Source organism: Trachurus japonicus, chromosome 4 (genome assembly GCF_045865225.1).
Source record: "Trachurus japonicus isolate A0001 chromosome 4, Traja_1.0".
Lineage (NCBI taxonomy): Eukaryota > Metazoa > Chordata > Actinopteri > Carangiformes > Carangidae > Trachurus > Trachurus japonicus.
The window spans coordinates 30,643,480-30,715,568 of NC_140910.1; the positions used below are offsets into that span (position 1 = coordinate 30,643,480).

The 72,089-nt window shown below is 40.6% G+C and overlaps 3 protein-coding genes across 3 annotated transcripts in view; 2 read left to right on the forward strand and 1 right to left on the reverse strand.

Moving 5' to 3' along the window:
* Positions 1–3,766: 3,766 nt before the first annotated feature.
* LOC146989176 (regulator of G protein signaling 5-like) lies at positions 3,767–15,646 on the forward strand. The gene is made up of 5 exons (XM_085775173.1): positions 3,767–4,016; positions 4,951–5,064; positions 6,886–6,947; positions 10,927–11,093; positions 13,422–15,646. The coding sequence occupies exons 1-5, from the start codon at positions 3,973–3,975 to the stop codon at positions 13,584–13,586; spliced, it is 552 nt and encodes a 183-aa protein (XP_085631299.1). The 5' UTR covers positions 3,767–3,972; the 3' UTR covers positions 13,587–15,646.
* Positions 15,647–37,527: 21,881 nt separating this feature from the next.
* Positions 37,528–42,449, reverse strand: rgs4 (regulator of G protein signaling 4). Its single transcript, XM_085775160.1, has 5 exons — positions 42,284–42,449; positions 42,035–42,142; positions 40,273–40,337; positions 38,734–38,897; positions 37,528–37,963 (listed from the first exon to the last, which is right to left on the reverse strand). Exons 1-5 carry the CDS (start codon positions 42,325–42,327, stop codon positions 37,745–37,747), a joined length of 600 nt encoding a protein of 199 aa, XP_085631286.1. The 5' UTR covers positions 42,328–42,449; the 3' UTR covers positions 37,528–37,744.
* A 27,318-nt stretch (positions 42,450–69,767) lies between these two features.
* The window catches only part of fetub (fetuin B), a 6,802-nt gene continuing 4,480 nt past the window's right edge, over positions 69,768–72,089 (forward strand). Inside the window, exons 1-3 of the mRNA XM_085775161.1 lie at positions 69,768–70,061; positions 70,735–70,848; positions 71,042–71,129. Coding sequence (XP_085631287.1) covers positions 69,849–70,061; positions 70,735–70,848; positions 71,042–71,129 — 415 coding nt within the window. The 5' untranslated portion in view covers positions 69,768–69,848. The remainder of the gene's footprint in view (positions 70,062–70,734; positions 70,849–71,041; positions 71,130–72,089) is intronic.

The following is a 72,089-nucleotide window of genomic DNA, read 5'->3' on the forward strand; positions in this document are numbered from 1 at the left end:
TGCACTAATCAACCAGAGTCAAATCTGCTCATGGATCTCAGGCTGATGCACCGAGACTGAAACCAGAATATGTTTTTTTTTCTTTCTTGCTCATTTAGTAACATGTCAGAATATTTATTTACATATAAGCAACTGCATTTACATTTGAGTTGTTACAGTAATGTGCACACAAATAAAATTATTAATATAATCACATCATTATTTTACTATTACTGTAACACACCAACATTTATCATTTCAGCCTCTTACATCATCACATGGCTGGATGTTTGATCTATAAAACAGGAGTGGGTTTGGTCTCATGTCATTTATTAAAACGTACGAACCTGCTACGATCAGAGAAGAGCGATCAATAAAAAATATTTCACTTGAATCCATCGAGAAAATTGATGTGAAATGATAAATTAAACAGAAAGGACGAGAAAAATAAGATTGTTCTCTAACTGAAGAGGAGAGGATGGATGTGTGGATGTATGAATAGATAGATAGATAGATAGATAGATAGATAGATAGATAGATAGATAGATAGATAGATAGATAGATAGATAGATAGATAGATAGATAGATAGATAGATAGATAGATAAATGGTAGCAGCTCCTCAGCCTGCCCTGATCAAACTTTTTCTCACACATTTTTAAAATCAGCTCCATCACTGATAACTCGGCTGCAGATTAGATTAGCCCCTTTGATCGCCATAGCAACTGGGAGGAAATTTGCCATTTGTCACTTTTATCTTTGTTATGACTGTGGCTGGTATAATCATCGTCATTGTCGTCGTCTAGCCACAGACCAACCCTCAACATGAAAGAATTTTTTTTAAAAAAGAAAGAAAGAAAACTTTAGCAGCACTAATGAAAAGTAATAACTGCTGCTGTGAGTTTTGCTTGTTTAGCTTGATTAACTGTCACACAACATCACATTATTCACATGAATCCTTTGGCCTGCAAGATAAAACACTTATTTTTTTTTATTTTTCATTTTATTTTGGAAGATGAAAGTCAGAATAACACAGATTGTAAACGAGTCCACGGAGAGTTGAAGGTTTCACACTGAGTTTTTTTTGAATTAATGAGGACGGATCAAGGCCAGAATTCAAAACAAAATAAACTAAAGATACAACACTTTAGTGAAGATCTTGTAGACGAAGACTCTGCTCCTGGTCTGAACGAATAAAAAATATGTGATTCAATGGATTCCTCTCTGAATTAAAACGTGCGTGTGTGTTTGAGTGTTTCTGCGGTTAAGACCTTGAAATAATGAATGAATTAAAAAATAAATCTTCTTCATAGAGCGACAGCAGCAGGGAAAAAAAATAACCTCTTACTCCGTCGATCTGAGGAGAGAAATCGTTTTTTGTCATCAGCAGAATGCGATTCATCCGAGAGGTCGTCAAGTGTCAAAGACATTTCCTCAGATTGGATGGATTATCATTTAGACAGAAAGAAGGAGAGAGAGGGAACGTCAGGCTGCATTCATCCACTTCCTACAAAACACTCAGTACAACACAAACAGAAATGTCAAAGATGAAAACACTCTCCGGTTTGTTGTCAGCTGTTTAAAAAAGACGGAGAGATGTCGCTCCAGAATAAAGACGTGAAACTGTCCTTCAGGCCGTGAAAAGGAAAGAAAAAAAAAAAAAAACACGTGTCATTCTGAAAAGTTTGAGTTTGACTTGTGGGTTTGTTCACGTGGACTCACATGTTCAACCTGTGGTCGTGTTTCCCTGCAGCTGCCATGAGCCTCGGAGCGGACCACGTCACAGGAAGTTGTTCATCAGGTTGAACACGGAGACGGAGACGGACAGATGGGTCAAAGGTCAGAGGTTAAACCTGAGTTAAGTGTTGATCACCTCAGCACTTCCTGTCTGACCACGAACGACCACGTTGTGTTGTGTTGTGTGTTTGTATCGTTTAATCAAATGCACAAGAGGTCAGTCTAGAAAAGCAGCTGTTTGGTTGTCCGTGACCTCCCTGATCAACACTGTTGCATGATGGGATATCATGCAGGTCCGGTCGTGTGCGTTCAGACATTTCAGACTATTAAAAGTTTTGTAGAAAATCAGCTGCATATTTCTCAGAGCAAGTTGTGTTAGTTTTGGTGAAATAACCCTTTATTATTGGTTTTTATGGGATATAAATGCTTATTATACAGCATAATACAGCAAGTCTGTATTGATATTGATCATCAATAGTTAAAGATGTGCAACTCAATAAAACTCAGTTATGATTAGATTAGACTAAATGTCATCACACACTGTCACTGTTAAACATCAAACAGCAATATTTTATCAATATCAGTGTGTTATTTTAGTTTTCTACATTTTCAGAGTGAAAAATGTAAACAAAGGAGCAGCTGCAAAAGAACAGGAAACCCAGGAGACTTGAGCTCTCAGCGAACTGACCAAGGTATCAGACAAGATATTTACCATTTACACGCTGTGAGTTTCCAAAGGGGTGGCTATATCTATACTAACTTTTCCTTTTCTGTCATTTTGAAAATGGAAAAGATGAAAATGAATATATATGTATATGTTAAATGTAAAGGGAATGTGTCATCTGTAACTTTATGCCTTATGGAGATCATTTCATCTTCCGTTTGTTTAACTGTTCACATTAACAGACATTTGCATGACACTGTAGATATATACAGTATATGTAACATATACAATGTACTCATAATTAAAGCAGAAGTAAGCGGCTAATATAAGTCTTAAATAGTTCTATCTTCCGACAGCAATCACTTATATAGAGTGTTTGGTCTGAAACACGGGTCTGTCAGTCACTCTGCTCTGCTGTAAGCCGAGGAGAAAACTTTCCTTGTATCCTACAACCTTTATCCAATGAGGAGAGAGAACGGCATAAAGGGGCGGTCCTCTCTGTGTGTGCAGCCAAGGGATGCGCGTGAATACTTCTGCTTTAATGCTACATATTCATATTTATTTCATGGCCCTACCTCATTGTTTATTTGAACTACTTACCATTGTACAGTACAGTCCAGCCATTGAACACTGTATTATTCTTTAAGTCATTGTTTAGTTGCTGCCTTGTTCTGTCCGTCTTTTTGTGCATAAGTATAAACAGTAACGTTAAACCAGAGTCAGACTCCTTGTGTGCAGCAACATGAAGCTGATTCTGATTCTGAAAAACACACTGCAAAAACTCAAAATCTTACCAAGAATATTTGTATTGTTTCTTGTCAAACTGTCTCTATTTTAGTCAAAACTAATCTCTTTCCACTTAAAATAAGACTCATCACCTAAAAATGAACTTGTTTTTAGACAGTTTTCCTTGTTTCAAACAAATTTTCAATTGAAATAAGTAGAAAAATCTGCCAGTCAAAGCAAGTGTTTTGTGCTTGTAATTAGAAAGAAAAACTTGATCCACAATCAGATTTTCTTCTACTTATTTCAAGTGAAAATATGCTTGAAAACAAGCTACTTTTTAAATGTGATGAGTCTTATTTTAAGTATAATTAAATTTGTTTTGACTAAAAATGACATTTTGACTAGAAATAAGACAAACATTCTTGGTAAGATTTTGAGTTTTTGCAGTGCACAAACTTGACGTCTGATTGTCGGTCAAAGAAGGTTAAATATAAGAAAAGCTGTTGCTGTGATCTGCAGGCTCATGTTTGCATCCTGTCCCCCCCTCCCTCCCTCACTCCCTCCTGCACGCTGGTCCTGGATCTGCCCGGGTTAATTGAAACCTCAAAGCGGAGCGAAAAGAGCTGCATGCACGGTGAAGAAAACCCGCCCTTCCTCCGAGCGGCTCCACACATTCCAGTCTGATTGGCTGAGCTGCTGGCCCCGAGCCCAGAGGGTTGTCTCTATAAAAACTCCCCATGTGCTGAAAGCCAGAGTCAGACAGCAACAAAAAACCCCTAAGAGCAGCAGGAACCGAGAGACACTCACTCACGCTTTTTTTTATTACCAAGGAACTTGACTCTTTATCTGAGGAACTGCAGCCGGGAAAATGTGTAAAGGATTAGCAGCTTTACCCCAAACCTGCCTGGAAAGGTGAGACCTGCATCACCGCTGCACCTGTCTGTCCTGTCACGGCTCAACGCTGCTGCTGCTGCTGCTTTACTCTGCCTCGGAAAAACTTTACATATACTGCATATTTCAAACCTTTTTAAGATCAAAACACAAATTGTAAACTGCAAAAACTGCAATATTTGTCTTATTTCTTGTAAAAATGTCTCATTTCTAGTCAAAACTAAACTCTTTCCACTTAGAATAAGACTCATCACCTAAAAATGAACTTGTTTTTAGATCATTTTCATTTGTTTCAAACTAATTTTCATTTGAAATAAGTAGAAAAATCTGCCAGTGAAAGCAAGTTTTTTGTTCTAGTAATAAGAACGAAAAACTTGCTCCACTGTCAGATTTTTCTACTTATTTCAAGTGAAAATATGCTTGAAAGAAGTAAAAAGTGTCTAAAGACTAGTTGCTTTTTAATGTGATGAGTCTTAGAAATAAGACAAATATTCTTGAAAGGATTTTGAGTTTTTGCAGTAAAGATGTTTGGAAATCCTTTTTTAAACCTCAATGACAATGTTTCATGTGTTAAAGTAGATTTTTATGTGAACTTGGATGTTTTATTTTACAATAGTTGATTCTCAAAAGTATTATAAAGTTGCTTGAGTTGCTCAAACCTGAGTCAGAAAAGTTTCTAGGCACAACAACAATATTTAAAGTTTTTTGTTGTTTTAAATTTGGTTCAAAAATCAAGAAAAGATAAGATTTTAAAGGTTTTGTTAACACAAAAACATCTAATGCAACATTTTAACACGGTGCTCAGCTCACGTAACTGGATGAGCTGGAAAAAAACAACAATAATTTCATATTTTCTAATGCAGTTTGCCGTCTAATGAGCTGATGAATTCAACCTGAGTGTCATCACATTAAGCTTATGTTTTCCTCCCTCTTCCTCTGCTCTCCTTGTTTCCAGGGCCAAGGAGATCAAGTTGAAGTTGGGAGTTTTGCTGCAGAAGCCAGAAAATGCGATCGACCTCATCATCCCCTACCCGGAGAAGACCGAGAAGAAGCCGGAGAAGCTGCAGAAGTGAGTCAGGCTGAATGTTTGTTTTTGTTTTTTTAACCTGAATCAGTCTCTTGGTTTGATTTGTTCTGGCTTTTGTTGGACGGTGTGTGACTTTATATCTCAGTTTAACCTTCGTTTAAACCTCTTAACACTGCAAAAACTCTAAATCTTACCAAGAATATTTGTCTTATTTCTAGTCAAAATGTCATTTCTAGTCAAAGCAAATCTCATTCTGCTTAAAATAAGACCCATCACATTAAAAAGTAGCTTGTTTTTAGACACTTTACTTTACTTCTTTCAAGCATATTTTCACTTGAAATAAGTAGAAAAATATGATAGTGGAGCAAGTTTTTCTTTCTTGTTACTAGCACAAAGAACTTGCTTTCACTGGCAGATTGTTCTACTTATTTCAATTAAAAAATTGTTAGAAACAAGTGAAAATGGTCTAAAAACAAGTACATTTTTAGGTGATGAGTCTTATTTTAAGTGAAACAAGTTTAGTTTTGACTAGAAATGAGACATTTTGACAAGAAATAAGACAAATATTCATGGAAAGATTTAGAGTTTTTGCAGTGTATTCTAAGAATCAGCTTGAAAAATGTGTTCAGAATAAGGTTCAGATCTTATCAGGAGGCTGTGGAGTAGAGGAGCCGTAACTCCTCCGTCATAAAACTTTTAACAAACTTTTAAGAAATCTTATCTCCTCCTTTAAATCATCCACCGTCTGCTCCCAGTGTTCCCACGATGCCTCTGACACATCCACATCCCCAGATGCACTGAGCTCTTTATTCTCAGTGGACGTTTTCCAGAAGCCGAGATCAAACAGGGAGACAGGCAGCTCAGCCTCCGATCCTACATCACACACAGCACATGTGTGTGTGTGTGTGTGTGTTTCTGAATATTTATAGCTTCGTTTGTTTGAAGCTTTTCAGCGACGGTGACGTAGACGACGATCGCTTCGTCCAACCTCGGCTCCGACCAATGTTTGTTAATGATAAAAGAAAGTTGTGGATTGTAAATTAGAAATAAAAGACCCATTTATGGTCTGAGGGAGGGAGGTTTTACATCAACAGCTTCACTGCAAAAACTCTACATCTTACCAAGAATATTTGTCTTATTTCTAGTCAAATCAAATATCCCTATACCTAAAATATGTATATTTATACATATACATACATAGTTATACATAAAAAAGTAGCTTGTTTTTAACTTATTTCAAGCATATTTTCACTTGAAGTAAGTAGAAAAATCTGATAGTGGAGCAAGTTTTTCTTTCTTATTACAAGCACAAAAAAATTTTCAAGTGAAAATGTGTTTGAAACAAGTGGAAATGATCTAAAAACAAGTTAATTTTTAGATGATGAGTCTTATTTTAAGTGGAAAGAGATTCGTTTTGACAAGAAATGAGACAAATATTCTTGGAAAGATTTTGATTTTTTTTGCAGTGTTTGTTTTAAACCCTTTCCAAGAAATAGAGAGAGAACTGGAGCTTCGGAGCTAATATAGTTTAGTTTATTGTTTACTTGTTGCAGACTTTTGCACAACTTTAAGTCACACCAGAGGTAGCAGACAGCTCATCTGCATCTGGAATCCCTGGACAAGCAAACAAAAGGCATTTTTAGACAAAATAAAACATGACAATACGTTAGAAAAACAAGGACCAGAGCCACAAATACAATCTGACCCATTCAAAGACAGTGGATATAAATAACACACAGTCTTGTCACAGCCAAAACCCCACGCTGCTCCCAAACCGAGTGAAATGTAAAGGTTTTTTTTATCCAAAATGAAAAGTAAACCATGTGTGTGTGAATGAAACGTGTTGTATTTTGTCGATCACAGGCCGGCTCCTGAGGAGGCGGCTCAGTGGCGCGAGGGTCTGGACCGAGTCCTGAGCAACAACTGTACGTCTACCTCACTCTCACACACACACAGACACACAGACACACACACACATGTGTATACCATGTACTGTGAATTTACATTGATTTACATTGATTATCCCAGCATAAATGATAATGCACCTGCCTGACCTTCACTGTTACGCAACTAAAAACTGTCTCGAGTCCTGAGACGACCTATAAAAGTTCAACATCACGGGGTTTTCAGGTTGAATGTAGTTTCTACTTTACTTTATGCATCAATCATGCATTCTTGAGCCACCTGTCGTGTTTTAAAATAAACATCCTAACACGTATCATGCAGCTGAATATCTTCTCCCTTCACCTCAGCAGCTCTTTTAAAAATAGACAGACTGATAGAGACTCAGTTGTTTCCCCGTGACTGAGGTTGAGCCTCCTTGTTAAAAAATCCCCAAAATAGGCAACAACAACCTTTATAAACACGACCAAATCACTCTGCACTCCGAGCTCTGTCTGCTGCGTTGTTGTAATGAAACAGAGAAGCATCGTCATTATTATTGTTTCAGACGTTGGTTATGCAACAGCTGGAGGGGAAACACTGACTGACTGTTTACACAGGTACAGCACCGACAGGGCACAGTTTCCACTGAGTGTTAGGTTCTTAATATATTATCTATACCACTAAAATGATGAGTTGATTAAAGGGATAGTTCAACATTTTGGCAAATTGGCCCATTGCCATAATCCCTATAGTCATAGCAGTAGGTTCGTTACCTTTAATTGTCAGTGCAAGCTATTTTTAGAACGGCGGAGCAGAGCCGCGAGCTGCTCAGAGCTACGCTACGGAGGCTCATTATGGGATTTCTTGGTTTCCCTCATCAAACTCATCAAATACACAATCCAACAACTCCAAAATGCTCTGGTGGACAAGTTGTGACCTGCACATTCACCACGCTATGAGATAATAACAGAACGTTACCAGACAGAGTTGTTTTAGAGGGAAATTCATGCAAAACCGCTGATGCATGTTGCCTTCAGGGACAGTTTTTCATCAATCAGTCTCTGAATTTCCCTCTAAAACAACTCTGTCTCGTAACGTTCTGTTATTATCTCATAGCGTGGTGAATATGCAGGTCACAACTTGTCGACCAGAGCGTTTTGTTGTTGAGTTGTTGGATTGTGTATTTGATGAGTTTGATGAGGGAAACCAAGAAATCCCATGAGCCTCCGCAGCTCGCGGCTCTGCTCCACCATTCTAAAAATAGCTTGCACCGACAATTAAAGGTAACAAACCTACTGCTAAGATTATAGGGATTATGGCAATTGGCCAATTTGCCAAAATGTTGAACTATCCCTTTAAATTATACAGTAAACCTAGTATAATATTTATTAGTGCATGTAAAAAAAATATATTCTGTCTTCTTCTGTAACTAAACTTCACTCGTCGTGTTTTTGTGGCCTGTTTCTTTTCTCCTCCATCTGCAGCAGGAGATCAGGTGACACTACATTAACACAGTGTGAACCACTGTTTACTTGACAAAGTGCACACACACACACACACACTGACACACACACACACACACACACACACATACACACATACACACAGAGCTGACAACCAGCAGGACTCATGATTAACGCTAATGGTTAACGGCGTTGAGTGCAGAACACGTAAACTCTTCCTGCTAACGAGTCGTTTACTTTGTCGTCGGCACAAAACCAAAACGTTAGCACTGCATGTTGAGCAGAGACTCAGTGGGTGGCGGCACATGGAGATGTATGCTGCTCCTCATGCCTGCGTGTGTGTGTGTGTGTCAGATTATAGAGGTTATGTGTGTTATGGTAACATCTCCAGGGGAGGGGAAAGAAAACTAAACGATCCCGTCGATGTTGATTTATTTATTCATGGTGCGGCTGCTGCAAACTGCTGCTACGGCATTGATTTATCTACATGTAATTTTGCATTAGCATTATTCTTTATGACTTCTTCTTGTTCTTCTTCCTTGTTAATTCCCATGGGACATTGACTTATTACCTGTCAGATGAAGAGCTCCACCTCCACTTTCCTTTCCACTTTCCACTTGTCACTAAGTTGCATAATGCATGGTAGTGTTATGTATTATGCAACAACAAGAAAAACCCATAACGCACGGCTCTGTGCTCCATCCTCTGCACTGGTGGTAAATATAAATTAATTTCATATTAAATTGGATGTCAGTGCAGGTTTTAATTAAAGGAATTTTTCAGTGTTTATCATCATCGCAGCTAATTAAAATGAAACAAAACAATTTAAACCGATGTGAAGTTTTGGTCGAACCCTGATGATGTGGACGCTCTGCTGCAGCCCCAATACACAAACAGCTTGTCATTAACGGGTGTGCGTGAGTGCATGGGTGCGTGCTTCTCTGTTTTTTGTGTGTCCTTGCACTGAAGGTCTTCGAAAAAAAAAAAAAAAAAAACAGCAGCTTGATTGCGACTCGGTGCTATTCTGAACTAAAGCAGCCATTTAGATGCCAGATAAAAGAGCCAGCGGCCAGAGCAGAGAGCTTATCATGAGCAGCACATGCTCAGTCAGACAATGGGACCTTTTCACTGCTATTGTGTTAAATTACAATGAGTGGGTGTTTATACAGCTACATTTGGATGTTTTTACTTTTTCTTTCCATTTTTTGACATTTTCCAAAAGGATGTTTTTTTGTTTTGTTTTTTGTTCGATTAAATTTTGTCGTATTTTTTCATTTCTATAATCACTGTTGTGTTAAAGGTCCCGTATTCAAACTTGTTCCTGTGTTTTCTTTCACTTGTTGATCCCAAACGATGATATGTTTGTAGTTTCAAGAACAAAAAAGATGACTTCACTTCTCTCTGGACTTGTAGTAACAACAGGTCGGTGTCAGCCAATCAGGCTGTGAGCCTCTCTTCTGATTGGCTGACTGTTTTTTTTTTTTCTGAGTGATCCAATACAAAAAAGAGCAGATTTTAATTTTAAGAATAAAACACTCAGAGAAACCAAATCCTGCAAGTTGTTAGATGGATGATTCGGTCCAGGTTGTGAGGGGGCGGGGCTTGGTTGTGACATCACAAAGTGACAGGAAGTCCTGACGGCTGGTTTTAAGGCTCAGTTTCTGAATACAGGCTGTGTGCATTTCTCTGTGGACTGAGGCTTTGATACTTTCACAGTATTAATATAGAACCTAGAGCTGCTTTATAATCACACTACACATGGACATCTACATTTATACTGTATGGAGCTTTAACACAAACATCTACCTTTAGACTTTAATATATACAGTATTAATATAGAACCTAGAGCTGCTTTTATTATCAAAAAACAATGTCACTGTATAAAATATGAGCTCTTTAATGACGTTACTGCAGCTACACACTGACAACACATTTCTTTACCTCATTGCACTTTTCTGCATTTACACCACAGACAGACCACTGTGTATCGTCACCGTTTTATAATGTTAATTGTTCTTTTCCTTCGGTTCGCTTCTGTAAATCAGCTAATAAAAGGCTTTTAGACGTGAATGTGTTTAAAGTAATGTCTTCTTGTTGGCATTCGCGGCGCGTCGTAAATGTTCCGCAAATGGCTTTGTTCAAACACGACAGGTCTGTTATGAAAAGAGCCACAACACTCAACGTGATGTTTGACATTTAGTGTGAGAGCAGAGGAGATTTCTTATCATTTCATCTTTTATTACACAGAGTATAAATGAAAAACACTCTTGTTTGTGACACACGCTGAAGTGCTGCCTCTGCTCAGAAACCTTCCGCTGGATGATCACAACAGTTGGATGGAAGCAGTTCATTTAGAGAGGCAGACAGATGGTCTGACGCTAATTGAGGTTTTTCTCGTTAGCCGCATTTAAAGCAAAATGAAAACTGTCATTGCGACTCAAATGGAGAGGTGACTCACCATCTTCTAATTATCTATTCATCCCTCTATCTGTTCTGTTCATCTCTTTATCCCCCACCCCGCCTCGCCTCCCTCTATCTCCCTCTCTCTCTCCGACAGATGGTCTGTCTGCTTTCCGCAGCTTCCTGCAGTCCGAGTTCAGCGACGAGAACGTCGAGTTCTGGATGGCCTGCGAGGACTTCAAGAAGACCAAGAACCCCGTCAAGATGGCCGCCAAGGCCAAGAAGATCTATGAGGACTTCATCCAGTCTGAGGGACCCAAAGAGGTCAGCAACACCTCAAACCTCCAACCTCCTCTTTCTTTAAAAGGATAGTTCAACATTTTGGCAAATTGGCCCATTGCCATAATCCCTATAGTCATAGCAGTAGGTTTGTTACCTTTAATTGTTGGTGCAAGCTATTTTTAGAACGGCGGAGCAGAGCCGTGAGCTGCTCAGAGCTACGCTACAGAGGCTCATGGGATTTCTTGGTTTCCCTCATCAAACTCATCAAATACACAATCCAACAACTCCACAACGCTCTGGTGGACAAGTTGTGACCTGCACATTCACCATGCTATGAGATAATAACACAACGTTACCAGACAGAGTTGTTTTAGAGGGAAATTCATGCAAGAAAGCAGTAACGTTGTGTAACTATGGGAGCTATGTAAGTCCCGTCTCTTTTCCTCTGTTTCACTAACCCTCCTCTCCTCCATGTGCATTTGTTTTCAACGAACTGGCAAGAAATCAATCCATGGAGCGGTGGATTACGTTAATTATCATATATGATGTTACGACGTGTAGATTTGTTGCTGGGACACCGGGTCGGAGGCTCTAAATTTACAATGTTGGTTTGGCAGAGAGCTTTCATTCTCCCTGGAACAAGTTACAAGTCATTGATTTAACCAGCACTAGGACTTTATTTCAATCAGTCGAGATCAAATCTGTTTCTAAATATAGACTTGTACATGCTCAATCCGTAATTATGTCTTGATAGTGCGCTGATGAAGTGAACTTTAAAGTGTTTAAAAAAAAAAAAAAAAAAAAAGCCTAAGCGTTGGAGACAAACCTGGTGGAAACTGTTAAGAGTCTTTATCTACTCGTTGAAACACAGACGTGCTTGAGTGTAAACAGATGAGATTACACACCAGGACTCTGCACGCCAGTGAACAGCACAGGCATGAGAACATACACCAGAAACACACACACACACACACACATCTACATCTCCTTGACTTGTCTTGTTACGAAGCGAAGAAACAGTGCAACATTTACTGGAAATGCAGTCATTCCCTCTCTCTCTCTCTCTTGCCTGGGATGAGGCGTGGGATGAAATGACTGATGAATGTTTGTACGGTAAATAAACAGTTATGTAATGTTCGCTGCCACCTGCAAACGCTTATCTCGCATCTCCAGAGTGACTCGTACTCTACGGCTGCTGCAGCGGTTAAATGCAGCCTGACGCCGTCGGTTTATTGTAATGAACAAAGTACAAACACTTACACACAGAGACTGGATGCACTGGTAGCCGTGGGAATACAAGGAGGTATTTCTCAGTTTGCCTCACGGCTAACGTTAGCATTAACAGATGTTTACTGGATGTGAGTCCTTGTTTTCTATTATTGACCTCATTTTTATTAAGAGTCAGAAAATAGTTGAATTCTCTGGAAGGACGGTGGATTTTGTCGCTCCTGCTTGTTTTCTTTCGGCTAACTACTTTTCCATTGAAGTAAACAAGTAAAGCTCTTTCCCCTCAATGTAATTCACATCAGAATTTGCATTCAGTTGTTATCAGTCAGCTGTAAACATCTTTGTCCTTTCCTTGGAAGACTCGGTCGTCTGGTTTGCAGGATGTGATGCTGACTGTTGTACTGTCAGACTAAACAGAACAATCATTACTAAAATTAGATGCTGATGACCCATCACTTAAAGGTTTAGAAATCAGGGACAATGCACAACCAACACTAAGGAACTTTTCAACCTTCATATGATATTTTCATAACTTTTGTGATGGTACTGTACATGGACTTATAACAGGTTGAATGACACCTCTGTCATGGCCTGAGGGGGTCTGTATCATTATGGTCTGTATCGCCTTCACCCGGCTCTCACTTAAGTTTCACTTTTACTTTCGCGAGTCACGACGAGGAGGGAGCAGGCAATGCGGCACCTTTCCGTCGGATTGTGTATGTGTGTTTACTGAGAAATGATCCGCTGGAAACAGAAACTTAGTTCGGAAGTCTTCTGTTAATTTCCATGCACCAGTCTTCCTTCAGGCAAAACACTACCGCTTTGGGCCACTGACGCCGACAAACTCAACCAAAATTGAAAGTTCTTATGTACTGCTTTAATAAAAACACTTAAACAAATGTAAACATGCCAGAATTATCCAAAAGGCTATTTTACATCTGTTGTCCCTGGACTGATGTTAAAAGTCAGCCTAAAAGAGAATAAAATGATTTAGCTGCCTGTCAACATACAAATAATACATTTAATGATTAGAAAGCTAAATCTGAATAGTGAAGTCCATACATACACAAACTAACATAAACTCAATTCAAACAGCAGACAAAATACATAATCTTCCTCTTCATCTTCCTCTTCCCCACCCAGGTGAACATTGACCACGCCACCAAGGACGTGACCCTGAGGAACCTGGTCGAGCTGTCCCCCGTGACCTTCGACCTGGCCCAGAAGAGGATCTACGCCCTGATGGAGAAGGACTCCTTCGGCCGCTTCCTGCGCTCCGAGCAGTACCAGGAGCTGCTGGTCAACTAAGCAGCAAATCTGAGGAGCTGCTTGGGGGGTCGGGGAGGGTTGATGGGGGGGTTGGTGGGGAGGTTTCAAACCGCAGTTAGTCTTCATGACAATATTCGGAAACGACTACTAATTTTTTAAAATTCTAATATTTCTAATAAATAAACGATTGTGTATGAGAGCTCGAGAACCGAAGATCTTTATTTTACAAAAGGCCCCCCAAAAAAAAAAAAAGAGGGCAGAAAAATTGATTTGAAAAAGAAAAATTGCAAAAAAAAGGGAACGACTGCCTTTTGAAAAAGCCCCACCTCCCCATCAAACACACACACACACACACACGTTCGTGAACTTCTATCAAAGTGAAGACCGTCAGTCAGACAAGAATTAACAATCTGAAACTTCACAAAAAGTTGACGCACCACACTCAAACCTTGAATTAAGTCAATTAAATCAATGACTAATCCAACTAATTAGTTCCTTAACTTGCAAAGTATTGATGACATCATCCCCCAGACTGTGTGCATCAAGCTGTTGTGGCTTTAACAGATCAGACAGGAACTTATACTGGTTATGAGTAACTCAGACATCGTCATGTTGTCTTCACCTTCAACAAACGATCTGGACAAATTCAAATCAGAAAGAAAACAGCAGGAACATTTACGACGAGCCTTAATGTAGCGCAACATTTTGACTTTTCACCCAGCTCACCTACACCTGAGAAACGACGGTGCCTTAAAGTGAAACTGAAACAGATGGTGGAATGTTTGTTTACCGGTCAAGTCAACCAAAAATGAACCAAATTAAAAATATGACGAATCGTGCTTTGTGATTTTTCTCAGGAAGTTATGAAACACAGTCGGCTGTTTTTTTGTTTTTTTTTAAATGAACAGATCCTTTTGAACCAAATATTGTATCATGTTAAACAAAATGAACCCATAATTTAACATTTCATTGCTAAAGATGACGTAACTCTTCCCTTTTTCTTTTCTTTTTTGGTCTCTTCTCTCACACACATGGACGGCAATTTTTGGATTTTCACCCAAAAAAATGAAAAAAGCGACCCAGCCGTTCTGGTTGCGAGGCGTCCTGTGAGAACAGTGCTGACTAGTTGGCTCGGTGGTCGAGGCTCCTTGGCTGGCGACCACTTCACTGCAAGTTGCTAAGATGGGAAACTCAAGTAGGAGGGAATCTGAGAAACAGAGGGTGAACAGAGCTGAAGCTTTTATACAAAGAAAGGTTTTTTTCCCTTGTGATTATACAGTACCACAGTTATTCCTTAAAAAAAAACAAAAAATAAAACTGATTGGGAATACATGGGAAACTGAACTTACAGGTTGGTTTTGAGCACGACACACATTGACAATACTTTAAAAGTTTAAAGATCAGAGTTAAGGACGTAGCAACACTGCAAAAATACTCACACTTGATAAGTTCAATATTAAATGTACTTTTCTTGTTATTACCAGGTTAACACTTCACGACTTATTATCTCCTAATACTAAAGAAAAAACAACTGTATCCAGACACTGGTATTTTACTTATAGCTGAGACACAGGCTGATGTGACAGTGGAGTTGGAGATGGGTGTGCAATGTTTAAGTGTTTTAAAAATATATACGTTTAGTTTTAATGTAGCAGCCATGAAGTGATTATATTTACTCTTTAATGCTTTTTTTTTTTTTACATTTACACAAAAGCATATGTGTGTTTCAACCCAAACAGTAATACTATCTAGATATTCAGCATTTTCTAAGTCCTTATTGTTCTCATCATGATTCGCCAATAATCAATAGCTGGAAAAATCTGATATGAAAGGTGAGGAGGTCAAGAGGTGACATGTTTCTCAACATATCAATTGGGTTATATTGATTGTTTAAGAAAAAAAAAAAAACATTATCTTCTAATCCAAGGGTTTGCTCTGACACAGATTGGCCAGTCTGGTGTCTGAACCTACAACCCAGACAGTCAGTCAATCAATCAATCAATAATCAATAAGGGCTTTAGCAGTGCTGAGTATGCATTATTCCATGTAGCCTTGCATGTATGTTTTGGAGTTAACCACATAAAAAATATATATATGCATACGATTTCCTGAAGATGTATTTATTTTTACGTGTAAATATCAACTATTTACAAGTAAACTGTGCCTATAAGTTATTCTTTAATTCTTTTGAATGGAGAGCTGGTAAAGGACTCAGCTCCGAGTCCCTTCTCTGTTATAAAAAGAGAAAACAAAAAACATCTGACTTTCAATTGTCACTTTGTTTTGTTTTTTTTGTTGTTTTTTCTCCATTAGATATAAACTTCATATTGTGTTCAAACGAAGCAAAAACATGGATCAATGCAGCAGCTGAAAATTTAAATATTTCAAATCTTGTCCCTTTTTTTTGTTGTTGTTCATAACTAATTACTTAGAGAAATAATCTGCTAATCAATCTCACTGGCTAAAGGTCTTTAGCTTTGTGGTTAGCAACATGCTGATGCTGCTGATGTTCATCCTTATTTGGCAAAGCTGCTTTGAAAGTGAAAGTTATTTTACTCTGAGCTGCAGCAAATCATATTTTTAGTAAATCATGCTACAGTTGAAACCACTCTGTAATAAAAAACAAACAAACATAAAAAACACAAATTATATTGCATAATGTGAAATAAAATCAGTTTATTGTAAAGCAAAAAGTCCCGACTACAAGCGAAGTGAAACCCAGTGGCTCGTGGGAAAGTTTTAAACCATGCACATCAGCTGAACTGCTTCTGTATACAGTCACTGATTAAGTATACCCATGGTGATTTTTGAGTCACGATGTGTCTCCATGACGACGCTGTATAGCTGTGTGAGCACAGATACTTTAAAGAAGTGGTGAAATTATAACAGAAAATACTTTCCCTTTAAGGCCTAGGTTTGTACAAAATAACATGATACAACAATGACAATGATAATAATCTAGTTAAAGCAGAAGTAAGTGATATATTTGTGTTAATATAAGTCTTAAATAGTTATATCTTCCGACAGCAATCACTTACATAGAGTGTTTGGACTGAAACACGGGTCTCTCCGTCCCTCTGCTCTGCTCTGAGCTGAGGAGAAAACATTTCTCCTATCCTACAGTTTTTATCCAATGAGGAGAGAGAACGGCATGCAGGGCTGTGTGTGCAGCCAAGGCAGCCCGTAACTCGTGTTTTTCCGACCTGTGAAGTCGTACCAGTTCGATCTGGTACGAGTTCACGGGTCAGAAGTTACGAGTGGCCGTTATAGTGACTTTTCACCGGTAAAACAGGTCGGAAAAACACGAGTGGGTTGCCTGGAACGCTACAAAGTCGTAAGTCGTGACTTGAAGCTGTAATTTACGGTTTCAAAAGCCTGCCTGGAACGCAGCATTAGCCAAAACGACCGGATCGCTTACTTCTGCTTTAATTAGTTATATTTTCTATCAGTTTATTGCCAGTGTTGTTTGACTGGACCATTCACGTCGTCGCCACACTGGAAGCAGCTCAACAAACCATTAAAGGATCCTTCACTGACTCTCAGTCAACATTTAGTTTAGTGTTTAGTGTGTTTATTTCAGTCTTATAAAAACAAATACAATGGACAAATATAAAGATATAAATACTAAACAAAACAAAACAAATCAGAACAAAAACACAACAAGCAATACAATTCACTTTGACCGAAAAGGTGTAGGCTGAAGCATCAGCTTATTTTGCCTACCCTTCTTAAATTAACATTTTTCGTTCACTCATTTTTAATTTTTTTACAGAACAACAAAAAAATAAATAAAACCCCTGCATATTCTACATACAGCAGTTTATAAGCACACTGGTATTTATAAATCAGTTTTATATTTATTAATAATATTATTTTTGAATAACTTTTTGAATCAGTTAAGTTTGTTGCACAGTTTGATTTCTAATTCTAGTTTATTCCATTGATTGACTCCTGTAATTGATATACATCTTTGTTTCACATTTGTTCGTACTTTTGCTTTTGTATACACATAAGTCCCTCTTAGTTAATATCTACTGGTTCGAGTCTGAAACATCCTATGGACACCATCTGGAAGCAGATTATTATTTACTTCATACATAATTTGAGCAGTTTTATAGTCCACAAGATCATTAAATTTTAAGATCCGTAGGTTTACGTCTGGTGCTCGTCCAAATATGTTAAAGGCTTAAGACTGAACCTCTGTCAACCTCTGAGTGAGCGACAGTAGGACACATCTGGAGATCGGTTTGTCTCCGATAGAAATGGACACAAGAAAAAAACACTCCAAAAATCCCAAAGAAACAAGATTAGTTTATAAACCTGCTCCTTATTCAATTTCCTGCTCTGACGAATAGGTTCAAAGAACAAAAAAGATGCATGTGAAGAGCATTAAGGAGAAAAAAAAAGAGAAAAACTAAGGGCAGCACATGGGTGATGAGTGAGGAACAGAGTGGAAACAGATGCAGCTGAGGAAGTGGCTGCCAACACAAACACTGTCAGAGACTCGCATCCATTAACAACGCACTTCCTAGAAATAGACGCAGAGGGTCGAGATGCTTTCAGTCCCCGGAGGAGGTTAGTGACATTTCTGACAAACGCTTCTCCCGACTTAAACTCGACGCTGCTACGGCCCATTGCCATAAACGCTATAGTTTTAGGAGTATAGGTTTGTTACCTTTAATTGTCGGTGCAAGCTGTTTTTAGAACGGCAGAGCAGAGCCGTGAGCTGCTCAGAGCTACGCTACGGAGGCTCATGGGATTTCTTGGTTTCCCTCGTCAAACTCATCAAATACACAATCCAACAACTCCAAAACGCTCTGGTGGACAAGTTGTGACCTGCACATTCACCACGCTATGAGATAATAACAGAATGTTACCAGACAGAGTTGTTTTAGAGGTAAATTCATGCAAAAACAGCTGATGCGCGTTGTCTTCAGGGACAGTTTTTCATCAAGCAGTCTCTGCATTTACCTCAAAAACAACTCTGTCTGGTAACCTTCTGTTATTATCTCATAGCGTGGTGAATGTGCAGGTCACAAGTTGTCTACCAGAGCGTTGTGGAGTTGTTGTATTGTGTATTTGATGAGTTTGATTGAGTAGTGTAACTCTGAGCAGTTCGCGGCTCTGCTCCACCGTTCTAAAAATAGCTTGCACTGACAATTAAAGGTAACGAACCTACTGCTATGACTATAGGGATTATGGCCATGGGCCAATTTGCCAAAATGTTGAACTATCCCTTTGGGTGAGTGAAGTAAGAGATTTAGCTTCACACAGACCAGACTTAAAAACACAGGAGCATAAATCAAAGAAGAGAATTTGACCATTAATGTGCATAAGGCGGCTTGAATCCAACAAGAATAGTTTCAAATCATGAGCTAATTATTTATTAAGTTGTATAAAAAATGGTTTTCCAAACATCAACAAGAAGATGAGCAACACCTGAACATGTGGAGATGATCTGCAGGAGTTTATTTACATGTTGCACAGCTGGAACCGACAGCATGTTTTGGAAAATCCTACGTGGTCTAGTCTGAATGTGGACGTGCAGCAGGTAGATCAGACCGTCAAGCTGCAGATCTGTTGATGCATTAAAACATGAAACTATACAGCAGCATTGTGTTTGTTCACTCAGAGTGTCATTAAAGGCCGAGGGTGTGGCTGAGCACACACACAGGAAGCTGATTGTCCACTTAGTTCCTCGTTAAAAGCTGAGTCTCTGACACCAGGAGCTGCTCTCAGAGCCTCGGGGCTTTTCATCCACACAGAGACAGAAAACATCAAATCTGTCTTCATGTGAGAGAACAGAATATTCTGACATTTCCCCGGTGATGTCTGAGGCTGACAGCTCTGCCCACCGGCTCTCAGTCCACACAGCGGCCTATTAAATGTAACAACATCACATTGTATTCATGTGTGTGTGTGTGGAATCCAGAGACTATACTGATGTATTTTCCCAGCTTTAATTGTCGGTGCATGTTGTTTTGAGATCGGTGGGGCAGAGACGTGAGCCGCTCAGAGCTATGCTACAGAGGCTCATGGGATTTCTTGGTTTTCCTCATCAAATACACAATCCAACAACTCCACAACGACACAAGTTGTTTTAGAGGTAAACGCAGCCGGAACTACATTCCAGACACGGCTGCTGGGCGGAGGGATTTCAAAAGCACCAATAGTTTTGAGTATTTGCTTCATGTGTCGTAATGTTACATAATTATACATGATTATCTCATAGCGTGGTGAATGTGCAGGTCACAACTTGTCCACCAGAGCGTTGTGGAGTTGTTGGATTGTGAATTTGATGAGTTTGATGAGGGACAGGGGACCTGTACCGTTCACCTCCATTGTGTTCACTGAGCAGCTCACGTCTCTGCCCCGCCGATCTCAAAACAACATGCACTGATAATTAAAGGTGATGACCCTACTGATATGACTATAGAGGGATTATGGTGAGAGGAGAAGTTGATTAAATGTTGAACTGTCCCTTTAAAGTTCACAACAGAAGGATACAAAGAAGAATTTACAAGTTTCTCACCTCGATGAAACTTCTTTACATTTTGCACAGGACGATGACGATGGACGATGAAGTGGTTAGATCACGGAGAAAGGTCAAAGGTCACGGTGATCTCACAGCTCAGTCAGTCGTGGCCTCGTCGTGAACATGATATCTCTGTAACGGTTTGTTCCAATTTGGCCCCAAACCTCTGCTGGGATTCACTCGGTTTTGGAGGTCAAAGGTCAAAGGTTGTGAAAAGATTTCATACCAAATGTGGATGTGATCTGAAAATGGTACAGAAGCTAATTTCTGTGTGTGTGACTTTTACTGCTGCTTATTTTGACTGTGTTGTGTGTTTTGTGGGTCAGAACCACTTCCCTCCTCGCCATCTGGTTCGGGTTAACCGGGCTGAACCCCGCACATGACCACAGACCGATGACACCCTTCCTCTGTCTGTTTCCATATGTCAGTGTAGTTTTACTGCAGCGACTCTGACATATACAGAGCGTTTAAAAACACTCATGTATTAGTTCAGCGGTCGGTTCGTCTGTCTTTGATTTGGACTCGGCTGCAGGAAACAAGAGAAGACGCTCGCTCTGCATCGACGTCGCTGCATGAGCTGCTGTTTACTCGACAGCTAATGAATATCGGAGGTTGATGCGTCTGTCAACTTCCATTTCAGTTTAATTACTTTGTCACTTTTAATCTGTCCTTTTGTGTTTTTGTATCTCTCCCGTGTTTGTCTGTGACCATAGTAGCTCCTGTCAGTAAAAGTCGTATAAAGTCCGTTTAACCCTCCTGTTGTCTCTGTTCCTTCCCTCCATCCTTCCTCCATCCTTCCTTCCTTCCTCTTTTGATCCAGTTGACCTGATCTGTACCCTCCCTCCATCTTTCTTTCCACAATCCTTTTCCCTTCCCTTCCAATTCCTTCATTCTTCCTTCTTCTTCATTCCTTGAACGAATCTGTTCCCTCCCTTCCTTCCCTTTTGACCCAATTAACCCAATCTGTTCCCTCCCTCCTTCTATCTTTCCTTCCTTTTCCCCTTCCTTCTTTACTTCCATCTTTCCCTTTGGTCCTTCCTTCCTTCCTTCCTTCCCTTCATCCTTACTTCTTCCTAACTTTTTGACCCAATTTGGTCCCTCCCTACTTCTATCTTTCCTTCGTTTTTCCCTTCCTTCCTTCCTTCCTTCCTTCCCTTCATCCTTACTTCTTCCTAACTTTTTGACCCAATCTGTTCCCTCCCCACTTCTATCTTTCCTTCGTTTTTCCCTTCCTTCCTTCCTTCCTTCCTTCCTTCCTTCCTTCCTTCCTTTCTTGACCCAGGAGGGTTAAATGACAGCATCGTTTGTGACTTGACAGCCGGGTTATATAACAGACAGGACCGTTAATGAGGAAGCTATTTCTTGTTCTGTCCTGTGGAGGTGTCTAACAGGCTTCAGGTGCAGAGACCAGGCTGACTCTGACTCTGACTCAGACGAGCTGCTGCTGCTGCTCCACTGCGTCTGGACAATGGGAGTTCAGTGTATTTGAGTGGAAACGACTGTGCACAGAGTTCATTGTGTTCCAGCTGTTGGTGCTTTTGTGCAGAGATTGGATGGTTTCTTTGTTGTTGCTTGGTCTCCAGGCTCCGTCCTCTGCTGTTGCTCAGGTTTCAGTCCTTTCACCTGCACAGCTGTGATTTTGTTTTTATGTCTTAAAATCCTAAAAAAAAAAAAAGTTAATTAAATTTGCCTCTGTCCAGATGTGCAGCCACGGCGTCCTCTTACTGTAGCTCTCACGGTCACTTCCTGTTGTGGCGGCGGTCAGTCAACCTTGGGGGTCAGATGCACTACTCGTCTCAGAGGGGTTGGCCACTCTCAACAACAACAACAACAACTACTACAACTACAAAAACAACAACACAGAGAGTGTGAATCAACTTTGTTGCTATGACGACGCCTGGCTGCTTTGATGATTTGTGACCTGAGGGAAGGAGCACATCAGTCAGGTGACACAGGAGACAACTGATCAGCAGATAATCAATATAGCTGTTTTTTATTTTCCTTTTTTTCCTCCTCCAACAGACTTACAGTATCTCCTATAGGGACTGGATGTCAATATTGATTGACAGCTACAGTAACCAATAGCGTGCAATGAGATTAGACAGTAGAAAACACCATTTTCACCTCCACCAGCCGACCCTAATAGATGGATGAAACGGAGGAAGATGAAGAGGATGATTTGGATGATGAAGACGTTTCTGGAGTGAGAGCGTATATGTTTTGAGCTGATAGCTGAACGTAGCACACGCATAAAACAAACATACGTCATTACAAGCTAAATGCAGCAGCTATACAGTAGCTATATCAGCTGGTGATAGTTGGCAGTAACTCAATTGTGGGCAAATGTCATGATGGTCATTTCTGGTAAGTGCACAACAATGACGTATTTGATCTGAGACAGCATGGTACTACATGGAAGTGTGTTTGTCAACAGGGAACAATAAAGGGGACAGAAAATACAGCGTCGGCCCAAACTATGTGGTTGCGATGGTGACTAGAAGAATTTATAGTATGAGGAGGAACGTAAACATCTGAGAAAAGGGGACCGTCCATGAGCAGAGGGATGAGTTTTACAGGTTCGGTCTGGCAGGTCCAGCAATAATTAGAAGCAACACGACCCACAGACCAGTGGTTGTTAAAGGTGTACAGAAAAGAAAACTGAATTTGAGCCCACTCTGGATCATAAAATTAATGTGATAACTCATCTATCAGACGATGTAGGCCAAACTTTGTGCAAAATTCTATTTTTGAGTAAATCCGGGATGAAAGTGTGTATTTTTTTTTTCGCATTGGATAATGCAGGCGCACGGATTATGCGTCAGCCTGTACACGATTCACCAGCCACTGATATTGGATCTGTCATCCGTCATTCAAACGTCTGAGACACGCACACACACACGGAGCTCGGTCTCGCCCCAAACTTTGAATATCCCGCCCGCTCGATAACGACCAATCAAATTCGTTTTCCTCACTCGGGTAAACTCGTGTTGCAGCTCGTGACAACTCGGCGCGACAAACAGGACAAACGGCCATTTCTGTACACCTTTAAGGGGTTAAAGGTGATGAACCTACTGCTATGACTATAGGGATTATTTGATTTGATTTGATTTGATTTGATCAACTTTATTAATCCCAGAGGGCAATTCTGTTCGGCAGTCCACCAAGAACAATAATACAAGCTCATCCACAGCAACACATCAATACAAACTCAACAATACAGACTCATCCACATTCGTACATATGCACAGGTGCCAGTTTGTATTTACAATGTCAGTGGAAGCAAAAGATGACCTTTGTCTCCCGTTTGGCCTTCCAGCGTGTAAAATAAAAAATAAAAAATAAATAGATCAATAAATAAATAATCAAAAATAAAGATAAAAATTATTATTTCCACAAGCTTATTATGGTGAGAGGAGGATCTGACTAAATGTTGAACTATCCCTTTAAAGTACATGAATGCATCACAACAGGACGCTAACGGGAGCACGTCAAAGTGGTGTTCACCTCACAGCTGCAGCTCTGATCCAACGTGGATCGACACTTTGTATTCTCCGGCTCCAGTCGTCTCTCACCTGTTCTCTTATCAGCTCGTGCATCGTCTGCTGATCTGGAGTCAGCTCGTCCAGCTGCAGCTCGTCACTCAGCGCGCTTCTGTTGCACTAATTACACTTCACGCACAATATTGTGAGCGAGTGTCCAACCTTCGCTTGGCAAACAGGCGCTCTTTTATCGCTCTGTCAGATAACGTCATTCTCACTTCTTGTTGTGAATGACCACGACCCCGTCGCCCTCTGCTGCAATTATCAAGCTGCTCGCAAAAGTTGATGTACGACTGAAGCCACAAATTAATTAAAGGGGGGGGGAGTGGATCCACTGGCATAATGAGGTTACATAACGAAATGACAAACGAGTCTGAGGCTTGGGGGTCACCTGGGGAACGGCAGGATAATTGGTGAGTCACTGTCAGAGCTTTATTCAGCCCGGGCGTAGATTCATATATTTCAGCAAATTTCAGTTTGACCTCGCCGGAGCAGGTTAGAGGAGATGGACATCTCTGCAGTTTGTCTCTGTCACTGCACAATATGTCGCATAATGTGATGATAATTTACAAAAAGTGATAAAGAGGAGCTGTGGGAGATTTGTACCTTAATTAAAAAGCTTCAGAGTAGCTGTGATAGTTAAATGACTTGTTACAATGAGAACAAGCTTCTGTTCAATACCCAAAGTCCATTTCTTTACATTGTACTGTAATTTCATTGTTTTTCATATTTAAAGAGGAACTATGCAGGATTTCTACCTTAACTCTGCTACCTTTTTACTCTTAATTAAACAGCTTCAGAGTGATTGTGATGGTTAAATCAATGACTTGTGACTTGTTCCAGGGAGAATGGAGGCTCTCTGCCTTCCACCTACTGTAGCTTCTCTTGGCATCCAATCCAGGCGACGTGAACTCCTTGATTTATTAAAGGTTGAGTCTGGAGTTCTTTGCCCCCAAAAAACCCACTAGACTTATACAAATGAAATCCGTTTTAACCATCACCAATGGGCTTCTAGTCCTGCGTGGCAGTGACTGTATCTGCAGCACCCCCTCCCTGCCTGTATTTTGGTATTTTGCTCTGTTTTGTTGTGCACTTGGACGTTTCTGGGTGGGGAGTAGTAGAGTAGCCTAGTAGAACAGAGAGTCTGTGTTTTCTCTCCAGCCAATGACGGAGCTCAGGTGAAGCTACAGCAGAGTAGGAGGGCTCAGGGCTGCTAGCTGCACTAGCTGTCTCTGATGCTAACGAGTGCTAGCACATCTCTCACTCTCAGCAGCAGCAGTCAGGACCGCAAAGAAAAATAAATACAGTCTGAGTGAAGCGCTGGAGCCGCAGACCGATTCCCGACTGTCACTGACAACTAAAGCCTCCACTGGTAACAAGTATTAGGATCGTTGTAGTGAGCTAGCTCGATGCTAACTTCGGCTACTGGCAGCAGTTAGCATCCGCCGCTAACACCGTCTTCCCAATGTTTTGTTTACAAACTGCAACAAACAAAACTCTCTACCTTCACTCATCTTTATATTTTGTTTTACACTGGTTTATGTTTGGTCATTGTTTTAACTCCTCACCCACATCGTTGGTCACCTCCGCTCCTCGGAGACTTAATATTTTCACTTTTTGGACAATGAAAAATCTCTCCTTACCAAACCACTTATCTCCTCTGAAGTCAAACATCATCTTACTTTTCTACTCTCCCAGTCTAATTGTTATTTTTACTGAATGATAAAAAAATCTGTTCCACTACAGTTATCAGCTCAAATAAACGAGGACTGACTAACGCATCAGTCACAGACTCCATGGGCTCCATGTTATCCAGCCATGAAGTGAAGCAATTGACTCTCAAGTGCTTTTGATCCAACACTTCCACAGTAGCAGAAGTTCCCACTCACTCACTCATCCACTGCTGCTGCTGCTGCTGCTGCTGGTGTCCCGTCAGTGATGGATGAGCTGTTCCTGCACTGGTTCATTGACTCTGTCTGGAAATCCCAGGAGGACTCTCAACCGTAGGAGTGGATGCAGTTAAACTTGACACTGTGACACAGCAGCTCCTCCTCCTTTTAGTTTAATGACATTTTCCTACTATATTTTCCCAACATGTCACACGCTGTATGATTGCGAATGTCTGAGGATCTTTAAAGCACTGTGTGGGTCTAAAAATCAATATCTGTGTCCGTTTTATTGAGCGTGAAATATTCATGGAGGTTAAAACCAGTTGGTTGCAGTAAAAAGAAGCATGACGACACTGTGGATGATCAAAAAATAATCAATCAATCACTGAAAAATCATTCTGAAATCCAGTTTTTTGCAACAAAGCATTTGTGTTGTTTTGACAAACAACAAAATGTTCTGCTTGTAAATCATAAAGTCAATGTGAAAGAAGCAAAATGTGTTCTAACTACTGCTACTGGACTTTTATTTTGACAACCAAAATAGCTGTATATCCAATCCACCCCATCCAATCCACTTTATTTGTATTCATAGGTTGCAGTGACGTCACGTCGAAGGGACCGCCGCCATATTTGTGTCCGATTTGACAGGTCTCCTCATAAGGCAGCATGCAAACCGCAGGATGACAGTTTCTTAACAAAATGACAGGGTTTCATACATCCTGTCTGGGTTTATATCTCTATAACAACAGACTAACTCTATATTATCACACTTATTACACAGTTTATGAATTAATTAATTAATTTGAGACGTAATGTTGATCAAAGTCCTTAGTCCGGTCACTTCTCCGCTGTTTGCTCCTCACCCTCCTCCTGTCGACTCGTGTGCAGTTGTTTTCAACGAGCTTTTGATAATCAATCAGTAGATTGATGAATTATCATGTAAATGTTACGATGTGCGCATTTATGTAGTCCTGTCTGTCATAAGAGATGACGATACGGGACACGTTTGTGTCACGGACTCGCGGTGGCACAGACACAGCTGGTCACAGCTGTGACACTGCGCTGGCCCGTCCGCTCTGTCCGCTCTGATCGCAGGTTTGATTCCAGCAGCGGTGAGGGAGGCAGAGAGCCTCCACTCTCCCTCTAACAAGCTACAAGTCATTTTTCTAACATAACAATTAGTCTGAAGCTGGTAAAAATGAAACACAAGGTAAAAATCCTTGATAGTTCTTCTGCCCTGCTCCGCTGATCAGAGCGGCGTCCCTAGCAACGGCCCGTTTTACTTAGCAACGGTCTGTTATACAGAAATAAAAGACTGAATGCAGAATCAGTGAGTAATTAATAAGAAAGTAATCAAAATGCAGAATTCAATATATCCATGTTATTAAAAAAAAAGTGAATCCCCTCTTTTTGTGAGACTTGTCACAGCCCATGCTGCCACTGATAGACTGCCTGCAGTCAACTATTTATTCCGCCTATAACTTTAGGCCTACGTCTTTTGGGATGGAATAAAACTGCAGTCCGGGGTTTCTTTGGCGACTGCTATCACAGTCAACAGCACAATATAATCCTGGCATCTTTCAAATAACGTCAATTTTCGGTCTCTTGCTGATTTCCTCCTACTACTCCACTTGTTCTGGTAACGTGACGCTGTGATCTGTGCCCAGATCGCCCTGATTCGGACACAAATATGGCGGCGCAGAAACACAGTGACGTCATGTGAATCTAATGAATAGCACATAAGAACAACAAGGTTACCAAATAAAGAAAATTAATGTTAAAATACAGTAAATTAAAAGCATATAAAAGCAATAAGAAAAACATAAGATCAGATAAAACACTGAGAAATATAAAAATACAATAAAAGACAAACAGGGACCACACAACTCTCATGCTGTATTAAAATCCAAGAAGTAAAAATGAGTTTTTAGACGAGATTTTAAAAGTATCCAGGGTGGGGGCCATTTATATATATATAATAGTAAAATAGTTTTTTTTTTTAAATGAAGAAAGTGACACAGCTTCCTCACAAGTGTCCAAACACATCTCGAGGTCGTCACAGAGCTGCCACAGATGTTAGTTTGTGTACCTACCAGGCAGCGTGAACCTGAAGGCAACACGGTGACACAAAGCAGACGCCACACAGCGAGATGAATCAGCTCAGCCCTGCAGTGTTTATTATCCCAACCTCTCCAGACAATAAACCAGAGGTCCAGAGGTGCATGTACTGTATGTATGTATGTGTATGCGGTACAAACGCATGCACGTGTGTGTTTGTGTGGTAACCATACAGATAAGTGTTTTCTTGCGTGCATGCGTGTGTGTGTTTCAGTTGTGTACGTGCTTCCTTGCATGTGTGATCACATTAGAACACCAGATCGTCCTGTCAGGTTTTAATTAGCGGACGGCTGCTGCTGCTGCTCAGCGTCGGGGGGGTATGAGGGGGTGAGACATCCAGTGATAAGCAGGTTAAAACTGAATGAAGCTGCACTCCGGCCTTCAGACTCTGAGCCTGAACAGACCACGGCTCGTTTCACCGCTGCAGGCGACGGTGAAAAAGTTCACAGACATGAAAAACTCTGCATGAGCTGTCGCTGTCGATAGATTTTCTGACATCTAACGACCCGCAGCGTCCCGTGGGTCGATACTGTGTTAATCCCTCTGCACACACACACACACACACACACACACAGGAGGGAGGGAGGAGATCATTACTGCTTCCTACTGTTCACACACACGGGGCATTGGATCAGAACCACAAGGAGGTGAAACTGCTATTTAAGACAAACTGTTCACTGAATTTAATAAACTAGCTCAGTGCCCATTGAAAACTCTGCCTGTTTTTGTGCATACGTTCCTGCGGCCGTGTACCGTCAGAGGAAAAAATGGGGGAAAGTTGTAATTCTATTACTTTGGATAAAGTTACTATTAAAAACATGTGATTCATTATTGAGTCTTGAGTTTTTCCTAACACATTTTGGCAATAAACGTCCTCCTAACATGTGTTATAACAGATTTAAATGATTTAGTTCAAACTGTACATGTATTCGACTACTGTAAAATCAGTTATAATAAATCTGCTTTGTATTTGTAAAACCTTATGCTTCTGCGTCAACGCTGCGGTCGTGCACCTTTCGATGTTCTGCGTCGAGGCAACGGGTTGGTGTGCAATTCACCGCCATAACGCCAGGCGTAGCAATCCAATCCAATCCACTTTATTTATATAGCACATTTTCAAAACATGAAAGTTTACCAAGGTGCTGCACAGTGATTTATATAAAAGACATAGAGCCCAAAATGGTAAGAAAACGTAATGAAGATTAAAAATAAACATAAAATAGCAGCCAAAAACAGCAGACCAATCACTCACTGTGCATTGTACTCGACTTGATGCAGAAGCATAAAAAGGCTCAACTCATCAAAAGTTCGGTGTCAGCCTGTGTGAACCGCTGGTAGCCCGTGTTAGTTCGTGTCAGCTTGTGTTACTGTGCATTCGCAACAAAAGCTGCATCTTCAATGGACGCTGGCGTTCAAGGGCGTCCAGCGTGGCGGCGAACGTCGTGATGCAAGCGTCCAGAGCATCAATTTGAAGTTGAAAGAAGCTCATCTTTATGCAAAAGAGCAGCTAATTGCAGACCAGGATTCCCAAGGTGAGAGGAATTGAAAGAGAGAATAAGAAGAGAGCTCCAGTTTCCCGGAGCTGTGTGATGTCTCTTTAGTATAATGAAAATACACAGTGAAACATGAAAGATATACGAAGGAGTATTACTGTGCGTTCACACCAAAAGCTTCCAAAGTGTCAAAACGCTGGAAGTCAATTCATTTTCAATGAGAGCCCGGCGACACTGAGCGTCCAAAGCGTCAACAGGCGTCGCCGCGCTTCCAAAGCGTCCAAAGCGTCACCAGATGAGAAGTTGAGCCCTGGTTAACTTTAGGGTAATTAGCTATGACGTGGTTAAGCGGCAACCGGTGGAAACCTGTCAGAATAGAGATGTCCGTCGGCTGCCTTTTTTTTGTCCTCCGGCTCCCCAATGACCAGCGCGATTGAACTCTGACGTCAGTCACGTGACGAGCGGCCAAAGCGGCTGAAAATATTTGCCGTTTTGGGAGCTGTCTTGTCTGACGCCCACCCTCGAGCGTTTTTGACGCTTTGGAAGCTTTTGGTGTGAACGCACAGTTTGGGCCAGCCAAAAAAAAAAAATCTGACAAAAAAAAAAAAAAAATCATGAGAAAAAAAAATCTGGCAAAAAAAAAGGGCCAGGTATAAAATAAATAAATTGAGAAAATATCAAAGTACTGTAGTCGGTAGCCATGGCTGCCTCTACAGATGCCTTGATTAAGCTGTAGGCTACTTCAAAATCGGCCTCTGTAATAAGGATATTCTCTCTCCATTAGCCTCTGTTAGCCTGTTTTATCCTGTATTAGCGTGTTGTGTTGTGCCTGTGTTATAGGCTACCATGGTCTGGGTGAGTACTCGATTCTGATTGGCTGCAGGGCAGTCCATTAAAAAGTGATAATGGACACCCATAGAGGCATCCATTCATTTCTGATAATGGACACCTCGTTGGGCATTATCCCTTACCTAACCTACATTAGCCCCTGTTTGCCTCTGTAAGCCAGTTAATAATTTTTCCATTCCATCCTTCCTTCCTTCCTTCCCTTCGCCCATCCTTCTGCTTCCTTCCTTGACCTAATCTGTTCCTTCCTTCCATTTTTCTTTCCTTCCTTTTTCCCTTCCTTCCATCCTTCCTTCCTTCGTTCCCTTCGTCCTTACTTCTTCTTCCTTCCTCTTTTGTTCTAATTGGCCCAATCTGTTGCCTCCCTCTATTTTTCTTTCCTTCCTTTTCCCTTTCTCTTCTTTTCTTCCTTCCTTCCTTCCTTCCTTCCTTCCTTCCTTCCTTCCTTCCTTCCTTCCTTCCTTCCTTCCTTCATGCTTCCTGCCTTCCTTCCTTCTTTCTCTTCGTCTTTCCTGCCTGCCTTCCTTCCTTTTTTCCCTTCATCCTTCCTTCCTTTTTTTCCTTCATCCTTCCTTCCTTCCTTCCTTCCTCTTTTCCCTCGATCCTTCCTTCTCTCCCTTCGTCCTTCATTCTTTGACCCAGGAGAACAACATGGGGGTTAACCAACTCCTTTCTTCATTGCCTAAACCCAACCAATGGGACAATTCCACTTCACTCAAAGTCACAACTCACTCACTCAAAAATAGGCAAAAATATTTTTTCAGTCTGAGATGTGGCCTTCACTCTGGTATTTTTATTTTCCACTCACTGCTGATGAGACAAAGATGAAGAAGATCTCAGGACTTTACTTATCAGAATTAAGTGAAGGATTTAAACACTGATCTGTCTTTGGAACTTTAATAAATCGCATTCAAGTGTGTGTTGGCATCAAAGCTCCTGTCTGACACAGGAATGTAATGGTTTGAATTCTTCCACTCACAAACACACACACACACACATCGACACACTCACTGATTCATTTCAGGTGACAGATAAGAATCCACGGGGCCTCACTGGCCTCAGTGGATTTATCACTTTCTTATGGACTGGTGGATTTGCTGCACTATGTCAGACCTAAAACCAGGATCTGTGACTTTCCAGTCCTTTTATGAAAGCAGCATTCCTCCGGTGGAAAAAATGACACTGAAATGTCACCGCAGGACGAAATGATCAACTGTCTGTGATAAACAGCAGCGTTTTCAAAGAGTGGCCCATTTTAGGTTCTGCACGGAAAAGAGTCTGTAAAAGGTTGGTGGTGAATTATGAAGCCAAACACTTTTACTGTTTCTGGCTCCTTGAAAGAAAAAAAAAACATCTAAATCTATTTTTGGTGCTCTTACGGAGTCGAAAAGTAGGCAGTCAGAATTAACAGTAAATATTTAGGCATGTTTGTCTTCGCCTTTCACTGTTAAAGTCAAATTTGCAGATTAGATTCAGTTTATTTACCGTAAAGTGGCGTCATGAGCCCCAAATGTGTTTCCCTTACATAGGCAAAGCTCTGCTGCGAACGTGCAAATAGCTGCAGTAAACAAGCTGGAGGTGAATCCAAACAGAGGAGAAGAGTTAAATGAGGATTTGACAGGTCAAATATCATGTTTTTATGACTGTTACTTTGTGAACACAAAAAATACCCCAAAAGAAAAAAATGCAACAATCATATCGGTTAAGCTTCGTCAATCAGAAAAAAGCAAAGGAGCCACAGGTCTGAATACACCCTCAGATCTGAGGCTTAGAAGACGAATTCAGCTTTTTCAGACAAAAAGGACAAGACTTCATAACAGCTACATGTACACTAAAGTTAGGGATAATTGACTTTCGGATGAAATTTATGGAAAATGTAAAAAGTTAATGCTACAGTGATATTATCCGGCGATATTGTCCACCGGCGTTATCGGGTCCATCGCAAACACAACAAAGTAGCCTACAGCTCATGGTCCCACGAAAAACAATAAGAACCGGACATTTTTATGAATGTATATGAACAGAGATGTTATCGGTACGTATTAAGTTTGTTTATCTGCTAATCGATGTAAACACAGTTAACGCTAAGTAGCCGCTCGGCTACAGGCAACGTTAGCTGCCTGGCTAACAGCAGCTAATGCTCATATCAAACATATCGCTGTCAAAACGTAGTTGGCGGTCACGGCGAAGATGGCTTCCTTTTTTCTTTTTTCAGCCGAGTTTAGACTGAGAATTGTCGCTAATTAGACGGACTATGTCGGGTCCGGTGTTCAACACCCGCAGGTCAGACCAGGTTTTAATTTTCAGGTCCTTTTATAACTGTAACAGCAGCAAAGACAAGAGCAGCTCCTGGATGGAGAGTGTGGCTCTGATTTCTTTGGAGGCACCAGAGTTGAACCAGCACGGCTACACTCTCTACTCTATTTGAATTAAATTAATTAAATCCCTTTTTTACTCTCAGAGATGTGTCATGGAAGAAAGCGGTACCTAGATTCACCGGTTCTGCTACAACTTGTAGCCTACCAGCGCTTGGGCCCGGAAATTGAATATTTGCCACGTGTGACGTCACACTTGACAGCCGGATATCATGAAAGTGTTGGATGGTAATTTCTTCATCTCCAACAACAGTGGTGGTTGTAGCACAACAACTAAAACATGTCAATGTGACAGTAAGTTCTCATGTGGCCAAAGGACAGTTGTGATGTTTTTGTGGTTCATCACCTTGTTAGAGAACAGCATGTTATGTTATAAGGACTGAAACATTGAACAGTTGGACATGTGCGTTCAAAAGTTTAGAAAAGGTCAAAGTCAGTTTACCTCTAGAGGTTATAGTGCGTTTTAGGTGCATTCTGAGATTTCATCCCAAAGTCCAATATCCCGATTTGAAGGTGGACAAATGGACATGTTATAAGTAGCCTACAACATTGTCCTTCACAGTTGCCATAGTCTCCATCTTCACTTCAGATCTCCAACTGTCGCCTAGCAACCTGAGCTTGACACCGAATATCTATACCTTATTTTATTTTTTTTACCACTTGTAGCCAGGTTAAACTTATTCATTGTGTGATTCTTTATCATTTTCACGAGTGGTGGTGGTGGTGCACAGTGAGGCAGGAAAATCAGGTCACAGTTTGAAGGATCCTTCAAAACGCAGTCGTCATTAAACGTAGAGTTGTGACCTCTGGAGCTGAAGGGTGTTGGTTAGCTGTCGCTCCACCACTTGCTGCCAGAGCTGCTTCACTGCTGCTTGACCCCGATCCTGGATCTGATCTCTCAGATTGGTCCAAAAAACTCCTTTTATGCTGAAAACTCTCGACAAGTAAGAAAGTCTCTTTTTTGTCGTCTCTTCCTTTCTTTACATCATTTTTTTTTTTGCAAACGAGCAGCAAGAGTTGTTTGTTTTTTTTGACTGGACTCATGAAATAATGTCGTAAAAATGTTCTTTCATTTGTCTCCAAACCTTCGTCTGCTGGTAATTTGATAATATCTTTAGATTTTAATATGATCATTAATGATGTAATCATCTATTATCCTGCAGACGTTATGCAATCACCTCCGGAGATTGGAGTCCGCCTCATGTCTGCTCGTTACAGATGATTACCATGAGATTAGGAAGGTACAGAACAGAACAGATCAGGAGAATGTTTTTTGTTCTTTTTTCCTTGATGTGAAATCAATTCAGTAATTTCCCTCAAGTAACTTCTGAACTGGATGCAGAGCTGAAACTCACTGGTTTACAATCTACAAGCTGAGCTGCTGCTGTCATCATCTGTTTGAAAGCTGTTTGGGTGATTTCTTGCTGCTTCTGCCATGATAGCGCTAATCCTCCCACACAGGCGTTCGCATCGACTTCTTTTTAACGAATGGGGAGTAGGCACATTTGTAGTTTTTTTCTGTGGAGGGGTTCCTACCATCGAATCCCAGAAGGGCTGCATAGTGCATACTGTTACTTTTTTTGTCTTGTATATTATGCTGCGTTCAAGACAACTCGGAATTCGGAAAAAAATGAGCTCAGAGTTGTCAAAAACGAATTGAACGGCGTCGAACTTGGAAATTACAGGTCGGAAACTTGGGTATCATTTCAGAGCTCCAACTTTCCAACTTGACATTACGACAACATCAAAACATGGTGGACCTTGTCTAAACGGTTAGAATATATATTTTTGAATATTTTTTGTGTATTATTGCAGTAGCCTATATGAAATACGTTAAGCTGTGATTGTCATATGGTGTGAAATTGTTGTCCTCATATGTGACGAAAATAACGTTGAACTGTTATCAAGGCCATAACATTATATGTGCACTAGTCTGCGGCGTCTCCTCTCCTCTTCATTTGCCTCCAAAACAAACATAATTTACTGCTGCAGATATTTTTTGTATTCAGCTATGAGCCACAATATGCCAAACTTCCTTCGGGTATCCATGTTTTTTTCTCTTCCGAGTTCCTGCAGCGTGAACGCAATGATGTCGGAAGTCGGAAATTTCCGAGTTGGGAATTGCGACCCCCGAGTTGTTTTGAACGCAGCATTAGCCCACACATTATGTACAGTATTAGCCGGCTGGGGACACACCGGACACGGAAGCGCCGAGAAGCGGAGCCAGTTTCTTTCCGGCGCCCGTGTTAACCGATTGTTTCGGCGTCTGGTCTATTTGCCGCAAGCCATCGCGTCAAGCCGGGCAGGAAGTCAAACAAAGGAACACGAGAGAGTGCGGTCAATTTTCAAAATAAAACACTGCTTCAGAATGACGGCCCCTCAGAAATTCGGAATGGCGGACCGTTGGATTTTTTGTTTTTTCCCCCAATTTCTATTGAATTTTTGCAGACAGTACAGATAAATACATCAGTTACACATTATGTCGGGGCGTCTGCATTAGAGTGAAGAAAAAAAAAAAAAAAGACAAAAAGAGAACCCCAACATGAATCCCACTATCCCTCCCGACAACCCATGTCAGATGTAGTCATAGCAACTACAATTTAGTGGTTTAAGGTCAAAAGTTCAAACCAGAGTGTCACAGTGACCAGTAAAGTAAACCCTTTAACCAGTTAACGCACGCTGTACCGCCCACGGTACGGCTCCAGAAGGTGGCGCTAGCATCAATTACTCCCGAACATTTTTAACAGCAGCCCTTAAGCATATATATTCATGTTATACATTGTTAGAAAGCTTAGATCGCCCCGATCAATTCAAGACCACCCATGATTTTTTTGGTTGCTCACAGCCCTAACAGGATTAGCAGTTAGGTCGGCTAGCCGCTAAGCTAACGTATGATGCGTACATACCTTTCAAGTCTTCCCTTTATCCACAGCTGATCTACAGCGACCATCTTATGACACAAGACCGTTTGTACAGCTTGCCAAGTATCCATGCTTGTGAAATATGAAATCCGTTTCCTTCTAACCAAAGTATTTTCCTCAATATGTCCATGTGTTTAGTCCAATGCGTAACATAATACACGCGGATCAAAACAAAAACCGGCCCCGTTACCGCATTTTACGAGTTGCACGGCGATCTGTGACTACATGTGACTGAATGTTTACATCCGTGAGGTCTTCCTGCTTCAAACGACACCACTCAGTAGCCAATCGGTGGCGAGGATGGGCCGGGACATGTCTCGAAAGCCAATGAGGACACGTGACGATGAGACTGACAACATGACTTTGATTGACAGCTGCTTGAGCCAATAGAAATTGTCCGTGAAATGAAGCAGATAACCTTTTAGCCAATAGTCTGAGGTTTTCAACGGTGTATGACACTACGCCATCACGTTTGGTTGCTGATAAACAAACCCTCGTGTATCCGACGTGCGCGCCACCCGCTCCGCCGCATAGAAATACACAATGCAGATAGGTGTATAATTCTATAATCCACTGCTTTTAGGGGTGCGCCCTCTACTGCGCGCCAGGAGTTTAGCGGTTGTATTTTTTTTGTTTCTTTTGGTCTTTTGACTTGAAATTTGGACTGCAGGAAGCCAAGACCTGTGGCTGTGGCCTAATTGTGTCTATAGCCTGCTGAGAGGTCCCTGAATGTCTGTACCCATGTCATTCTATAGGCAAACCTATGGGCGGGGAAACAATTTAATCATTCTAACCTTTGCCATTTTTGTCAGTAAAGTCACAGAATCAAAAAAACACCTTAACAGTAATCCTGAGAGTGTTACCTTTACAATGATACCAGGCACATCTCTGAATCTTAAACTATGTGGGATCTGTGCTGCTCACAACTTGGGCATGGCGTTATGGCAAAAAACATGAAAAATAGGGGCGTGCATTAAGAGGTTAAATCTGGCGACAACTTTCACAAGAACTTGAGGATGAACTGATTAAATTGTCACGGTCAGGGTGACCCAGCAAAACATGTTGTTGATCATGCTTTAAAGGGATTTTTTTACAAATTTGGACTCAAATTAATTTGATTCTCATGTCAAAAAGTCAAAGGTCACATGACCTCAGAAAACTGGCTTTAGACTTTACAGAGAAATTATGCCAAACATTCGCACTAATGTTTCTGATACACACAGACTGAGAGGCGGAGGGGTCTGTTTGTCTCTTGTTTATTTGTCTTTACATCATTTTTTATTAGTGAAATAATCACAGTTACATGATCTGTAATATATGATATAAATAGGACAATGACATACTTTAATAAATATCTACATAGTTCACTATCACAGTGTACATTCTGATTCAACGTTTTCGCATGAAGGCCACGGAAATCTATTAGAGTGATGTCTGATAACACGTTTACTGTAAAAGTCCATTAAATGACTCTCAATCTAGACAAAGAATAAAAAACCTATATATACAGCATATATATATATATAATAACAACGTGCAACAGGAAATCAATGCTACAATATTTAAACATGCTAAAAATAAAAGCTCTATGTGTTTGCACAGTGCAGAGATGTTTATACAGCACAGCCAGTTGTTACTATGACTTTGTTTTTGAGATATACATCAGGTTTAAGATCAACAGCTTATACACTTGAAGTAATAAGAACACAGACATCAGCTCCATCCATCTGGTTTCTGTATAAACACAGTCATGAGTCATGAGGAAGGAGAGGAAAATGTAAAGCTGCACGACAACATGGTGGAGAATTATCACGTCTGCAGATCTGGTATAAAAAATAAACATGTTCACAATCAGCTGCTGAGGTTTGATTGTTTTTAGTTTTTTTAATTGTATTTTTAAAGGGACAACGAGGAGTTTCTATTTGGTTATAAAAAAAAGTTTCATATTAATGTGGATGAATCTACGCTACCCACACTTGTTAATGGCTCCATTTTCGATAAATATATCGTTTTGTCTCTATCGTTATTTTGTTATTTTAATTAATGGTGGAAATGCTGGGCGAGCCGACCAGTGTTTCCTTACTTTTGGTTTCGTGGACATGATAATAACGCTGCTGAATCGCCGTTTACAGTCGGAACTACGACGGTATCTGATCGTCTTCGAACCTCTGACTTTCATTGTTGATGAATGAAAACATTCTTGGCATCACTTCACTTTCCAAAACTCCTCGTTGTCCCTTTAAAATCTATCTTAAAAAACAACAACTTGTAAAAAGAACAAACTCCCTGAATTGAAATATGAAACTTAAAAAAACACGGTTGATGATTGTTTCAGCTCGACGTCTGTGTTTTCATCGCTTCCTGTCGAAAGAAGTAGAAGAACTCGATATTTCACTTTAGAGACACAACAACAACGTTACATGGTTGTCATGTGAACGGAAACAGGCCGCAGCTTCCTTCCTGTTTGTTTGTTTGTTTGTTTTAGGCGCCACCGGTACAGTCACTGTTTTTTATCTCCTTCTTTGCAGCGGTGGCGTGTGACTGGGACAGATCCCGGATCAGTTTGGAGCTGAGGAAGCGTCGGTACGAGTCTTTCTCCATCAGCAGGTAGATCATCCTCTGGGCCTCGTCGAAACACAACGGACACGCGTTCTCCATGTTCTGCCTCGTCACGTCTCTGGTCGCCGCGTCCAGATTCACCTGCAGCCAGGAGAGCGAAGGGTTAATGTCCAGGAGTTAACAAAGAAACAGACGTTAAAAGGGATAGTTCAACATTTTGGCAAGTCTGGGTTGCATTGTTTTATTATATTTGTCTGTTGGAAAACTCTACAGCCAAAGTTAATGGTGCAAAACTTGAGACATTAGCTGTTTGGTCTCGTGCTATTGCCTATATTCCTGGGCTATTTTAATTTACGCTTTATGCTTTTTGTCTTTAATGACAAAAATTCCCATAGTGATGCACACGGGTTAAAAAAATAATCCTTATGTTGAGTTGCAGATAAAACAAGGAAGGTGGAGGAGAAAACTAAAGTATTTATTTCCTAAATCTGAATCCAGCAGATTTTTCCTTCATATTATTCATCAACTTCCTGTGATAATGATCAAAGCAAAAGAGAGTTGGAAGCTTTAATCAGAGCAGCAAGTGGTCGGCCATTAGCAGCAGCAGCAGCTTTATTCATGGACAATGTGCACATGAATAAAGCAGCTCATGGTCACAATCAGCACCAGTCTTCACCTCACTGAAGAGGAATGTGCATTTGCATTAATAAGATTCATGAAAATGTCTTTGAAACGAGTCCAGAGCTGAAAACTTGTTCTTTTCTTTTCTTTTGGCCTTTTTTGGGAACATTTTGACACATTTTGTCCTGCACATTTATTCAAAGAAACGTGAACACACTATTAACTTATGTGTGTGTGTGTGTGTGTGTGTGTGTGTGTGTGTGTGTGTGTGTGTTGGAGGTGAAGCTGACCTCGTGAGGAGCGTCGGCCTCGATGAACTGCTGGTGGATCTGCTTGGCTCTGGTCAGCAGCTTGGAGGACGGCGTCTTCTTGTAATCTTCACACGCGACCCAGAAGTCCATGTTCTCCTGGCTGAACTCCGACCTCAGGAAGCTGGTGAAGACGGAACGACCCACTGACACAGGAGGAAGAAGAAGAATGATTTTAATATTGAGCCCACATTTACAGATTCAGAGATTTGACCAAAACTTTTCCGTCTGAAAACCATTTTATATCTGTTTCCAGGAGCCAGGAAGAAAAGATGAATAGTTAATAATCTACACTTTCATCTAGAGACATTTGTATAGATTCAACACACACACACACACACACACACAGAGATCTGAGACCACATTGCAAAAACTCAAAATCTTTCCAAGAATATTTGTCTTATTTCTTGTCAAAATGTCTCATTTCTAGTCAAATCTAATCTCTTTCCACTTAAAATAAGACTCATCACCTAAAAATGTACTTGTTTTTTGATCATTTCACTTGTTTCAAACAAATGTTCACTTGAAATAAGTAGAAAAATCTGAAAAATGTGTTCCACTTTCAGATTTTTCTACTTATTTCAAGTGAAAATATGCTTGAAAGAAGTAAAAAGTGTCTAAAAACAAGCTACTTTTTAATGTCATGAGTCGTATTTTAAGTAGAATTAGATTAGTTTTGACTAGAAATGACATTTTGACTAGGAATGAGACAAATATTCTTGGTAAGATTTTGAGTTTTTGCAGTGCAGGATGAGCTCAACTGGGAGCTGATGCTGGGAAGTGCAGCGGGAGGAGCCGACGGAGCCGGAGGTCAGAGCAGCTCAGCCGGTTCCCGCCGGGTTCGTTGCTCCCCTTTTTTGTGTCCGTATATACACACACAGTGTAATTCTCAGAAGGCTTCTGCACACACACAGACACACACATACACACACATACATCCACACTCACACTGGTCAGAAAGCCCCGAGGGGCCGATGACTATAGTGCCTCGAGACACGTAGCAGAAAACCAGAGCATGAGAATGTGTCGGAGAGCGTCCGTGTGTGTGTGTGTGTGTGTGTCTGTGTGTGTGTGTGTGTGTGTGTGTGTGTGTGTGTGCGTGTGTGTATGTGTGTGTGTTAATTTGAGCTCGGTCATTCAACCTCATTTGCACATTTTTACAATTTTACTGCTATGGCTCTTTTATTTTGAAAATCCTGCCTCATAAAGGAGCCATGAGAAAATCGATCATCATCTCTTTAGTGATTATTACCCATAAGGCCTTGCAACCATTAGCGAGGAATGTGAAGGTCAGTGTGTGTGTGTGGGTCTGATATTATTCCCATGATTGCAGCGTTGTCGTGTCACAGGAGAATTATGAAATTTCGGATGTTTGACTGTTTTTTTTTTTACTTTAATGAACCCTGAGAGAGAAGCTGTGATGAGCTCATGTTGACTGAGTCCTCTGGGAATTTTTTTTTTTAAACGAATTGAACACAAGCTCATGTTTCAGTTTTTTTAGGTGTGAAAGTTGAAACTCACCATCGCTCTTCACCACGTGGCTGAACGACTCCTTCCACTTCTTCACCTCGGCCGGAGTCGGCGTTCTGAAACACACACAGGAGCTTTTATAAATAAAGTTGCACACACTTTTTCACACACATACATGCAACTATATACAGTAGTGTCATTCAGTGTTTGATCTGAGGATTTTATTCAACTTTGGCAAATTGGCCCATTGCCATAATCCCTATATATCACCTTTATAGTCATAGCAGTAGGTTCGTTACCTTTAATTATCGGTGCAAGCTATTTTTGGAACGGCGGAGCAGAGCCATGAGCTGCTCAGAGCTACGCTACGGAGGCTCATGGGATTTCTTGGTTTCCTTCATCAAACTCATCAAATACACAATCCAACAACTCCACAACGCTCTGGTGGACAAGTTGTGACCTGCACATTCACCACGCTATGAGATAATAACAGAACATTACGAGACAGAGTTGTTTTAGAGGGAAATTCATGCAAAACCGCTGATGCGCGTTGCCTTCAGGGACAGTTTTTCATCAAGCAGTCTCTCTATTTCCCTCTAAAACAACTCTGTCTGGTAACGTTGTGTTATTATCTCATAGCGTGGTGAATGTGCAGGTAACAACTTGTCCACCAGAGTGTTTTGGAGTTGTTGGATTGTGTATTTGATGAGTTTGATGAGGGAAACCAAGAAATCCCATGAGCCTCCGTAGCGTAGCTCTGACCAGCTTCTTAAAGTGGCTTGCACCTACAATTAAAGGTAACGGACCTACTGCTAAGACTATAGCCTATAGCGATTATGGCAATGGGCCAATTTGCCAAAATGTTGAACTGTCCCTTTAATGAGCTCTAATAAGGAATCACTTCCTGTGATCGCATTTAAACAAAAGAGCTGTATTCAATATATTCTCTTTGTCTCTTTTTTCCATCACAGTGAACAAGCTGTAGAGGAGATGTGTGGGGGGGGTTTTTTCTTCGTTTTCTTTTTATCCTCTCATCCTCCCCAATCAATATCTGCAGCAAATTTATCTCAGCGTCCTGCGTCACAGCAGAAAAAAAGGGAAAAACCTGTAACTCAATAACGTCCCATTGAAGATTTCATCGGGCCGAGGAACAACGGCCATAATGAGAATAATTAATAGCTTCCAATAATCTATATTCATATAAATCTCCTGTTGAATGGAACGCGTGACAGCGGCCGTCGTGTCCTGAATGAATGGGACGAAACCACTTTAACAACGTCTGAATATGTTCAGTGGTTCTGAAAGGGAAAAGGTCAACGATGCCTGACCCGCTCCAACGTCTTCCTCTCAGCTCACATCTACGACAACTCATCACATTCAACAGGAAACAATCGATTGCCCATTAAATCAAAATGTATTTTTTCCACTCTCTGTGTGCAACTGGAAGGAATTTCATAATAAAAGCCCCGCACATTGATGCATTCACAATTTACTAAGCTGAGTCATGTCTGAAGTGATTGGTGGTGTTGGAATCGATGAACATAAATTGTCCTCAGACTGGAGACGAGCATCTTTCTAATAGGCTGAAACCACCAACACCCTCATGCAAAAATCCTCTTTAACACAACACACACACACACACACACACACACACACAGAAACACAGCTCCTCCCAAGATGCATGAATGGAGAATTAAAATCTGTGCCACTGTGCTTGAATTTACTTTCATTCTCAAGGGAACTGCAGAATAAACACAAACCAGACTGGGTGTATTACAGTAAAGTGAATGAAGACAGACTGAGCTCCTCTGACCTCTTTGCAGCAGCAGCAGAGTTCCTCTCCTTCGTCTGCTTCTGCTCCGTCGTCTGAGGCTCCGGCTTCTGGAGCAAGAAGCTGATTTTGTGCTTGATGTCTTTGGCGCTGCACGAAGAGACGCAGACAGTCAGATCACTTCGGTTTGTTTGCATTATTAATAATTATAGGAGGAAATGCACGAGCAGCAGCAGCAGCTCACACAGAGACGTTCAAGTACATTTTAACTGCAGTTTTTTTGCACCTTACCTTTTCAAGCATGTTGCAGGAAGTGTTGCAAGTCCCTTACACATGGTGACGAGTCAGAGGTCCAACGTCAGCGCTGTTGTCGTTGTTGTTGTCGTTGTTGTTGTTGTTGTTATTGTTGTTGCAGAGCGTCAGACAGAGTTTTTCCAGCAGTGCTCTAGGAGACGGCAGAACGGCTGTATCTGTCTCCACCCCCATCAGACGCTTTATACCTCCAGTCTGACAGAGAGCCGACCAATCACACCCAACACTGGGAGAGGGAGGAAGAGAGAGGAGGAGGGAGAGGAGAGAGAAAGGGAGGAAGAGGTGGAGGGGGGAGGAAGGAGGGAAGGAGGGAGGGAGAAAGGAAATAGCTGATATTGTAGAGCAAGAGCACTGCAAAAACTCAAAATCTTTCCAAGAATATTTGTCTTATTTCTTGTCAAAATGTCTAATTTCTAGGCAAAATTAATCTCTTTCCACTTAGAATAAGACTCAACACCTAAAAATTAACTTGTTTTTATACCCTACACTGTAAAAACTCAAAATCTTTCTAAGAATATTTGTCTTATTTCTTGTCAAAATGTCTCAATTTTCATCAAAACTAATCTATTTCCACTTAAAATAAGACTCGTCACCTAAAAATTAACTTGTTTCAAACAAATTTTCACTTGAAATAAGTCAAAAAATCTGCCAGTGAAAGCAAGTTTTTTGTGCTTGTAATAAGAAAGAAAAACTTGCTCCACTGTCAGATTTTTTCTACTTATTTCAAGTGAAAATAAGTTAAAAAAAAAAAAAAAAAGTATCTAAAATCAAGCTACTTTTTGTGTGATGAGTCTTATTTTTAGTATAATTGGATTTGTTTTGTCTAGAAATTACATTTTAACTAGAAATAAGACAAATATTCTTGGTAAGATTTTGAGTTTTTGCAGTGTAACCCTTATCCCTAATCCATTTTTATACCTATTCCAAGTGAAAATGTGCTTTAAAGGAGTAAAAAGTGTCTAAAAACAAGCTACTTTTTTAATGTGATGAGTCTTATTTTAAGTGTAATGAGATTTGTTTTGACTAGAAATGACATTTTGCCTAGAAATGAGACAAATATTCTTGGTAAGATGTTTGAGTTTTTGCAGTGTAGGGATCATGTGTGACCAAAACAAAAGGTGTTTTCCACTGAGTGAGGGAGGCGTCTCGAGGATTTCAGTAGGAGTCGCAGCTCATGTGGAAAAAAACAAAAAACAGAATGAAAGTGAGAAGAAATTAAAAATCAGAGAGAGAGAAGAAACGCTGCTGGCAGGGCGGAGGAGACAGGAAGGTGTTGTCATCTGTTTTCACTGCTCGGCCCACTGACGTGACTCTCACACGGAAAAAAAAAAAAAAAAAACTTTCTGAACAACACACAACCTGAGAGTCTTTTGCATCCGTCTCTTCACCAGGAAACCAGTGGATTCAAATCATGGAAAATATGAAAATACATTATAATTTGTCCCCAGTTGCATTTCTACAGAAAAAAAGAAATACACAGAGCCTGTTGGTCACATGCAAACAATCCAGCCTAAACAAAGCTAATGCAGGAGACGCTTCTGTTAGTGAACGTTCCCCTGAAACACCTCTCTGTTTGTTACAGCGCAGCAGCTGCAGACAGACACAAACACAAGGATTCAGTCTTATAGTGGGTGTAATAAACTGCTCTCTGAGTGTTTATGACTCAACGCTAACATTGATAAAAGTGTAATAACAAAGCTTCACTGCAAAAACTCAAAATCTTTTGTCTTATTTCTTGTCAAAATGTCTAATTTCTAGTCAAAACTAATCTCTTTCCACTTAAAATAAGAGTCATCATCTAAAAATTAACTTGTTTTCAGATAATTTTCACTTGTTTCAAACCAATTTTCAATTGAAATAAGCAGAAAAATCTGCCAGTGAAAGCACATTTTTTGCTCCACTATCAGATTTTTCTACCTATTTCAAGTGAAAATCTGCTTGAAAGAAGTAAAAAGTGTCTAAAAACAAGCTACTTTTAATACAATGAGTCTTATTTTAAGTATAATGAGATTTGTTTTGACTAGAAATGACATTTTGACCAGAAATAAGACAAATATTCTGGGTAAGGTTTTTGCAGTGTTGTGACAGAAGGGTTGGATAAAAAGCTGCAGCTACGTGCAGGAAACTTTCAACTCAGGCGTCAATCAGCTCTGTTTTTGTTCTGCAGGAGGAGAAGTTGGACTCGCCACCTGTTTCGTTACTGTGCTAATCTGTTGTTTTGGAACTCTTGCATAACATACAGTAACAGCACGGATTCATAAGTTAACTGTGATGCGTGGTGCGTTCACTGCCCAGTTTCCACAGTTCTTTGCACCTGTAGCAGCTTCATCCTGAAGAGACATTATTACCTATATGTCAGAGCGGCTCCACAGTGGGAAATAAACGTCACATCTCTAAATCTAAACATGTCGTTTTAAATGAAGAAGCACTTTGAGTCAAGCAGCTTTCACCTGCAGCCTTGAGCATGCACACTTCTCTTTTATTCCCCTCCCCCTCCCCCTCTCCTTCTCCTTCTCCGTCCCCTTGGAGCCTCTTCTACACATGAACTCATCTCTAAATCTGCAGCCCTGAACTCTTTCCGTCTTCTCAGGTTGTTTTCTCCTCATGATTGTCATCTCTCCTCACCTCTAGCTAACGTACGTACGTATGTCAGTGTGTCAGATTTAGAAGAAGAGGCTTTGGACGCCGGCCAGGAGAATGAAGTATAGCGACAGAAAGGAGGTCATCCAGCTTGTTGGAACAAACCGTCCTCACAGTGAAACGTGTGCCGGCTCCAGATCAACGTCTGATAATTGTTCTGACACAGTTTCACACAAGGAAACAGGGTTAGACTCCCGTTCTGGGACTTATAGTGAGAAAAATAAACACTGATGTTTATGTCGTCAAAATGTCCGTACTGTTTTTGGAAAGATTCTTCTTCTGTTTTTTGGAAACTAAGCTAAGATAATGATTGTTGATGAGTCATAAGAGAGTGAGTTTTCCAACACTAGAGATATGAAGCAACAATAAAACCTCCAAGTATTTCCTTTAAAGACTTTAAAGACCAAAACCCACAGGTCCAGATCCATCAGTGAACATTTCAAAAGAAACAACAGTATTTTTTTGGTCTTAACTCATAGTAAAAAAGCATAACCTCAATCCAACATCTGGCAATGAAGATCATGTTCAAGGGATGAAGGCTCCAGAAAAGTGTTGTCAAACTTACTTATTCAGTTACATCTCCTGTCCAAAACAATGTTTTGTTTGTTTGTTGATGTTGGTTTTACCTTTTGAGACCTCTTTGTGAACAGGTTTGGATACAGTGTTACAGCAATAAAAGGTAACTGTAGGTAAAAAAAATAAAATAAAAAAATGTAATGAGATTACTGTTACATTTCATAAAAATGAGGATTACATAGCAGGGTTACATTTTTGAAATACAACATCACAACAAACCAACACAGGAATGTTGACAAAGTGAAATGTATCTGATGGTCAGTGCTTTTGACTTCCTGTTTGACTTCCTGTTTGGACTGATCTTCTCTAGCGTTCCCTAGCGTGATATTCTTAATTTGCATGTTTGGTATTGAAAAGATAAGATATGATAAGAATGACTTTATGAAAGAGAAATTCACTTGTCTGGCCAACACGTTCTCACTCCCAGTGCGTCAACCCCCTGACGAACGGTCACTGTCCCTCCTCGTCACATGCCTGACTCATTAGGTACCCGTTTTTCGTCATGAGGTGACGAGCGGGGATTTCAATTCATTCCAATGCAACCCCCTTCGCGGCGATATGTGACGCTCAGAGTAAAGTGATCCAGCCGACCGGACGCGGCGCTGAACGACGCACTGAGCTGGAAAACTTTTTTTCCCCTTTGAAGCTTTATTGAACCTGGTGTGTCTGACATAGCTTTCATCCAAGCCGTCATTTTGGTTATTATTTATTTACTGATCTTGGCGTTGGTGCAGAATAATAAATAAACAAACAAACAAACAAATAAATAAATTACATCCTTGTCGGAAGACCAGACGGGGTGGGGGTGTGTAATAAATAAATAAATAAATAAATATTTTTGTCCCGTGCGTAATTGTCAAGATCCGCATTTCGATTAAACTCGCCTTTCTTCTTTTGTACGAGTTGTTGGACGACTGCATTTTCATTTTATTTACTTATTTCCCTGTCCTAAGTCATGTTTATGGATACACAGTTGAACATATTGTCATTTTACCCTCGGCATTTTCCCCTCACTTTGCTGAATATCTGTTGATTCATGTCATAAACACGTTTTGTTCATTAAAAATATGTGGTGTTTATTAAAAATATGTTGTTCATTCAAATCGGTTGTTGTTCATTGCAGAACAATAGAATATTAATAAGGTGATTTATATACAGATATTGATCGCGCAGTGTGACCACAATCACTACGCACGGAGGCGTGAGGGACAGTTGAAACAGCTGTATCAATCGTCCCTGCAGCGACTACTGACACTTCAACCTGTTTTGGCTCTAAACTTCAAAACTATGACATTTCATAGTTTAGGACCTGTTTATGTACGAATTCATCTGTTGTTAGGTCATATTATTATTGCATGAAACACACAATACAACTTTTGATCACAAAAAAACTACCGCACCTAACATTTTACTTTCCGTAGTAAAGAGCCTCTCAGACTTAATGCCTGAGAGACCTTCTGAGTCAGAAAAGCTGAAATGGATGAAATATATTTCTAAAAGTCGTACAGTTCTGAATTTGATATCAGTGGTTCCGGGGGCCCAAGACGAACGCGTTGATGTGCGTTCGGTCCTGATTGAGCCATTACTTTTCGAGAGGCGGGGCTTCAAACAGCCGCATTCCTCTGTCTCCAGGAGGCCGCTGTTTCCATAGAAACCAACCGAATCACTTGAAACTTGGCCTGTGGACTCATTGTGAGGCCCTTATCCACTGACCCGACACCCAAATCTGTGAGAGCATGGGAAAGCGAAGTGGCCCCCAGGGGCCCCCCGTGGCCCCCAGAGCAATGGGAATACAATATAATGATAGAGGACTCTCTGATATACAACTCATCTAAATTTCATGATGATTACTTAAAGCGTGTGTGTTTTGTTAGGATTAACTTTGATGTTTGACCCCTGTGACCTTTGACACTTACCATGGCCATTTTGGACACTTCTGAGTGGAGCACAGCTCTGATCTTCAATCTGCTCCAAGGTCTGGACTAGAATCTAAAGATTTCAGCTTCCCAGCTCAAAGTATTGGTGTTTTATGCCTGAATTGATAGCAAAAATCGTCAAATTTCACACTAAACCTTGACCTTTGACCCCTTCTGAATGTGGGATTGGTCTGAAATTGCAGATAATGGGTGGCCCTAGGCCCCTGACAAAACCCTGAAACTTTCAGACTTCCAGCTCAAAGCATGTGGAAGTTATTAAAGACTATCTGTTGAATTTAGTCTTGTACACAATGGGGGATTAGAAATGAACACTGCTTTTTGGCCATTTTGGACACTTCCGAGTGGAGCAGAGCTCTGATATTTGGCACCGTCAATCTGCTCCAAGGTCTGGACTAGAATCTAAAGATTTCAGCTTCCCAGCTCCAAGTATTGGTGTTTTATGCCTGAATTGATAGCAAAAATCGTCAAATTTCACATGAAAAGTTGACCTGTGACCCCTGTGAAGGTCAGATGGGTCTGTAATTGCTAACACTGGATGACCCTAGGCCCTGCCCTGATAAATCTCTGAACGTAACCCAACGAATGTGGAAGTTATTAAAGAATAGCTGTGTCTCCTGAAAATGGAGCCTTAATCAGTTTGTCCAATGTAAAACCAGAAGGTTACATGCTGCTATTCAGACATGCCGCTATTTCGACATTGACTTCTAATTGTCGGAATAGCGGCATTAACATTATTTTTTAAGCGTCCCACTATTCCGACATTTTTTTTTTCATTGTCGGAGTAGCGGCACTTTACTATTTTTCAAACATTCCGCTTTTCCGACATTGATTGATTACGTTATAGTCAGACGTGTCCTTCTGATTTATTTTTATTTTTTCATCTGAGACACTGTTTCTCATACACAAATACATAGGCCTATTAGAGAAGAAAAAACAAACCCTCCAAGTTTAAAAACACACCGGCAGCAGCGCACACTGATCTGCAGCTACTGAGACTGTTATTATTCTGTTTATCCTGCTGCTTTACATTGTTTTAACATAGGTAAAAGAAGAAAAAAAAGATTGTCTGGAATAAAGGGGCAGATTACATAAGATTATTCTTTTTTTCTGCTCCCTTTTGTTGAGATTTGGGAGGTTTTTGCCTGATTTATTGCCCGATGCCATGTATCTCGCTTTCTTTCCCCCTCCCTCCGCCCGTTGTCTTCGTTGTCACTTTGTTGTCGCTCCACAGAGCGCACATGGCTAATTAATATGCACGTGCTGACCATATATGGTTGTGTAGGCATTCCGGGACGGAGGTGTGTTCACGTGCGCAACTGCTCACCATTCTTGGATCCAGTTATCAAAGTTGAGGTGCAGAGTTGTGCACGCACAGTTTGATAGATCTGAAAAAGGTGTAAATATTTTGGGTGTCTTTTCACCGTAGGCCTAAGCAAAACATTTAGTAGCAGCAGTTTCACACTGCTTACTTACAGTTTTGATAAATGATGCCCCAGGCCATAAGCCCAGAGCCCAGACGCTCACAGATGCAGCTCCGCGGCTCATCCGCGGCGCTGTCCGTGGTGCTGAAGGTGGCAGGTTAACTTGACAAACAAACTGCAGCATAGTTCTGTTTGTTTATCATGTGTCAGTTTTGTTTGTGACTTGATAGTTTAGTTGTTGAGATTAAGAACATCACTCCCTCATCAAACCAGTGATAGGCATGCTGAAAAGAAAAGAGAGAGAGAGACGCGCCTGGGTATCACAGCTGTGTAAAAAAAAAAAAAAAAAAGACGTGTCGGAATAGCGGTATCAAAAAGTGTCGGACTACCGGCATGTCTAGATAGAGGGATGTCGTAATAGCGGGATGTCTAAATAGTGACATGTCGGAGTAGCGGGATGTCTGAATAGCGGGCGGACCCCAAACCAGAAATAAAGGAGCTGGCTAAAGTGGTGCAGTTGTGCATAAACATTACTACAGTGGACGGGTTCATTCTACACTATATTATAAACTAAGTTTCCTGGGCGGGAGGAGGGAGAAGGGGGGAGAAATGTTGTTTTCCGCAATTAAAAAAAAAAAAGGCCTATATGACTTGAGTTACTTGAATTATTTGGACTTTGTTGAAAAAGAGCTGTCTAACTGTTCTGATTCCTCACTGTTTATTCACATGCTGTTGAATTAAATCAACATGGCTTAATTTCCACTCCTCATGATCACAAACACACTGTTAAGGTGTTGTAGTTCCGTCCAGACGCCGTAGATGGCAGTGTCGCAGTCTATGGTCGCGACCGGTGGCGCCGTTGCAATGACGTCACATCCTCTAGTTCAGCACTCAACACCGACCAATCCTGGGAAAGCTTGTGAAATTACGTCACGCCATTCAAAAGTTATTATAGCGCGAACCTGTTTTTTTTACTACGGAAAGTAAAATGTTAGGTGCGGTAGTTTTTTTGTGATCAAAAGTTGTATTGTGTGTTTCATGCAATAATAATATGACCTAACAACAGATGAATTCGTACATAAACAGGTCCTAAACTATGCAATGTCATAGTTTTGAAGTTTAGAGCCAAAACAGGTTGAAGTGTCAGTAGTCGCTGCAGGGACGATTGATACAGCTGTTTCAAATCACGCCTCCGTGCGTCGTGATTGTGGTCACACTGCGCGATCAATATCTGTATATAAATCACCGTATTAATATTCTATTGTTCTGCAATGAACAACAACTGATTTGAATGAACAACATATTTTTAATAAACACCACATATTTTTAATGAACAAAACGTGTTTATGACATGAATCAACAGATATTCAGCAAAGTGAGGGGAAAATGCCGAGGGTAAAATGACAATATGTTCAACTGTCTATCCATAAACATGACTTAGGACAGGGAAATAAGTAAATAAAATGAAAATGCAGTCGTCCAACAACTCGTACAAAAGAAGAAAGGCGAGTTTAATCGAAATGCGGATCTTGACAATTACGCACGGGACAAAAATATTTATTTATTTATTTATTTATTACACACCCCCACCCCGTCTGGTCTTCCGACAAGGATGTAATTTATTTATTTGTTTGTTTGTTTGTTTATTTATTATTCTGCACCAACGCCAAGATCAGTAAATAAATAATAACCAAAATGACGGCTTGGATGAAAGCTATGTCAGACACACCAGGTTCAATAAAGCTTCAAAGGGGAAAAAAAGTTTTCCAGCTCAGTGCGTCGTTCAGCGCCGCGTCCGGTCGGCTGGATCACTTTACTCTGAGCGTCACATATCGCCGCGAAGGGGGTTGCATTGGAATGAATTGAAATCCCCGCTCGTCACCTCATGACGAAAAACGGGTACCTAATGAGTCAGGCATGTGACGAGGAGGGACAGTGACCGTTCGTCAGGGGGTTGACGCACTGGGAGTGAGAACGTGTTGGTCTGGCAGATCATCCTCCATTTGCATAAGAAATAAAAAGCCTGATGTCTGTAGGTACAAAGGATCTTCTATCCACAAGTTTCCCAACGTCATCTATGGTCGAAGCCCGTGTTGCATTTCCGGTGGAATTGTACGTTTATGTTTCCATGGTTTTCAGTCGTTGTCATAGTTGCAGTAAATGCATGGATCTATTAATGTTGGCTTTTAACACAGATGTCAATTTGTGTGATATCTATTGTTAAAAGCTGGTGTGATGATCCATGCGTTTTACAGATTCTCATTAAAAAAATAAAATAAAATAAAAAATCCATGCATTTACCGCGACTACCGAAACCATGGAAACGTAAACATAAAATTCCACCGGAAGAGCAAAAGCGGCTTAGGCTACATTTTTGATGTTCAGAAAAAGGTGGATACCTCTCCGTCCGAGTGTTTGAGGTAGGTATTCCAATTGAACTAAAAGTAATCTGGTACATTACTTTAATTTTGTTTTGTTGTTGTTGGTAACTTGTAATTGTAATGGATTACATTGTTAAAGTAGCCTAACCCCTCCCAGCTATGTTTATGAAACATTAGCTCTGCAGACAGAAAGCCTACAACCTTATTCCTTATAAGATAAGTTTTACAGCGGCAGACATCAGTGAAAGGAATAAAAAACACAGTAATAAATATAAAGCAAAATGTTCAGAGTCATTGGAAACAACATTTTCTGAATATGAATCACAGTTACATAATCACACCGAGATTTATTTGTTTTTATGCTTCATTCACGTTGAAGCAGCAGCAGCAGCTTCAGATCACTCTCATTAATCATCTCTGACATCGTCGGCGCAGTAAATTGAGTTTTTACAAACGTTTTCCATTTCTAGGTCAGATGTGAGCAGTTATGATTTCACGGTAGAGAAGAGAACACAATATTTTGGTGTCGGTTCAGTTTTCTGCTCGTCTGATTATTTATTTTTTTTATTTTTTTTTGTCTTTTCATTTTAATCTCCTGTTGCCAACGTGAGCCTCGTCCAAACAGCAGGATGTGATTAGAGCCCCAGAGGCCAAGCTTACACAGCAGCAGCAAGATGATGATGATGATGGTGATGATGGCTGTGTGTGTTCCTGCTACACACACACACACACACACACACACTCGTCTCTCAACAGGCTTTTTCAGCTCCAGCAGCATCTCATCATCCTGATATGAGGGCGCTAGGTTTAGGTGAGATCTGTTGATAACAACCGCAGCAGCAAGCGCACAAAAGAAGTGAGTCTGAATGACAACCTGACTACATGTGCAACAGTTTATCCCGCATAGTAATATATATATATATAATTTACATTTTGCTGGGAGCTAAATCTGGTGCAACCATCTTTTCTTTTTTTTTTCCTTTAAATGATTAATGTAATTGCACACTGTCCCTTATTAAACTAATAAACTAAACTAAACTAAGATTTCCAGTGGATTTTTTGCACAAATCAACATTTTTCATGTGGAACGCAGTTTATTTTCTGTATGTAAATGTTACGAAAAGGAACGGGTCAAATACATTTGCATCTAATTTGGAAGAGAGTGAATGCACTGAATTCTGTATTTATGGGATTACAGCAAAAGCAACACCATGACACAAGGGTTGGTGCAGGTCGAGCGTTATAACGTTGACCTGACGGTGCTGCGTGATGAGAAACTACGACATCTGTCTCACATATCAATGAAAAAGAAGAAGGACTCTTTTGTGGTGTGAAGCGAAATGGAAAACAAACACACACCAAAGACCATACAGTAAGTAGGTCAGTGGTTCCAAAATTGAAAACATTACTGATTCACATCCATAGTTACTGTATGGTTGGGTAAAGATCCATTAGATTGATTTTAAAGGAGAAAAGAAAAACAAATCATTACTTAAACATGAAAATATAACCTTCATGTATAGGCCAAATGCATTGATTAAGAAATCCATAACTAACATTTATCGGCAGTTTTGTGTGTTTTCTGTAGATTAGAGACGTCCACTGAACGCGTCACCAAGCAGGCTGTCGATAGATGCTACAGCTCACGCCATGACGCATCCACAGGAGAAGCTGTGTGGGAGGAGCCTCATTGTTTTTAATGGTAAACGTTCATATCAGTGGCTCTCTTTGTTTTAGACATACAGCAGGGAAAATAAGTATGCAACATGTCAACATCATATTTCTAGTGAAGTTATTGGCATGAAATTATCACCAGATGTTGATAATATGAGATGAGAATACTGTATGTTAGTATTGAAAACATGAAGAAGAAAAGGAGGAGGCGAAGAAAGGAATGGAAAGAGAAGAAAGCAGCTGGAACGTGTCTGTGTTCCTAATTGATGGATGGAAAAAGCTTTCTCATCACCAAGGTGTCGTCACACAACAAGCATCATCATCATTAGGATGGGTCAAAGCAAAGAGCACATTCACAACCTTATGTTGATGAAAACACACTGACAGATGTGTTTCTGAACCCCTGAATGAATGAATCAATGAATGAATCAATGAATTTATTTATTTAAAACAGGGACAATGCACAAAAAACATTAATCTTGTAAAACAAGAAGATATGCTTTGAGCCAGGTTATAGCAACAATTGCTAATTTCCGCCTGTAGCCCCTGGGCAGGTAAAGTGGGAGCAGATACAGTATTAAAATCATTGCAATGGGACATAAGTGACATAATGACCATAATATTTTAAAAATTGACAGAATGCACTAATAAAAGCAGGGAACAGGAGCGCCAAATCAAGTGCACAATAGGGATTAACAGCACATACACTCTCTCTTACTCTCATCACACATTCAAATACAAACACATACAATACACAGATAACAGTCCAACTATCCCCATCCTCCTCTAATAACCACACTCATAACCAGACACATACACACACTCACATGTAACTCAACAACACTGCAAAAACTCAAAATCTTTCCAAGAATATTTGTCTTATTTCTTGTCAAAATGTCTCATTTCTAGTCAAAACTAATCTCTTTCCACTTAAAATAAGACTCATCACCTAAAAATTAACTTGTTTTTAGATTATTTCACTTGTTTCAAACTAATTTTCAATTGAAATAAGTAGTAAAATCTGCCAGTGAAAGCAAGTTTTTTATGCCTGTAATAAGAAAGAAAAACTTGCTCCACTGTCAGATTTTTCTACTTATTTAAAGTGGAAAATTTGCTTGAAAAAAGTAAAAAGTGTCTAAAAACAAGCTGCTTTTTATGTGATGAGTCTTATTTTAAGTATAATTAGATTTATTTTTGACTAGAACAGTGGTTCCCAACCTTTTTCTTAAGGGACCCATATTTTTATCCTTGAAAACTTTGGTAACCCCCCCCCCCATGTAAAATAAAATAAGGAACATCATAACTTCTTTTACATGAAATACTTCATTATATTTCAGTAATTTAATAACAGCATGGAACAAACAATCAGGAGAACCTGTGTTTTTAAAAGTACAAGTTCTGAAGAATATGTTGTAATTTTACACAGGTTTTTTCTCATTGTTCCATGCTGTTTTTCAAAATCATTGTGACTGATATTGCCCTGCTGTATATTATGTATTTAATGTTTTAGAACAGTTGATATTCAATCTATTGATATAGGCCTATAATTTATTTGTTTATCTATTTAAATACACAAATAAATGTTTAATGTGGCCCTTGAGTTTAGTTGATTTTGTCACATATATGAATTAAATGCTTAGCCTACTCATTTATTTAACATTTTAATTACATTAAAATTATTAAACCCCTTACGTAAAATCAAGAGGGCTTCGCGACCCCCCCTGGATCTTTGGCGCCCCCCTTGGGGGGTCCCACCCCCCAGGTTGGGAACCACTGGACTAGAAATAAGACAAATATTCTTGGTAAGATTTTGAATTTTTGCATTGTATCCTTGCTGTATTTGTATTTTTTGGTGAATTGTCGTTGCACTGACCAGTGACCTCAGATTACCCCGGTCCTGTTTGAGTTTGTTACTGTTCGTGAACATTCAGAGTAAAAGATTTCCACTCTTCCGTTTCGTACTGGAAGTTTTTGTCTGGTCGTGTTTCCAAAGCAAAAACAATCGCAGTGAGCTGTTTTGACCAAAACAATGAGGACCAGCAGCACAAACAGAGAGTTATTTCAGGTAACAGGTAGCCTAGAGTTTAAAATGTGTGTGTGTGTGTGTTTAATGGATGTGGGACACTCACCACATTTACAATCCTCTCCATCGGCTCCAAAGGTCAAGAGAAGCCCAGGCAGCATCGGAGCAGGTTGGATGTGGAGGCTCATAAACCAGCGTTAGGCGACAGGGAATCGCCTCCGTGATGTGAATTATCCTCAGCTCCTTTAGAGGAGGAGGGACGGGCGGCCGAGCCCTTCACAACACATCTACCCCCTGTTCCCATCAGTTAGTGAAGGATAATTACAGCTCTTCTGTGGTCAAGAGCTGCATCTGTCATCTGGAGAGACACTCTGTGTGATGGGTAAAAATCTGTCAGGCATGATGTGGAAATTAAAACGAGGTCACTGCAGCACATCACTAGGCTACTGCTTTTTGACGTGTGCGTCTTTTTACAATAACACTTCTGATTACAATCTTGAAAGCAGATCGATCCCAGTTCATGTGTGTGGATAAACATGAGGACATCAGCACTGACCCATTAGCATTAGCGAGATCTGTGCACTGCATTTATGAGTCACCGGACAGGTGCATGTGTTCGTCGCCTCCACCGTGACGATGCGGTGAGCCAGTTTTCTGGCATGCAATTTTCACATTGACCCTCATTTGGATGAGAAACACAGTTAAAGCAGATAACAGCGGCACGGCCGTTTCGGCTAATGCTGTAGCAAACATCTGACGTCTAATGGACCTCCAGATCAGGTCCAGATCGCGTCGGTCAGTCCAGGACCACATCTGTACGTCTAACTGACGTCTAAAATAGGTCATATCTGGACGTCGTATAATAACCTCTTCTGGACGTTGATGTGACGTTCAATATCTGACCTAAAAAAGACGGGTGCACAATAATTTTTTATCACATCTTTTTTGGAAATCTTCAGCTGTGTGGTGTGACTCTCTCTTGACATCTATGTCCAAATTTGAATGTAATTTATAAAAATAATAATAATAATAATATATTTATTGACGAAATTAAGCCTGGCGTCTGGTATGGCTACGTAATCTGTGTGTGTGTGCGTGTGTGTGTGTGTATGTGTGTGCATGCGCGCGCGCGCGCGTTGCGCACTGCCCGATGGGCACTGATTGCCTAGCAACGGTTGAAACTTGGTGTACTGCGCATGCGCGAACCCGCGCAATTTGAATTTACAAGCGGTTAGTTTTGTGAGAAGCTGTCAGACAACTACGGATCATCGACGGTAAGTAGCTATATCTTATAGTTATGCACATTACCTTTTATTTAATGTTAAAGTCACACTCTTTTGTATACTTAGTTAATAATGTGTTCATGGTATCAGTAACCCTCTGCTATTGTTAAAAAAAAAAACCCTCAGATCGTCAACTTTTTTTTTTCTCATTAGTTATAGCCTCACGTCACAGCCATGATCAAAACGACTTTAATTCATGAGGATTTTAATATTTCATTATTCCTTTTTGTTTTTGCTCCATAGACTGTCGTTACAGCATGTTTTGATTGTCATGCACAATCATAACGGGATATTCTGCAACCTTGGTCCCCCTCATTTGAAAGAGGTAAAATCTATCATTTTTACTGTTGATTAACGTTATCAGATTACATCATTTTACAATTTCTCCATGCAAAAATATTTTTCTGTGCGTTTATATGGATAGAGATAAAGTTAATTGGCTTGTTATCTCCAGCGGGATGGCGAAGGAGTAGGCCCGCATGCAGTTCAGTAGGTGGCAGCATGGGACTAGCCCTACCATGGATGTAGCCTGTTAGCTCTTGGTCACTCCTAAAGCAAGTCCTAACAGGCGGTATCTGGATAAACTGACCACAGACTGGGGATTTAACGGTGACTTTCTCGGTAACAGGAGCCTGGGGGATCAGAGGTCGTTGCCTCGGTAACGGAAGTCTCTCTCGTCTCCTCTGCAGTTTGATCCGGAGCAGTGCGAGCGAGGACGGCGTCCTCCTCCTCTTCCTCACCGGCATCGCGGAGCGCGCCGCGGAGGAGCCGCAGGAGAAGGAGGCGCCGGTGCTGCAGGAGTCGTCCAGCGGCGAGCAGACGCCCAGCGACGGGGGCACTCGGGCTTCGAGTCGGTGCTGTCGGCGGATTCATGTGACAGATTGGAGTTGTTCGTAGATCAAGAAACAGACAGTTTTTTTTTTTGTGAATTTCAGTGGACTGCTGCTGGATTTAATATTTTGATGTTGGACACTGCCTGAGGAGTTTTAATGCAGCCTGAACGCAGCTCAAACCGACCCGGTGCCTCAGCACGGACCAAGCTTTGATAAACACACCGGACCCACGTCGGTTTTACCGTATCCTCCCGTACACGGCAGCTCAGTGACGGCGGCTTTTTGACTCGTTACACACTGTGGTCTCTGTGTTTTAGCGATGGTACATCCTGAGGCCAGTATACAACAGGTAACAGTGTTGTTGTCTCTTTTCACCTCCTCTCTCCCCTGTGTACATTTAAATAGAGATCCCGCTACTTTATGTCGGCTTTGCTTGTTTACATTTCACAAAAAACTCCTAGAAAAGGATTGATTGACTGCAATTAATTTAATTGTTTACATCCTTACTTGGCTTGGCATGCACTGAACACGTGTGATCACACAGCAGTGAGTGTCGGGCGAGAGAAGACACAAGCTCAACAGACATAAAATATCTTGGATGTTCTTTGTAAGAGCTGAAGACAAAGTCCTCTTTTTGACTACTGTGTTTCATGTATGAACCAAATTATCTTTCCTGAAACATTGAATTTAATTTCCAACAAAAATAATAAAAGTGTATTTTGAATTCTGCATTGGACTTCTTCATGGGAAAGGAGGGACACAGGAGGGGGGGTATACACACCGTCAACAACAATATTTAATGTACGCACCCAAATGGTATTTGTGCACTTTCACAGTGCATAACATGCAGTTACAATGTACTTTGAATGCTGTATTGGATACATGGCCTAATCTACATAATTTCATAAGGCCATTGATATGGTCAATATTTTTAAATATTTAAAATAATTTTTATGTATAAATTACGTTCAAATTCGGTCAATATAAGACGTCAAGAGGACGTCCACGCCGACCATTTTTCAACCTTATTTGAACCTTGTATAGACGTCCTATAAACGTCAAAACTGAACGTCGAGAAGACGTCCAAAAAAGACGTAACAAAAACTTTCATTCTGCACCCGCCAGGGACGTCATTTCGACGTCGGACCATGACGTAGAAAAGACGTTGTTTCGACGTCGGCTTGCTCGCTGGGCGTGTTCAAGGCAGGCTTTTGAAACCGTAAGTTACAGCTTCAAGTCACAACTACGACTTGGTAGCGTTCCAGGTAACCCGTAGCTCGTGTTTTTACCGTCCTGTTGTCTGTGAAAGTTCCCTATAACGGCCACTCGTAACTTCCGACCCGTGAACTCGTACCAGATCGAACTGGTATGACTTCACAGGAAGGAAAAACACAAAGTACGAGTTTCCTTGAACGCACCATGAGTTAGCAGCCCCCGCCCTTGTCAGGCATCAATTGGTCCTCGTGCTACGTCACCACATTCACGCGCATCCCTTGGCTGCACACACAGCCCTTCATGCCGTTCTCTCCCCTCATTGGATAACACTTGTATCCCACAAGGAAAATTTTCTCCTCGGGTTACAGCAGAGCAGAGTGACGGAGAGACTCGTGTTTAGGCTGAAATACTTCATGTAAGTGATTGCTGACGGAAAATAGGACTATTTAGGACTTATATTAACAAAAACATTCCACTGATATCTGCTTTAAGTGTCCATGCTCCAGGTGCCATAGTGGTGAATTATTAGTTGTGCATGAAAGAGAAGAACTGGATAAAAAGTCAAAGTTACCAGGACCTTGAACAGAATTAGACTGAACCAGCTGAACACACTTTTCATCCCTAAATGTGTGTGTGGACTGGTAATTTTGGCAATATAATGCTACTTAGGCTACATCTTTTTTATATTAAAACATGTCTAAAGTTTTGCTTCTGCTACACAGCTAACATTAGCATAACAGTGACTGAAGCTCGTGGTAATTTTGGCTAGGTAGCAATAGCCAAAACTAACAGGTAGCTCACTTCATGTCTGTAACTCTGTTGGGATCTGCTAGTTGTGGTGTTTCTCTTTGTCTAACTCTAACCCATAGGCTAATAATTTTTTAAGAGATATGTCTAAGTTTTGCCTCTGCAACATAGCTAGCATTAACAACTGTTTCTTCTCTTTCACTGAACTTAGCATGCTAACCGTCACTTTCCGATACCGAGTCACTGTAGCCAAACTACAAAGACTGAAGCTCATGGTAATCAGCTGTTGTGCGGATGTTGGCTATGTAGCAGTAGCAAAACTAGCTAATTTAATGTCTTTAATGGCTTAAACTAGCAACTAGCTTACATCTAGGCTACTAGATAGAATAAGATAAGATAGGATAAGACAAACAGACAGACAAAGGTTGTTATTAATTATGTCTGACAATATAAAAATAAGAAATTAGAAAAATAAATATTAGAAAATAGAAGTAGGCCTATAAAAAGTGTGCAACAACTGTTACACGTGCAGTTTGACTTTTTCTGGTTGACAACACAGACTCACAGTCAAAGCATGCGGACAGGACCAGAACAGTTTGTTGTAAGAAAACATCACACACGGTAACCTGAGTTTGAGCTGCAGCTGGCTCCAACAATAAAAGAGTTGCATGGAGGTGGAGGGTGGTGGTGGTGGTGGTGGTGGTGGGGTGGGGGGGTGGATTAGTGAAAGGAACAGCTTTTATCATCCACCCTGAGCCGTGGCCATTAGCATATCGAACCAAAACAAAGAGCAAAACTTTTCCAGCTTCGGTTAAATGACCCGTGACACAGAGCTGAGCTGAGCAGAGCAGCGAGAGGAGGCTCCTATTGTTTATGGTGCTGGTCGGTCGGTCGGTGAAGTCCTAGCCCATAATGAGCTGTGATGAGGCTACGTGTGGAGCAGCATGCAGGTTCTGATGCCTATCAGGACCACAGCGGTGGCGGCTTTGATCAAACGTGGGGACGGCGTGACGACGGATCAGTCGCTCACCTGTTTGTGTCATGTTTGACACTGAGTGAGTGAGTGAAGGGGGGGTGCTGAAGGTTTTTCACACGGGCAGAGATTGAACACTTCTGTCTCCTCGTCTTGAAGCCATGAAGACTCAGCTTGACCCCAGTGACCCTCTGGCAGATGATGTGACAATTCACATCTCTGCCTTTAAGCTTCAATCTATCAGGGAGGCCTCACTGCTGCTGCTGCTGTCACACTTTGATGAAACACTTGCGGTTTAATAATGATACTTTTCTTTAGCGCATTACGAGCATTGTAGGAATTATATATACAGTATATATACACTTACAAAAAGTTAGGGATATTTGACAAGAATATCCCTATAAAAAGTTCATGATGCTACAGTGATACTCTATCATGAACCGTACCTTTAAGTAGAAGGATGCAATGGTCATTTCTTTATCTCAAACAAAAGCTAACAATAGTGGTGGCTATAGCACGACAAAAATCTCAATGTCTCAATGATCAATTTGATCAAAGTCATGTCAAAATGTGAACATGGTGGAGAGGAGAGGGAGAGAGAAGAGGACTGTAAATTGTCATTGAACAAGAACATTTAGTGGTTCAATGACAATTGAACCACTAAATCAGACGGTGCTTGTGATTTTTGTGGTTAATCACCTTGTTAGATCACGTGTAAAGGTTATAGTGCATTTTAGGTGCATTCTGAAATGTAATCCAAAAGCCAAACATCCCTAACTTTTTGTGAGTAGTGCACCTTTTATATCATTTATCCTCACAAAACTTTCTCTAGCTACTACTTTTTTTGGCCTTGAAATCCACCAAAAATCATTTTAATTAGTAGGTTGCACATGTACTAAGAGTCTGCACATGAACATCCATTTGATAATACTCAGTGTCGATCAGAGCGCCCCCTCATGGCAACAGGGAGTTGTTGATCTGATCCACCTCATCATTGGTCACAATATATTCAAGAAGTTCATGAATAGTCTACAAAGCACTTTAGCTTATTATCTTATCTTGTATAATCTTATCTTCCCTTGCCTTGTTTTACCTTGCCTTGCCTTACTTTACTTTACTTTACTTTACTTTACCTTGTCTTGTCTTGTCTTGTTTTACCTTACCTTACCTTGTCTTGTCTTACCTTACCTTACCTTGTCTTGTCTTACCTTACCTTCCTTACATTATCTTGCCTTAACCTTATATTATCTTACCTAACCTTATCTAACCTTACATTGTCTTGTCTTGTCTTGTCTTGTCTTATCATATTTGTTTTCTGTGAATCGTCCACTCTCCATCTGTCTTGTTCTGGAACAGAAAGATCCAGATTTAAACATTAGGAAGTCAATGTAAACATTACAAAGTGTTGATCCTGCTTAAGTCACACACACATAAACTCCTACTGCTGCACCAGTTCTTCATTTTTCATTTTCAATGTTTGTGAAACCTGCTGTGATGATGATGATGATGATGAGGTTGATTATCTGTCACTACATTTGACCTTATGGTTTCAATTTACTGCTTCATGAGGCAGTCGCTGTTGCATTCACATAAACACACACATATACACACACAATGTCTTTGTATAAATGTCATTACATCTGTGGTTATGTCATATAAACACTGACTATTACAAGCATACGCAGATTGACTGTGGGCCCCTCTAGAGACAAATTAGACGACCATGGCTCTGCAGACAGAGGCGTCGTAGCCGCAAGCCGCAATAACGAACGCCAGAGTCTCCTGTGTCAGAGAGGAGGGAAGGGAGGAAAAAAAGAGGAACGTCTGCATGTTGTGATAATGTCAAAGTGCGTCTGGTTTATTACACATCCAACTTGTTTTAATATCAAAGGACAAACTGTCAGAGCTTTTTTATTTCTGCTTTCCACTGCAATATGTCAGCAGTAAATTAAATATCAGCAGGGCTCCCTGAGGAAAGTAAACACCTCACAATGACGACGACGACGACGACGACGATAATGATTGTGATGATGATGATGAATTGTGGGTGTAACGATGATGTGATGTTATATATTACACAATACAAAAGGTTTGCACAATAAAAATGCAGTGCGGCGTCAGGGGCTTTATTAGGAACACCATAGGAAAAGACAAAAAAAAAGCTTTTATGGATTCAATAAGACGTTGGAAACGTTCTGCACCATGTTATTTCTGCAGAGCTGTCGGCTGCACACTCAAGCTGCCAATCTCCTCCGACTCCACCACATCCATTAGGAGGTAATAACTGTGTCCATGGAGTTCAAACCATGACTGATTGGTGTAAAGTGGCAGAGGAGACACTCCCCTCAACAACAACGAAAACAATGAGGAAACAGAAGCTCAACGATCATGTCACATTTTTCCCACAGACAGCGTCAGATGGCTACTCCAACATGCACCTAGAAGTTTATTTACTTCAAGCAAGCCGACATTTGTAAAACTAGATCTAATTCAAAGTCTCCCAGAGTCTCGCGCAAGACCCAAGTTGCCATGCTCGGTGTGTTCAGGTGCAGTGGGAGCTCCCGTTTGTGTCATAAACACAGGAATATCAACTCTTGACTTGCTTCAAGTGTACATTTTTTTATTCTATTCTTTATTCTATTCAAACATGCACCGAGAAGTTTTTTTTTACTTGAAGCAAGTCAAGAGTTGATATTCCTGTGTTTATGACGCACATCCGCTCCCATTCATCGCTGCTGTGGCGATGCGGGGACAGACGCAGCTACCGCAAAACAGGAGCAATTAAACTGAAAATCTTCAGATTCCTTCTTTTAGAGATAAAATGATAGGAACATACACCCCCGAGTTGAATTCGCCTGGAATTGTCCTTTAAGTGCACATATCGATGGGTTATAATCCGTATAATGCACAAATTCAACCATCACCTGGAGGATTCAAGAAGTGTTCAGATCTCCTGCAGACCTGCGTGATCATGCATATATATGTGTGTGTGTGTGTGTGTGTGTGTGTGTGTGTTGTCTGTCCCATCACTGCCAATGAAACAGTCACACCAGGTTCTCCATTAGCCGGTCATGGGGTGTGTAATTAGGGGCATTAGGCTGCAGCCAGCGACATCCTCTCTCTGTGTTTGACGTGGGAAAAAAAGAGAAAAAAAAGCTTTTTCCTCATCTTCAGGCCATTTTCCTCTCGCCTGTTGTTCAGGCAGCAGAAGAGGATTCATATAGGATCACACACTCTCTGTCTCTCTCTCTCTCTCTTCAGCTTTTTGAAAATCAGCTTCATTACATAATAATTCAGCTCCAGCATGAATTCATAAACATCCCAAAGTGAACACAGCTCATCCAAGTATCAGCCGTTCAATCTGAGGATGTGAAAATCTACAAAGTACATTTTATTTTATCACCATCCCCACCATCACGAATTATTCAGGCACTCTCTTCTTCTTCGTCCTCTCTGACCGGTCCGGTAACAACATGTTCTGTTCTCTCCTTACATGGTTCATTAGAGTCGGACCGGCTACGTCCTTTAAAGGTAAATAAAACACTTGTTAACAGGCTGAAGCTCTCAGCTCCAGATCCAGCAACACAATCACAAAGTCTACTACATGTCATGCATCTGAAATGTACCTCAGTGGAAGTAAATGAGTGATGTAATGGACTCAAGTATGCAACATGAGCACAGCAGCTCCTGGCCTCATGTTAAAGCTGCACTGATCAATACGTGGCCACTAGGGGGCAGAAGACTGAGCTGACAGCTCCATTAAATGAGTTATTCTGTCTTATATGAAAACAGAATATGAAACTGAGCATTAAAGCAGAAGTAAGCGGAATGTTTGTGTTAAAGGTTATAGCTACAACTTTTTCATCAAAAGGATTAATTTTTCAAAAATAATGCATCCACAGAATGTCTAGAGGGGTGCAGAATAAAAGTATTAATTTTACTGAATTTTTTTAAAATAGTATATAAATAATTGTTTAATAAATTTTGGCGGGTCCGAAATATATAAATATTTACATCTGGTTACATTGGCAATGTCCGAATGGAATGATCTCTGTGGCAACAGCATTAAAACTTTAGCTACTGCTGTAACTGGCAACCAGTAAAATGGAAGGTTGGAGCAAGAGCAGGCAGTGTGAGTTCTACACCAACTGGCCAGAAGGAATTAAACTTGTAGCTATCACCTTTAATATAAGTCTTAAATAGTTCTATCTTCCGACAGTAATCACTTATATAGAGTGTTTGGTCTGAAACACGGGTCTGTCAGTCGCTCTGCTCTGCTGTAAGCCAAGGAGAAAACTTTCCTTGTATCCTACAACCTTTATCCAATGAGGAGAGAGAACGGCATAAAGGGGCGGTCCTCTCTGTGTGTGCAGCCAAGGGATGCGTGTGAATGTGGTGACGTAGGGACGAGGGCGGGGGCTGCTAACTCCATCTGCTGACAGGAAGTTAGCCAAAACCACCGGATCGCTTACTTCTGCTTTAAAACAGAAGTAAGCGATCCGGGAGACATGGATCTATTGGTCCTCGTCCCTACGTCACCACATTCACGCGCATCCCTTGGCTCCACACACAGCCCTTCATGCCGTTCTCTCTCCTCATTGGATAAAGGTTGTAGGATACAAGAAGTTTTCTCCTCGGCTTACAGCAGAGCAGAGTGACTGACAGACCCGTGTTTCAGACCAAACACTCTATGTAAGTGATTGCTGTTGGAAGATATAACTATTTAAGACTTATATTAACACAAATATTCCGCTTACTTCTACTTTAATTCAAAATTTATTTTATCCACTTGATGCAGAACTTCCCTTTTTGCACCAGTTTGGTCAGAGTCATGTTTTGTTACTTGTTTTGTCTCGATGAAAGCCTCTCTTCCGTGCAACACACACGCATAGGGTTGCAAAAAACCACCTACAGGACTCCCAGGCTGTGTGTAACTCGATCTTGCACTGAGGAGAGGCTTTCGTTGGGTCACTCTGCCATACAGGCCAGACTGGTGGATCCTTTGGGTTCTGGCCGGGTTACCTCTCTTACTATTGGCCCTTTTCCACTGGCGCCACTCGGCTCAACTCGACTCTACTTGTTTTTTTGTTTTTTTTTTACTTGATTGATGAGTTAAAAAATGAATTTTATTGATTTTAACATAAAGCTGCAACATAACAAATGGTGAAAAACTGAAGGGGGGTCTGAATACTTTCCGTGTGCACTGTATGTATCAGGCTGCATTATGATGAAATATGCACAAGGTTCATTGTCACCAGTTACATCCAGATCACCATATGAACTAAAAACAACATGTTATGTAACACACATAAGACATTTCCATGTGTTCCGTGTGTGTGTGTGTGTGTGTGTGTGTGGTTGGTTTTGACAGTACTCAGTGGCCTGTGCTGTACGTCCTTCAGGGACTGGGCCACCACCACTGCAGCGAACACTTGATCCCAGAGCAGCACTGGGAAACATCGGCCACTGTGACCTCATGTGGAGCTCGACCAATCACAGACAAACTCACCTGAAGGCCTGTCCAGATGCTGTGTGTTATTAACTTTATTTATTGGTTTATTTAACAATTCATTATTAATGATTAACTTTATGAATAAGTATGAGAAACTCTCCTGCATTGGGCTGCTGCTGCTGTTGCTATAAGGAGTCAATGAGCAAAATGTAATTGTACAATAGTAAGGTTTTGGTCTACACTGTAAACAAAAATATTGTTAAAAAATGCTAATGTTTGGGAACGGGGGGAAAAACAAGATATATATATTTAAATTTAAATTTAATATTTAATCAGGAACTGTCAAAAATAGTCATATATATTTATATATGACTATTTTCGACAGTTCCTTTTGCTTTTGCAGTTGACTTTAGCTTTTACAGGATTAAAAAAAAAAAAAGTTAAACAAACATTTTCTGCCCCTGCTACTGCCAGATAATAGATTTTTTTCCTTTTTTTTTTTTTTTTTACAGTACAGTTAAGTCACTGGTGAAGTTTATATTTAATATTTAATACATAATAGAATAAAGTCTTAAGATAATTTTATTTGTCTTGTGCAAGAACACAACATTACAAGTTTATTACAACAGCGTTGCAAACGTTGATGTTAGAAAAGCACAAACAGATCAAGGAGAAATGTGAATTTTAAGTCTCTGAAATCCATTAAACATGATGTCACACATGTGAAACTACTGTGAAGGGATAAACATCACTATTGATCAATCACTGTATTGATGAAGTCAGAGCTCAGATCCTGTTTTCATGTGGTTTAATACTCAGGTTTTCTTTTACATGTTAAGGACACAATTCCTCAGATGCTTGATGTCTTTCAGGTGGTAGAGATTTAAATTTTAAGGGTTTACTAAGTGTGTGTGTGTGTGTGTGTGTGTGTGTGTGTGTGTGTGTGTGTGTGTGTGTGTGTGTGTGTGTGTGTGTGTGTGTGTGTGTGTGTGTGTGTGTGTGTCTGTGGTGTGAGGTTGTGTTGTGCTGCAGTGCCCCCTGGTGTCTGACAATAGAAGAGCAGCTCCAACCTGATCAGAACCTGACAGTGTTTTCTAGGAACTGGCTAATGTTGAACCTTATCTTTACGTCCTTGTTTGAGGTCGTCGGTTAGGATCATATAGACTCACACACACACACGTACAGTAACGATCTGAGCAGCAACTTTATTCCTTTTTTTTTGCAGAAGGTAAAAGAAGTCGGAAGCACCGGTTCTAAAACCTTTCACCTTTGCCTCGTGCTCCTTTTCTCACTGTGTGTTTGATGTTCACACTAACTGTAACACTAAATAACATTTAAAGCTCCAGTTGGTAAGTTGACGAAAGTGAAAGTAAACTCCGCGACTTGGTCGGAAATTTCAAGACAATACTCCGTCAGGTCCCTTTATGAACCTCTGCCAAGCGCCCCACACACACACAGACACACACAAAGTAGCCATGAACGCACCCACAGAGAAAAAAAAAAAAAAAAAAAAAGATGTACCGTATCCATAGCACGACGTGTAGGAGCGGCGATTGGCTGCTCCTCCTGCTCCCTCTACCTGACTGGTGGAGAATCGTCGGGCGCGGTGGATTTTGGCAAATACGATTACAGGCTGTAGGTGGAGCCAGAGGAGTTGGATTTTGTCCTAAATTACTCATTTAATGTCTGACCATCAGAATATAGTGACAATTCCAGCAAATATGACTGAATAATTGTTCCACCAACCAACTGAAGCTTTAATGGGAACATGGATCCAGTTCCCATGATACTTTGCTGCTCTCTCTCTCTCTCTCTCTGATTTAACCTTAAGCATCACGACACAATATAAAACACACTGTTCATACACTCAGTTTGTATGATGACCCGACTCTTCTTACGTAAGTTTCCCTGGTGGACGTTACGACACAGCAGCAGCTGCACAAGACACATCGATTTTTTTTCCTCTTTTTTTTTTTGGTGTTGAGCCTGCTGCTGGGTCCATGGACTGTTTATTCTGTTATGACAAAGGTCAAAGGTCACCAAGATGATCTGTTATAGGATTTTTCCAGCACTTCTTGATCAGTGAGGAACGAAGACTTTTGGGTGAAAGTTCAGGGATGTGCTGAAGTCTCTTTATTCCCACATAACAGCCTCGATCTGCAATCGTCCAGTATTAAAGCTTTTATATAATACATACATTATAAATTATTTGTTGATATTTATAGTGGATTTGTGTCATGTGTTGACTGTCTGGTTTCATTTTGTCGGCTGTCGTCGTCCTCTTCAGGTTGAACTCTGCAGGTTTTTCACGTTTCTAGTCAAATAAAATCAAACAAGTTGCTGTTTACATGTGAAACATTTACATGAACTCGTTATCTGGAGGAAACTACAGTACATGACACAGCAGGAAATAAAAAAAAATCACCTACCTGCAGCTTCATTCATCGTCTGCATCTATTTTTGGTGATATTTGTAAAAACCGGAAGATGACGCATGTCGGAGGAGGAGGAGCCAGACTGACACAGGAGTAATAATAATCAAAGAACACAACATCATTTATCAATTATTCTTCAGACACGTGTGACCTAAATACAGGTTTTTGTGTGATTATTATGTTAGAATAAAGAGGATACAGTATATATATAGCTGTGGGTTCAGTGTTTTTCTGTGTCTAAATAAATAGATTCAGCTTTAAAGTGTCAGAGAAGAACGAGTGGAAAGTCCCAGCAGCTGAACTCTGATATGATCAATGAGATTGAGCCCGAGGTGTCGACCTGGTTCCAGAGTGATTGGATTGGAAATGTGAACTGTGACTGTGTTACCATGATAAAGGCATCTTTGTTTGTTCTTGTTTGTTTTTTTTTAGTTTTAAAGCAGAAGTAAGTGGTCCGGTCGTTTTCGCTAATGCTGCGTTCCAGGCAGGCTTTTGAAATCGTAAATTACAGCTTCAAGTCACAACTTACGACTTTGTAGCGTTTCAGGCAACCCACTCGTGTTTTTCCGACCTGTTTTACCGGTGAAAGTCACTATAACGGCCACTCGTAACTTCTGACCGTGAACTCGTACCAGATCGAACTGGTACGACTTCACGGTCGGAAAAATACGAGTTTCCTTGAACGCACCATAACAGTCCTCGTCGCTACGTCGCCACATTCACGGCGTTCCTTGGCTGCACACACAGCCCTGCATGCCGTTCTCTCTCCTCATTGGATAAAAACTGTAGGATACGATAAATGTTTTCTCTTCGGCTCAGAGCAGAGCAGAGTGACTGACAGACCCGTGTTTCAGACCAAACACTCTATGTAAGTGATTGCTGTCGGAAGATATAACTATTTAAGACTTATATTAACACAAATATATCACTTACTTCTGCTTTAAGTGTTTTCTTTTTCTCTTCTTCTTACTTTTCTATAGTTTTGTAGTTCTTTGGGGGTTTTTGTTTAGATTTTTTATTTGTAGTTTTTTTTGGCTTTTTTTGCTTGTTTTTCGTTATTGTTGTTTTTTTCTTTGTAGTTTTTTTCTTTCTTTAAGTTTTTTGTTATTGTTGCTTTTTCTTTTTTTCTTTGTAGTTTTTTTTTCTTTTTCATTAAATTTTTCGTTGTTTTTTTTTTCTCTTTTCTTTGTAGTTTTTTTCATTTTTTATTTTTTTTTCTTGTTTTTTTTAGTTATTTTTTAAGGTGTAGGCCTAGATGGATGGATGGATGGATGGATGGGTGGGTGGATGGATGGATGGATGAGTGGGTGGATTGATGGATGGATGGATGGATGGATGGATGGATGGATGGATGGATGGATGGATGGATGGATGGATGGATGGATGGATGGATGGATGGATAGATAGATAGATAGATAGATAGATAGATAGATAGATAGATAGATAGATAGATAGATAGATAGATAGATAGATAGATAGATAGATAGATAGGTTTTTTTTTCCTGAGCAGGAATTAAAATGAAGTTGGAGCTACTACGAGTGCATCAAGTGATTTTCCCGCCATGTCCCTATTGATCTGAGAGCAGAAACTCACTGCTGATCACATTATCTCCAGTCTGATAAACCCTCATTGTGCAAGTGTGTACAGGAGCTGATTGGCTCTCATGGGCCGGGGTGTTGCGAGAGAGGCTAGGGGGATGTATTTGTGTGTGTGGGTGGGCGAGGGAGGGGGTTCAATGGTCCTATTTACCTTAGGTGACATGTGAGGGCAGTGATTTTTTGACTGTGTGTGTGTGTGTTTGAGTGTGAGAGAGGGTGGGCGAGCTAACAGTAGCAGGATATAAAAGGTCAGCACGCCACATCCCAGTCTAAACATCTCTCCTCCTCCACTCAGGCCAGTGTGTGTGTTAGTGTGGGTGTTAGTGTGTGTTTCAGAAAGAAAGAGAGAGACAACCATGAAGCAGTGTGTGCTGTTGTCTCTGTTGCTGGCGCTGTGCTGCGTTCACGGCGCCCCGGTGGAGCAGAGCGGCCTGCTGGAGCAGGGCTCGTGCGAGGACGCGTTCGCCGTGAGCGCCGCCGGCCTCGCCCTCGGAAAGATCAACCAGGACCGACAGGAAGGCTACGTGTTCGGCCTGCACCGCCTGTCCAACGTGCACACAGCCGCACACGTGAGTCAAACCGACCCTAAAAGCCTGAACTGTATATCAGTAAATGCACCATGTGTTAAGTTCAGTTCCAAGTTACACTGCAAAAAAAAAGCTTCATTAAGAAACGTCAGCATTGATGAGTGCACTGCAAAAATTCAAAATCTTACCAAGAATATTTGTCTTATTACTAGTCAAAATAAATCAAATTATACTTAAAATAAGATTCATCATAATATAAAAAGCAGCTTGTTTTTAGACACTTTTTAATTTTTTCAAGCAAATTTTAAATTTTCTTTAAATAAGAAGAAAAATCTGACAGTGGAGCAAGTTTTTCTTCCTTATTAAAAGCACAAAAAATCCTGCTTTCACTGGCAGATGTTTCTACTTATTTCAATTGAAAATTAGTTTGAAACAAGTGAAATGATCTAAAAACAAGTACATTTTTAGGTGATGAGTCTTATTTTAAGTGGAAAGAGATTAGTTTTGACTAGAAATGAGACACTTTGACAAGAAATAAGACAAATATTCTTGGAAAGATTTTGAGTTTTTGCAGTGTGGTATCAATCTCTGAGTATTGTAGCATTAATGCATGTACAATGTGTTCTCTCTTTCTGTGTGTGTGTGTGTGTGTGTGTGTGTGTGTGTGTGTGTGTGTGTGTGTGTGTGTGTGTGTGTGTGTGTGTGTGTGTGACAGGGGGAGAACGGCGTGGTGTTTTACCTGACTCTGGATGTCGTGGAGACCAACTGCAGCGTCATCAGCAGGAAAGACTGGAAGTCCTGTGAGATCCGGCCCCTGCATAATGTACCGGTCAGTAAACACTCAATCACACAGCAGCTTAGTTGCAAACATTAAAAAGATAAACATACCGGTACTTATTTTAACAGTTTTAAGTTTATAGTGAAGTTTTCATGCCTGACTTAAATTCCATTGTGTTTTTCTATATCAACATAATTGTTATTAGTCTTATTATAAAAATATTGTGTGTGTGTTTGCTCTGCAGGTGTATGGACAATGTAAAGCTGTCATCTTCATCAGCAAGGTGAACAGAGTTGTGCGTCTCTACAAATACAACTGTGCCATCAGACCAGGTGAGGATAAAAGCTGCTTACTCAGGGGTGCACATATTTTAATGTTATTGTATTGTTGTGTATTTTAATTGTATTTATTGATAAGAATAACCTCGAAAGATGCTCTATAAATGTATTATTATGATAAATTATTATTATAGGTGGCTTATCCCGATCCTATCCATATATATTGGCAACTGAGAGGACGATCGTCAATGTTTTTTGTTTGTTTTTCACGTTATAAAACACCAGCACTGCTACAGCTGTGCAGAGCCACATCCACATTACACTGTGCTCTGGATCAGCTGATCGGCGCTCAGATTGCAGTTAGAGCTTCAGTTAGCGCTCCTCTGACCGCTCGGCTCAGCTGCGGATGAGAGGGCTGGAGTGGAGAGCTCAGTTTTTTTTTTTAGCGACTGCCAGGAACGCAAAAGCACGTGGAAACACACGTGTTGGTCAGCATTCCCTCATTTTTTGTTGCTCATGCATACAGTGGCGTGCACAGATTTTTTGAAGGGCACGGGCGAAAAGAAAAGTGTCCTCGCCACTGCACTGCAAAAACTCAAAATCTTACCAAGAATATGTAATTTCTAGTCAAAACAAATCTAATTATACTAAAAATAAGACTCATCACATAAAAAGTAGCTTGTTCTTTAGACACTTTTTTCAAGCATATTTTCACTTGAAATAAGTAGAAAAATCTGATAGTGGAGCAAGTTTTTCTTTCTTATTAAAAGCACAGAAAACTTGCTTTCACTGGCAGATTTTTCTACTTATTTCAATTGAAGACTTGTTTGAAAAAAGTGAAAACTGTCTAAAAACAAGATAATTTTTTGGTAATGAGTCTTATTTTAGGTGGAAAGAGATTAGTATGAACTAAAATTGAGACATTTTGACAAGAAATAAGACAAATATTCTTGGAAAGATTTTGAGTTTTTACAGTGTGAAGAAGAGGGCACTTTAGCATGTGTTTTTCAACAA

Coding starts and splice junctions, on each gene's coding strand:
- LOC146989176 (XM_085775173.1), top strand. CDS start 3,973: ATGTGTAAAGGATTAGCAGCTTTACCCCAAACCTGCCTGGAAAG. Junction 6,948..10,926: donor CCGAGTCCTGAGCAACAACT/GTACGTCTACCT, acceptor TCTCTCCGACAG/ATGGTCTGTCTGCTTTCCGC. Junction 11,094..13,421: donor AGTCTGAGGGACCCAAAGAG/GTCAGCAACACC, acceptor TTCCCCACCCAG/GTGAACATTGACCACGCCAC.
- rgs4 (XM_085775160.1), bottom strand. CDS start 42,327: ATGTGTAAGGGACTTGCAACACTTCCTGCAACATGCTTGAAAAG. Junction 42,143..42,283: donor CCTGCAACATGCTTGAAAAG/GTAAGGTGCAAA, acceptor CTCTTCGTGCAG/CGCCAAAGACATCAAGCACA. Junction 37,964..38,733: donor AGGCCGACGCTCCTCACGAG/GTCAGCTTCACC, acceptor TCCTGGCTGCAG/GTGAATCTGGACGCGGCGAC.